At 45.0% G+C, this 71,477-nt stretch overlaps 5 protein-coding genes across 8 annotated transcripts in view; 1 reads left to right on the top strand and 4 right to left on the bottom strand.

Moving 5' to 3' along the window:
• gipc3 (GIPC PDZ domain containing family, member 3) overlaps window positions 1–6,927 on the bottom strand; it is a gene marked incomplete at both ends in the record, with an annotated part of 8,914 nt that extends 1,987 nt beyond the window's left edge. The window contains 3 exons of the mRNA XM_084472662.1: window positions 336–445; window positions 6,156–6,336; window positions 6,778–6,927. Of these exons, the coding sequence (XP_084328788.1) occupies window positions 336–445; window positions 6,156–6,336; window positions 6,778–6,927 (441 nt within the window). The remainder of the gene's footprint in view (window positions 1–335; window positions 446–6,155; window positions 6,337–6,777) is intronic.
• A 9,532-nt stretch (window positions 6,928–16,459) lies between these two features.
• Window positions 16,460–30,404, top strand: LOC311353425 (GRAM domain-containing protein 2B; the record flags this gene model as incomplete). 4 transcript variants are annotated; one of them, XM_084473333.1, is made up of 13 exons in its annotated part: window positions 16,460–16,634; window positions 24,714–24,902; window positions 25,258–25,321; window positions 25,520–25,592; window positions 25,737–25,840; window positions 26,033–26,131; window positions 26,391–26,462; window positions 26,735–26,800; window positions 27,698–27,797; window positions 28,145–28,252; window positions 29,047–29,146; window positions 29,615–29,722; window positions 30,019–30,404. In XM_084473333.1, the coding sequence occupies exons 1-13, from the start codon at window positions 16,543–16,545 to the stop codon at window positions 30,032–30,034; spliced, it is 1,191 nt and encodes a 396-aa protein (XP_084329459.1). In that variant the 5' UTR covers window positions 16,460–16,542. The 4 variants fall into 4 exon arrangements, with proteins under 4 accessions (XP_084329459.1, XP_084329461.1, XP_084329458.1 ...); XM_084473332.1 differs by lacking the exon at window positions 16,460–16,634 and adding an exon at window positions 22,107–22,331 and having other exon boundaries at window positions 30,019–30,171; XM_084473334.1 differs by lacking the exon at window positions 16,460–16,634 and adding an exon at window positions 23,409–23,616 and having other exon boundaries at window positions 30,019–30,171.
• Window positions 30,405–33,662: 3,258 nt separating this feature from the next.
• lim2.2 (lens intrinsic membrane protein 2.2) lies at window positions 33,663–35,847 on the bottom strand (the record flags this gene model as incomplete). The annotated part of the gene is made up of 4 exons (XM_084472912.1): window positions 35,445–35,847; window positions 34,842–34,982; window positions 34,162–34,296; window positions 33,663–33,733 (listed from the first exon to the last, which is right to left on the bottom strand). Exons 1-4 carry the CDS (start codon window positions 35,620–35,622, stop codon window positions 33,663–33,665), a joined length of 525 nt encoding a protein of 174 aa, XP_084329038.1. The 5' UTR covers window positions 35,623–35,847.
• A 3,662-nt stretch (window positions 35,848–39,509) lies between these two features.
• On the bottom strand, window positions 39,510–50,541 carry LOC311353075 (WD repeat-containing protein 47-like; the record flags this gene model as incomplete). The annotated part of the gene is made up of 15 exons (XM_084472911.1): window positions 39,510–39,658; window positions 40,441–40,659; window positions 41,098–41,229; window positions 41,644–41,814; window positions 42,162–42,334; window positions 44,876–45,039; window positions 45,348–45,417; window positions 45,662–45,880; window positions 46,452–46,636; window positions 46,858–46,954; window positions 47,269–47,765; window positions 48,193–48,501; window positions 49,415–49,499; window positions 49,762–49,845; window positions 50,384–50,541. The coding sequence occupies 15 exons, from the start codon at window positions 50,539–50,541 to the stop codon at window positions 39,510–39,512; spliced, it is 2,712 nt and encodes a 903-aa protein (XP_084329037.1).
• Window positions 50,542–56,355: 5,814 nt separating this feature from the next.
• camsap2a (calmodulin regulated spectrin-associated protein family, member 2a) overlaps window positions 56,356–71,477 on the bottom strand; it is a gene marked incomplete at both ends in the record, with an annotated part of 39,752 nt that continues 24,630 nt past the window's right edge. The window contains 12 exons of the mRNA XM_084472815.1: window positions 56,356–56,664; window positions 57,003–57,121; window positions 57,825–57,940; window positions 59,621–59,696; window positions 60,311–60,531; window positions 60,877–61,013; window positions 62,416–64,510; window positions 64,660–64,729; window positions 64,899–64,930; window positions 65,050–65,149; window positions 65,289–65,385; window positions 70,602–70,741. Coding sequence (XP_084328941.1) covers window positions 56,356–56,664; window positions 57,003–57,121; window positions 57,825–57,940; window positions 59,621–59,696; window positions 60,311–60,531; window positions 60,877–61,013; window positions 62,416–64,510; window positions 64,660–64,729; window positions 64,899–64,930; window positions 65,050–65,149; window positions 65,289–65,385; window positions 70,602–70,741 — 3,512 coding nt within the window. The remainder of the gene's footprint in view (window positions 56,665–57,002; window positions 57,122–57,824; window positions 57,941–59,620; window positions 59,697–60,310; window positions 60,532–60,876; window positions 61,014–62,415; window positions 64,511–64,659; window positions 64,730–64,898; window positions 64,931–65,049; window positions 65,150–65,288; window positions 65,386–70,601; window positions 70,742–71,477) is intronic.

The raw sequence follows: 71,477 nt of genomic DNA, 5'->3' as shown, positions 1-71,477 counted from the left end.
TTAGTGTGTTATTGTGAAGATATGCTTGTTTATTGTATTATAAACAGATTACTCTTGGCAAAATATGAAATCTACAAACAGTGCATAGCGATGTGTCTGTGTCTGAACTCTCTTTGGTCTGGTCTGTGCTTGTGTGTACTTGTTTGTCATAAGTGCCCTTGTGTGTGTTTGAAAGTGTGTTAGATTGAGTGTCTTGGACTGGCCTTAGGGCAAGGGTGGGTGTGTGTCTGTGTGTGTCTGTGTGTGTGTGTGTGTGTGTGTGTGTGTGTGTGTGTGTATGTGTGTGTGTGTGTGTGTGTGTGTGTGTGTGTGTGTGTGTGTGTGTGTGTGTTCACCGTTTCCTGGACAGTAGCGGAGCCTTTGGAGCGTAGACGCAGTGTCTCTTTTCCATTCACCATCTTCCCCTCGCTTGACTTTGGTGCCCTGGTCCTCATTCCGATCATATCTGGACCACACACACATACACATACACATACACATACACAAACACATGTTTTGATTTGCAGAGCATTTACAGAGAATCTAGATGGACATTAAGATGGACATTGTTTTCACAGACTTTGAAGGGGAAATCAAAGGCCATAATTATCATTCTTTATCACAATTCGCCTTTCATGTTTGATTTTGTGAAGAGCGAATGAATAAATAAAATAATAATAATAATGTGTTTTTTAATATTAAATTAACTTATAAAGCTCATACACGTGTGCCTATAGCTATGTGGTATTGAACTATTCCAGAGTAGCAATGCTCTTCTCGCGCCGCTCTGCGCCCTGAAGCCCAGAGGCCAGCCAGAGCCGGTGGACATCTTGTCCCAGGTCTGCTGCTACGGGGGCCAGTAGGTCGACATGGGCGGAGCCGGCCAGGCATTCAAACCCTCTGATTGACAGCTTTGATTCCTATCTCCTCCCAGGGCTATCCTTCTCTCCCATGTGTCAAAGTCACATTTTAGAGAGTCGCTTGTCCGAAGAACTTCAAACCTTTGATTTGTTTTTATAAGAAGCGGGATAAATCGCGCAGTGCATCTGTGAGTCTACAAACAGTCAGGGGTTTTAACATTATTGATTCCTGGAGGTAAAGAGAGAAGAAATTAGGAGGTTGAAGAACAGACGTTGCAGCTTGATGTGCCCTTGGGCAAGGTATTTCACTCAGACTGTGTGGTGTGTGTGGGTGTTTGCGTGCATGCATGTGTGTGGGTGTGGTTGTTTGCGTGTGTGTGTGTGTGTGTGTGTGTGTGTGTGTGTGTGTGTGTGTGTGTGTGTGTGTGTGTGTGTGTGTGTGTGTGTGTATGTATGTGTGTCAAGGCCGGCAGGCAGGTAACTCTACCCCCTCACCATAAAATATTTCTGCACTAGGCACTCATTGGGTTACCTAATTCAAATAAAAAGAGTGTGTCTGGTCCAAGGAGTTAATAAACACATGTGATGTTGGATTTGTTATCCTTCCTTTCCACTAAGTGTGTCCTTGCCTTAATCCAGGTTCTGTTGGCCCAGCCAATGTGTCTCCTGGTGTTTAGTATTTACATGCTTGCGGTTCTGAACCTCTGCTTGTCTCTGGTACACTGCTGTTGTAATTAGCGTCATAAATCATATTGCGTGTGAAACCTAATCCATCATATTCAAACATCCAATTAGCGGGGGCTATGCAGTCACTGTTGCTAGGGGGAGAGGCGGTGGTTGTTTTAATTATTAACTGGTCCTAATTTGCTTTCACAGACCAATAAGCGATTTGATTGACAGGTGTGTTCAGTGAAATAGGTTGTGCGTGTCAGCTAGGGTCACTGACGCGTCAGTGTATTGTCTAGTTATATAGATACATAGTGCGAAATACGGGGGGGTTTGGGGGGGTCGGACCCCCCCGATTAACCCCTTGAGACCCCCTGAAAGACTCAAAAGCAAAATCTGGGGGGGGTCTCAATCTTGTAAAAAAAAAAATTAAAAAAAATGATATAATAATTTTATTGTCACTAATGATGTGTTTAAGAGATCACCATGTCAAGTATTTATAATTCAAAAATGTTAATAATAATAATTTGTTTAACATTAAGCTGAACCAGTCCTGCGCCTGCGCGTATGCAAATTAGCCATGTGCGAGAGCCCAGAGCAATGACGTAGGCCGTCAATAACAATGGCTAACAAGCGAAAGCAAAATCTCACTGGCACACTTCGGATTCACATCGAAAAAGGTGGCACTCGGAGATGAGGAGATAGACGATGTAAAGGGGAAAATCAGCTTTGCGCCGTGTGCAAACTAGCAACGACACATGCGTCGGTGTAGAAAGTCAATTGCGCCGGGCGCAAGATAGGGCCCTTCTTCTGTTTGGCGCACATGGCTAATTTGCATACGCGCACAGGACTGTCGGAATGGGAACATGTCGGACTGGCAGCATTACGGGGGCACGATTACGGGCTGGCGGAGTTACATTTAAAAAACGCGTTCAAGTAAAAATAAATAAGAAAAGCGGAATCAATTTGTGGCGCTCGTTGTTCAATCTGTGGGGCAGCGCCACACATTGGCCTATGTGTGGGAAACACTGCACGGCCATCACACATGTGCTCATTCGGAGCATTGTAAATAATTTATTGTTTCATTGTTGTAGCCAGTTCATTTATGTAGGCTAATAAATGAACCGTCAACAATGCGATCGGGATTTTTGGGGGGGGGGGGGGGGAGCGATCAGGATTGTTATTGTTGTTGGATGTGTGGCGTGTGTGTAAGCAGGCAAAAGCGTGTGTCACACGGTGAACCCAGCTCTGCTTCAACTTAAAAAAAAAAAAAAAAAAATCGTTCATACTCCGCGTTCGTACCGCTAGAGAACGCTCGCGTTTGAGAACCACTGCTATAGGCCTACTGCATAAGAATAATTTAGATCGATATTGCGCAACAATCAGGAGATGGGGACCCCCCCGAATATTGAAGGGTATTTCGCACACTGTATAGATATCATGTCCAGTGGCAAATTCACTTTCACAAGGAAACTTAATCTTACACAACCTTCCTATTAGCTTTGTATTGTGCTGAAATTTAAGGGCCAACACTAATACAATGTATTTGACTATTCTGCACTATAGGGGGGTCTTGGGACGTTTGTTTAACCTCTTCTCAGATGATTGATACTTTAGAAATCGAAATGGGGTGATGGTTTAGGGGCTCACTTTACAGTGAGCATTGAGGAAATTACCTTTTTAGATTTCTGCTGTTTATTTTAGTTGTTATCTTGACTTGCATGCGTGCAGTTTCAACGATTTGTAAATTAGTAAATGTTCTAAGCGATATTATATAGAACATAAATCTACATCCATGGGAATGATCTAGGGCCCCAAGCCAACACCTCTCTATTTTTTCCTCAGGAACCAGAACAGACCTGACACACCTTTCCCCGTACAGAATAAGCTCTGAGTGGTACTGATTGGCCACAGGAAGTGACCTCATGCAGGGTGTGGACTGCGTTTCCTGGGGCTGGGATTAATGAACATGAGGAGGTACATGCACTTAACTTAACAACTAAACGCTGTTAGTATTTTAAAATGTATTTCCGGCACATAAAAAAACTAAAAGATTGAAAGATTCGTTCTGTGGTGCCTTTTAGCAAAGCACTTTGAATGTCGGATGGGAGTGGAACTCCAAAGACATGCAGCTTAACGTCATTCCCTCACAACTCTTAGTTCTGACCAAGTTATTTGATTCGACAAGAAGCATTCAATAAGTCTGACACTATCAGATGAATTCGCAAATGCATATTAGTGTGGAAAATGGATTTTTAGGGGAGTAATCCGCGGGTGCAGACCGAAATGCCTCTGGATACTGGTTCGGACACTGGTTGGATAGAACCTCTACCCAATCAGAGCAGCGAAACATGTGACACATCAGCGGCAGCCATCTTGGTTGTATAATAGGGTGCTCCATTGTATCAAACACGCCCCTAATTAAATAAACGGTTGTGATTGGCCTGATCTGGTCCAGGTCTGCTGGAAATCTGTCTGAACGAGAGGAGGACCAGATGCATTTGCCAGAGCAAATAAAACATGAGCTTGCAGATTAATCTGGGGTCCAGGCTAGCATTCCATTAGTGCTGATAGAGAGCATAAAATCGACATGTTGGCAGACACTTATTTCACTGGCTGCACAACAATAAATATAGAATAAATAATAAACATTCAGATAACTGTACATGATACAAAGTAGCAGGCCAACTTTAATATGCAGCCCTGCACACTGTTGCAGTCCAGTGTGCAGCAAAATGTTTACATTGCTTGGCAACACTCGCGGAAACATTTGTGTTGGCTAACGAAAATGAATGATCAAATATTAAGAAATAAAAATAATAATAATCTGATAGTAATAATCTGTTGTCCCTTATTACTTTTAACTAATTCATGGCGCTTGTAGACCTGTTGTATGAAAGCAATATCACAAGGTCACGAGGTCGGGCTGTGATTGGCTGTGATCAGGACCTACTCATAGCGACTCAAGTACCTACGCCTGGACTGGATCCCAGCCCTGATGGTATTCAGTATAACAACACTCCCTCCTGGCTGATATTGAATAAGGGGCTATGCATGAGGGAATGCTCCCTCTCCAAGCAACAGAGGACAACATTAACTCTATTTTGCTCCCCCTGCGTATACAATGGCTGGACAGTTTCTAGCACGGAAGTGTGGAGCAAATGAAAGGTGTACGTGAGGAAGTACACACTTAATCACAGTGATTGTGTGTGTGTGTGTGTGTGTGTGTGTGTGTGTGTCAGGGGGTGGTTGGTTTGTGTGTGTGTGTGTGTGTGTGTGTGTGTGTGTGTGTGTGTGTTTGAGAGAGTGTGTATGTGTTTTAATAAAGTTTGGCTTCCCAGCGTTTGTTCTGCAGTATATCTGACACCCATTGTTTAAATCACACTATATTTCCTACAATTTCTCAGCAGTAGTGCTACATTACGTCTATAAAATGACCCAATTAGGTTAGGTCATTATATTCTATTTTGTATGTGTATGTTAATTTGAAAGAAAGAACTAAAAATAGAACTAAAAATAACTCAACATGAGTTGAATGTGTGTCATGTGGCTAACACTTTGGCCAGACACTTTGAAACGTATGTGTCTGCATCTATAGTATGTTTATAAGACAATTCTCTGAACATACACACACCCCTACAGCATTATGCCGGGGATTAATTACAAATGGGATAAATGTAAACATTCATGACTCGTTTTAAATTAAATACATACCGGAATCTCCTATGGTAACAAGCAGTGTTCCAGTAAAATTAAGATAATGGTTAGGGTTGTTTTTCTTTAGACCTACATGGTTCATTTTAAGTGAGAGAGCTGATACCACCTGTAAGTAGCCTACAAACCCTACAGAGGTTATTGGTACAATTATATTTACATTTACATTTAGATATAGGGCATTCAGCAGATGCTTTTATCCAAAGCAACTTACAATAAGTACATTTGTCAGTGGAAATTAAAACAACAATATATTGCTGTCGAGGAGGAGTTGGGATTCAATTGTTTGCGTTGACTCAACTGAACGAGATGTAGTGATCCTATTTGGTCGAAGGAGGGCGCTACATCCACAACTATGTTTCTACAAATACAATAAACTGTGACACGATATTTAATCAATTATCAGGTAAACCTGTAAAACGACATAGTTGGGGTTTCCCATGGGATTATGAGTTTATGATACATTTAATACGACATGGCCACAAGTATTGAAACCTGGGTCCACATCTGGTGAGCACTCCTACCAGATGTGGACCCAGTAGAGGCTCCATTGGCTGCTGCAGAAGTCGCATTATGCGTTTGCATGTGTGTGACGTCATCGTGCTCATTTGTATAATCCGGATGCTGTCGCTAGAGGACGCTAGAGAGTCAGGCCTTCAGCTTGTTCATGCCATGGACCTATAAGAGGTTCATGCAGACTGTAATTCCTTTAATAATGGCTACCAGATGACCTATATTTTCCAAAAATGTGGGGTTCATAACACTTCTAGTGAGCGTAAGAATGTCAACTGTAAAATCTGTAAACTGGTGAGTGTAAAAAAATAATAAGATGTAAAATGTAAACGTTGTGAGTACACTGATGATACAATGATGATTCGTATTGAAATAAACCCCTTTGCCGCCCCGGTTGGTCGGTTGTCTCCCATCACGACTCACCGAACGCCTTCTTGGGTTCCACCAGCCGCAGGGTGAACGGCACCCCCCGCGGTTGCTCCTTCAGCATCTTGGCCACCTCGTAGTGCCGGCAGCCCACGATGCTCTGGTCGTTGATGGCTTCGATGTGGTCCCCGACGCAGACCGTCTTCAACTGGTCTATGGTGCTGCCTTCCTTTATTCTCTGGAGAAAAGGTTAGTGCGAAACGGCGTCAACGAGTAGCCCTTAAACTAAGATAGGCGATGGCTCTGACACCCAAGGCCTATTGGGTGATCCAGAAAAGAGTTCTAAGCAGTAGGGTAAATCACGAAATGACTTATTGTGATGCCTTGTTTAAATGATTAGTTTTCCTAGTTGAATTCTTGGATTTATAATCATCGAGTAATACTCAGGTTGGCCAAGTATACAGGCCTGCCCTAGATCTGAAACTGCATTTGAATATTTGTTTTGTTGAACTATTAAATCACTCTGGAAAAATATAGACACAATTCATGAAAATATCACTATAATTTAGACAAATTCCTTGAAATGTCTGTCCTGTTATATATTCCTCACTGTACTAATGTCCTGCTGTAACCCTAACCGTTATGATAACACTATCGTCTTGCTTTCCTTATCCTCCACCTTGATGAAGGCGTAGCCGGCTCCATTATCCGTGATGGTGAGGCCCAGGGCGTCTTCCGTCTTGGTCACCTCCACCTCCTTGGTCTCCCCCCGGACGTGGGCGAAGATGAAGTCCTCCAGGCCAATCTGCCCCCCCAGGAGCTTCTGCATGTCCACCTTGTGTGAATTCAAGGTGCAGAACAAGATCTGAGGAGTAAGGAACAAAAGAAAGCTTTAGTCAGTTTGAGATGAGTGATCATGGTTGGTAGAGAAGAGAGAAGAGGCAACAGCAAAGTCATTTAGTTCAAACCAATATTTAAGATAAGAAATCCTAGCTACTTTTTTAAACCATTAAAAGTGGACCAAGTTACATAAGTTACTTCCAATAGGGAATAAACACTTAGGAAATCATGTAATGATGCCATATGGCCCTGTATCCACTACACCCTGAATCCATTGTTTATTCCCGGAGCAGAGCTTATATTTGTCCACTCCTTCCTGTGAAGTTGTCAGAATTCCCGTCTGTGTAGATGTGAGTCATGTGAGTGTTCTAAATGTTGTATTCACTCGTTTTATATATGCTGACCACTTGAACACTAGAGGGCGATGTAGTTTCGGAAACCTGCATAGGTAGAAATTTTCTTGATAGTATTTGCTTACTAGAAAACAAATTAAGTCAGACTCGAAAGCACAAATATGATTCAGTAATAACTAATAACAGCTTCCATTCTAGCTCAGATGTTGGACAGAGAGGAACTAGTGTCAATAGGGGCAGTGGAGTCATGGTTGGGATGTCTCAGTCAAAGATAAACGATAGCCTCTGCCTTATTATGTCAGATCCCCAAGGTAGGCCGGCGCCTACACAGACGTCCTTGAGGAAGACACCTCACCCCTGCTCCATTAAGGGAATGCATCTGAAATCACGGAAAGCTTTTCAGATAAAACCTTAGTAAAAAAGAAATAGTCACTACAGAGTAAAAGTAAATGTAAATGTTGTAACACTTACAACTGCATTTACGTTTAATGTTGGTGGTATTTTACATCCCAAAGGACCACACACACACACACAGGTGATTCTAAACGAGAGGTGATCAATGGTGTGATCTAATTGGGCTATCATTGCCGTCTGACTGCAGTTCAAGGCCATGCCCTGTGACAGACTGAATAAACGTTATCGGATGCCAGGAAAGTATGACCAAAAGAGCAACGTCGAACCTTCCCCAATCAAGCATGTTTGATCAGGCTTCTCATAAACTCTCTGAGCCTGACTACAGTCACTCACTGGATAGGCCTACTCTATGGTGATAGAGCCATGGGGGTGAATGTTTCTCTATATTATTAATGTCAACAGATTGACAATGCCTGCGTACATTAGTCGTCTGTGTGTGTATTTATAATCGGTGTGAATTTATTGCCAATCTGTTTGAAGAGATTGACAATCCGTGCTTGCATTTGTAATCCGTGTGAACGACAATCCGTGTGAGGCTTACATCTCATCTGTAGTCATACAGACATGAAAAAATACAGTTGGTCCACTGTAACTATTAATAAACATGTTGTTAACATGTATATGATGTAAAACTGTTTATCGCAATACAACCACGAAAACAGCGACGTATGATGCATTTTTAAGGGCAGGGTCGCCCCTAAAAACTATACAATTGTCCCTGACTGGTGTATTTTTCTATTTAACTGCAAAAAGGTTTCAGGACCTTGTTCTGTATTTTGCGACTTGTAAATGGCTGAAATGAAAGTAACAGCTGAGCATCATTTCCTGCAGAGCCCCAGTGCAGGAACGTACCGGGGGCATTTTAAAGTGTAGGTAATAACCACATACAAATGCTCCACAAAGAAGACCTATGGTCCCCAGCCTGGTTCATCATAAGTGCACTAAAACCTACATATTTAAATAATTTCATGCCTTGAGTACCCAACAAGCTCTGTAAACTATAAGACCATATCAGCCACCAATTAATTTATTGGTTCATCAGTAATGGTTTATTTAATTAGTTTTAGCTGCATACTACATATATTATGTAAAAATGTGCTACTTATGTTAAGTAGGCCTTTTTGCTACTATAGGCTTACCTTTACAGCCATAGATTCAATGCCTGTGTAAATAACATAATATACTGTCATCTGTTACTTTGTTAAGCTCCTGACAAAATAACTTGTTTTGTTCGTGCAAGTGGCAATATATTGCACTGCAATTTTTTTAAATCAATCATTATACAGGGAAGTACTTGGCAGTGTCCTGTGTATAAATCTTTGATTTAACTGCCTTCCTACAAAAGGTTAGGTATAGTGGATCCAAAGGAAACCAGCTTTGAATGTGTAGCGTCAATCTCTGTTGTGTGCTGATAGGCCGGTCAAGGTCACTTCCTATGGAATGTATGAAGACACATATCTCAGCCATTCAATTCATCGGCCCCTCAATCGCGTGCGACTGATTGTTTTGCACCGGCCTGTTAGACTGGCCTTGGCAGCAGAGGCACCGATAAGCGTGTGAAAAGTCCAATGTCAGCCTCTTATCTTAATGTGTATTACCTGAGGATACGGCCATAGTGTACATTATCTCCTTCTGTATGTCTTATTTATTTTCCATCCACCCACCCTCCCTCTCTCTCTCCCTCCCCCTCTCCCTGTGAATATATTATATATCATAAACACCTTGCACACAAGCACCTGCATGCCATAAAATAGGTGATAGCTGATAAAAGACAGAGTCATGTAGCTTGTAACCACACTTGGGTACCAAATCATTCAAGAAATCCCCTCTCCATTAAACTGACTCTGTTGAATGACCTAGCCAGACTTGGAACATCCAGAACATCCGGTTCAGTTCCACTCAGCTATGGCAGTATTCAAATGAAGGCATACCCACAATGACAAATTGTGTTTTGAAATCAAAGGGACCATAACAACATGTTCTGTTCAGATACACTCTCAAGTGATTCTGTTAACTTGTTCATGCTAACTTGTTCCAAAATAGATATTAAAAGTCAAAATATATGTTTGTCCCTAATGTAACAAACACACACAGCATTATTAATTGGCCATTTTAATGCCTCAGCCATCCATCTTCAGGTAAACTCTTCAGTGACACGATACAATTAGTACAATATTTAACATTTTGTGCACATTTTCAGTGTATTGTTTATTTCATTTGAAGTTAGAATGGTTTATCTTTAACAGTCTTTGAATTATATTAACATGACGTGCGGTTCAGTTAGCTTTGCACAGAAACAGCCTGTAGAAATGTCAGAGGGCTACTTTTTACTTTCATACTAGTACATTTCAGAGTCTGTACTTAGTACTTTTCTGTCACACGTCGAACTAAAGATCATTTTTCATTTATTTATTTGCATTATTGATCCCGACCACGGATCGAATGAGTGCCGGCTCAGACAGCTGGTGGCGATGAGGTGAAACCCTCTTCACCGAGCGCATCATGGAAACGCTGTCGGCAGAGCCGAAATGTAACACCTTCCCCCCGCCTCGCACCAGACAACACCCGACACAGACCTCGACAGACCGCCGCGTTTATTGTACTGATTACTACCATATCATTATCATCATCAATCATACATTTTGCAAAAACATTGCCACCTACAAAACAAACAGCAAGCCATTATTCTGGTTATTCGTTATCGTTTCTCAGCAGGGTTCAACAAGGCGTTTGTTTTCCCACCTGCCAGAGCAGAAAAGCCTACCTGCCAATCACCCATTTTAATATGTAACCTTGAAATGTTTTACCGGCCAGACGATCTGATCTATCCACCTTTGGCTGGTGTCCACTTCATTTTCAACCTGGCCAGGAAGTGTGTTCAACCGTGAACAAAACAATAGCTCTCTCCTCATCCCTGTTAGCTTGTGTAACACAAATTAAAATGGACGCATGGTAGTCTGAGCGTCTGCCCTTACCTCCGAGGCGGAGATGTTGAACACCTCTGCGATTTTGGCGTACAGCTCCTTGACGTTGGTGAAGCCGCTTATTCGGCCCGTGGGGCTCCCATGGGCCAGCTGGGTGTGGAAAACAAGCCTGGGCCTGGGGTACTCCGCTGGGCCCGGCAGAGGTGGCGACGGAGGGGGCAGCGGGGGGGCCGTGGGTTCCGAGCCCTCCAGGTTAGGGCCGGTCGTCTGGCTTTGGCCCTTTGGTTCGTCATCTGGGGCCCCTGTCTCTGGAGCCGCCGCTGCAATCGCCACAGTCTCTTCCTCGGTCTGGGGGCTCTTGGCCTCTCCGTTCTCCATGGGCTGCGTTCTCGACCGTGGTCGTCCTCGTCCTGAAGCCTGGGTCGTGTGCTTCTCTGGCCGGGGCGCAGAGAAACTGTCCCTGCTGTTGATCGGGAGCACCTGGTAGAACACCTAGGGCAGCTCGCTGGTGCTGCTGAATTAATGATGAGGGTAGCTAGGTAACAGCAGCAGGCCGAAAAGAGGCCTGCTTGTCCCCCACCATGGAGGAACCTGATCCACAGTAGGCTGAGGATCATGTGAATGACACCCGAGCTGTGGCTAATTCACGCTAGGAGCTTCTTTATAACACAAGACATCGCTGCATCAAGGTTAACGGACTCAATCAGAGCGTTAGACGTGCTGCACATGAATGATGAGTGTAGGCCTGATTAGTTAAGAGTTGGGTATTAGGGAAGTTGTTTTACTATATTGGTGAATAAGAGAAAGGGGGAAATGCCACATGGGAGATGGTTGCAGACAATGTGTCAGTGTTGGAGGTAAGGTGATACCTTATAATAGGGGAGAGTCCCCTCCCCCCAAACCTTACCCCACACCCCCCAAGACCTCAACCTTATCGGAGGAAGGGTCTGTATGGCCAAGCAGTGACCTTTTTCACCTCTGCACACTGACAGGCACAACGGTGGATAGCCTGATGCACAGGTGTTTCATGTCTGACGCATCTCAAAGGGTTTTACAGGGAAACGTTTAGTACTTTATTATGGAGCGAACACAACATTGAGGCAGAGGGCTCAGAGAATTAAGTTTCAAATCAAAAAAAAAAAGAAGCAATTTAATGTTATCTATCTGCATTATATCTATTATTATATTAAGATCCTGTCTCTTGTTTTTCAAGGTCTACATCTAAAATATCAAAATTTTCATGTGTTGAACTGTTGCACTGGAAACTATTGATCACATGTCATGATGTGGCATATGATGACGTATGATATTTGTCATCTTCCTTTTGCATCCCATGTGATCCACGGCTGGTCGGATGTTCAGGGAAGGTTGAAACAAAAAACAACAGCATTCTGTCTGCCCTTGCAGACAACAATTTCCCATGTGGAAATTCCTGGTATGTCATGTTTTTCCATGAAGGCCATGGAATGTTTTTACCCCCCTAATCTCCTCAGACTTAAGTTGAGATTTCCACTAAGGACTTTCCAGATGATTTATTTATTTATTTTAATTAAATGACTTCTTCAATTTGTAGTTCATCATGTAGCATCATATTTATCACATTTTGTCTTTGCATTTGGCTCAGGGTCATGAGTTATCAAAGGCTCCAAGAACCACTAAGTGAGACTAACATGAAAGAAACAACATGAAAGCAAACTATTCTAGTTTGGCCTTATAACTTGCCTTACTATATATATATATATATATATATATATATATCACAAAATACCCTGCACACATTACCCTACACTGCAAACTCGGTGTCTGAAAAAGACGAAAAAGACACTTTTTTACCAAGTCAAGAATATATACTTTCCATTAAACTTACTCAGTTTAATGATCTAGCTGGAAGATAACATCCTGTTCTGTTCCTTTGAGGTATGAGCACAGTATTCAAATGAGTACATACACACAAAGACAAACTGTGTTTTGAAATCAAAGGGACAATAATTATACAAAAAATGATATCCTCTATTCTATCTTTCCCTCTATCTTTATTCATATCTTGACAAATTTAACCAAAACAATTAATAATCTAGTTAAAATACCCTGAATCTGAACAAGTTACCTTCAAAAAATGGGCTTCAAATACAGACACTCTCTTGCTGTTGTGAGCCATCTGTGTTTAAAACTATTTTATACAATCCATTTTAAAACCATGGAGGTATTTGGAGGTCCCACTTACCATGGAGGTAAGTGGGCCGGTCTATGTCCTTGTGGAACCTGCATGGTCAGCACTCCTTCACACCTGTGTTCTTGATGAGATGCTGCACCTCCTGCGTCATGACAGCCTTATTCTTAGGCCAAGGTGCCACAGTTATCCCAAGGTCACAAGGCTGAAAGTGAGGGGAGGAGGAGGATTCTGTACAAACATCCACAGCACTTGCCAACCGATTAACAGACGCTCAATAAAAGGTTATCTCACTTTCACCTTCTCGTAGGACATAGGATATGGGACCTTCACATTGTTTGGCCTGATGCTACGTATGAAATGCCCTCCAAAAGGAATGATCGGTTTTTATGTTATGGTGATATTAAAATAGTGGAGAGAGTGATATTTAAGTGTTATGAGCACAGTATAAAACAAATTTAAGTTTATTTTTTGACCATTTGAACAAAAAGTTTAAAGTCTCAAACAGCAATGCCACATGCCAACATCAGACATCAAACATGTTCCAGTTATATTTAATATTTTTTCCTTGTACAATTATAAAGTGTTTGTTTTTTTGGGGACAAACATTTCTGACAAAAATCCACATTTGTCAATATTTACCTATTGACCTAATTCGGCGGTGAGAAACAGGCTGCAAAAGATCAGCTCGGTGAAAAGTTCACAAGAAATGATTCAGTGTGTCAATATTGACCGCTGTGCGATATGAGTGAACTAAACATACATGAGGCTTCATGCAAAACACAAAGACGGTTATAAACCAATGGAAATTATTTGGGTGTTTCCAATTATGATGCGGTTATTTCCCATTTTACTATTCCGGCTAAAAAGCATGAAGCGATATGTGTCATCACCATCTGCTCTGTCACATTGTAACAGAAGATGATTGCCATCCCAGAATAGCCCTACCAAAAATGGTTCTAAAATCAAGGATTCTGGGTTATGCGGTTGTCATTGATCTCATGATCTCCACACTCCCTGGTATTTCTCTGCTGATAATGAGGTCTCCCACTCAGCCCGGGCGCAGCCTGACTTCCTCCATAATGTCGGCTCTGTTTGCCCAAATGGACGATAGGACTGGGAGGCAGCGGGCCAATTGTTGTGTGTGTGTGTGTGTGTGTATGTGTGTGTGTGTGTGTGTGTGTGTGTGTAGCGGTGTGTGTGTGTGTGTGTGTGTGTGCAGGCGTGTGTGTGTTTGTGCATTTGTGTATGGGCAGATGAGTGTCAGCATGCGTGTGCGTGTGTGTGGGGGGGTTCTGCATGTGTTTCTGCATCTGTCTTTATTCATGTCTGTGTGAGGGTGTGTGTGGCTGCATGTGTGTGTATGCAGGCGTCTGTATGGGTGTTTGTGCATTTGTGTATGGGCATGTGTGTGTGCATCTGTGCGTGTGTGTGTGTGTGTGTGTGTGCGTGCGCATGTGTGTGTGTGTGTGTGTGTGTGTGTGTGTGTGTGTGTGCATCTCTGCGTGTGCACTCACACGCGTGCTGGGTCATGAGGCTGCACACTGTAACCACTGTTCTGTTGTGGAGCAGGAGCTGACATGCAGTCCAGGAAAAACACCAAAATGTGCAAAATGTTTTTCCCAAAATAAGGAACATTTTCCATGTTTTGTGTCGTTGTTACAGAGGAAAATGTGCTATCTGAGTGAAAATGTATATATTCAATCGGCACCACGTCACCAATGATTGTGAGCCACAACAACAAAACATGGCGCAATTCTTTGCGCTCTGTTGTGTAACACTTTTTCTGTTGAATGCGATGTGATTCGGGTCATTCGGGGCATAATCACGCTATAGTGCAGCGTGACAACAGTGTGGTGCGTCTGAGACTGCTAGGTGGCATGACTTGAAGAATGTGAATCACAATCCACTGGCTAGTTGTTGTTGCAGTGTCTCTTTAGAATATGTTGGGATGGGCTAATAAACATGCTCATTAATGACATGTAGCTATATATAATTTTGAGTCGCTTTGGATAAATGAGTCTGCTTCATGATTACAATAGGCAAGGAATATTTATTTGTATAGCGCATTTCATACACGTGGCAATTCAATTTGTGGTGATTCACACAAAAACAATGAAGAAATAAAAATATGGAACCATACACAATTTTAGCAATAATAAAAGTAAAATATAAAATATATATATACATTGAACACCAACAGCAGAGAGGCAGTTTAAAAGAAAATGAGAGAATAAAAAAATACATAAAAACATAAAAACAATGTGCATTAACTGCAGAAAGCATCTAAAAAGAGTTTGGTATGTGAATAGTATGTGGTCAAGACATTCGTTCATATTGTTGGCTTCAAATCCCTACCCTCCCCATGCAAGAAATCACCCTTGTTCCAGTGGATATTGTGCTTCATACTGAAATGTTCTTAAGAATCTAAAACTGAAGGGAAATGAGGGGGACATGTTGAGCATTTTGCGTTTTGCCTCCAGCCACTTCTCAAAGCAAATATTATACTTACACCTGTTTTGTTCTTGTCTTTTATGAAAAAAAAAAAAATGACCTCATACAGTTCATATTTGCTAAAAGCAAATAAACTCAGCATCCAACTATCGGTGTACGCATTAAGGAAATAATGTATATGTCGCTATGATGATGACGTATAGTAATTTGTGCTTTTCATACTTGTGTTAATTATATATAAAGGAAGTATGTAATTGATACCAGAGTAATGTTTAGTGGAGAACTTTTAAAAGACATGGTCTCACTCTGGAGGAGATAAGAGAATTGTTTTCACTCACTATGCCTATCTGAATGTCCTGATAAGTCAGCAACCATAGCCTGTTTTCATGTTGAGGTTTGGTTTACATTATCATTCAGACCAGTAAAGACCAGTACATCTTTTCTCTTTTAGCCTGTGTTCTCTCAGTTTGTACTAGGCATTGGTTTTACCCTTGGCTCAGCATAACTTCACTAGCAGGCTTTCAAGATCAATCATTTATTAAATCTAATAGGAATTCTTCAAAAAACATTTAAAATATTGTTCATTTAAAAAATGTTTAACTATGAACTAAACTAAAACACAACCGCACAATGCGGACTGTTCGATCACTTCATTCTTATTTGTAGAACCATATATTTACCAATGCCCAGCGTTTTAACTATGAAAATTATACATGTTAGACTACTGGATGTTTGGGGGAAAAAAAACATTAAAAAATATTATTTTTATAATTATTATTCTTATACTCCTGCAGTACTTGCACGACCAGAACATCAATCATTGTGGCTATCTTGTTGAGCTTGAATTAGTAATGTACATTACTATGTGTAATGTGCAGCGTTTTTCTCGTGCAAGCTATTATTTTGAGGCTTGGATTATAACGCTCGGATTATACATGTTGATGTACATGTTTTTCTTGTTTTAGCACGAATTTATGTCGCCTGAAATTCATTCACAGGCCTCCCTTGTACATAAACATGACCCCACCTATGCATATAACAAGGCCCCCATATAAGGTAATGGGCGGACGGCGGCCCGTTTCTCATTGGCTGAACAGACTGACATGACTTTTTTTTTCTGGAAATCCGCTCGATCCCATTGGTCGGCGGCGTTCGGCTGATTTAGGCGTATTATCCTTATGAGCCATAGACGGGGCGAGAGAGAGAAAAAAAGCCCCAAGCCAAGCCAAACAAATCCGCTGGAAGAGTCGGCGTGGACAAGACGAGATAACCGCCGGGGCCAGGGAAGAATGCTTGAAAACAAAAGAGAACGATTGAAAACCTTCCTCAGGAAGATAGACGAGAAGGCTATCGTCAGGATCAAGCACTTCATGAAAGAAAGGTATTTAAACACACACCCGTCCAGCGATCATCGGGGACCTCCGCGCTGGTCCCCAGAAGGGGTGGATGCTAGTACCGTTAGCATTGTGTTGCCTTAAATGGCTTATTGAAGGCTTATTGATGTCTTTTTCGGAAGCATATTTTATTCGTTTCGAGGTTTTGTTTAACAAGACTGCAACGAGTGGTCCAACATAATGTTTTCGTTTCGTTGTAGTCCTCATATATAGACCATGAAATAGACTTGTTCAGAGTTAACGGGTTTGAATGGATGGAAGACGTGAGGTCCGCTGCCAGCACCTTCTCAGTGTGATATCTGTATGGTTTTGGTTTTAATAGCAGTCCCAGATCGTTAATAGGTTGATGTTGTTATATGTGCTACAGATAATGGGCCCATGTCAGGTTTTTGTTCGTTTTTTAGGCTTGTAAATAACCTTCAGCCATTTTGTGACGTCAGCAGCCACACACTCATTGAGTGACTTGCCTCTGGTGTGGATGGTACATGTGACATAACGTTATCCCTTCAAACATCCACCTCTTCACGACTATCAATATACCTTTAATATGGGTCGTGTGTCCGTCAAACCTCTTCATCAGAAGAGGTTTGGAGGAAAAGAGTCAGAGGAAGATATTGTAGTGGTGACATCCACATTCAGGTGCCTATCCCATCAAGTGCACTCATTTTTATGAATGCATTAAAGAGGAAGACGGAACTGATACCCGGAACACCAAAATGTCCAATTATATAGTTACACATTGAATTACCGTAAATATGAACAGCCCTATAAACTCGACCCATAAACTGTTCAAACTCAAGAGCTATTTCCCTGTACTCTATATTTACATGATATGATCACACAGCCTTGGTTGGATGGTGCTGGAGCTGCGTTGCCAGCATTTTGGGGCTGTATGTGGGTCATATTGACATCAATGTGGTAATAATGGCGTCACGGTGGTGGATCAGCCAGCTCAACTAAGATCCAGGGTGGATCAGCCTGGCAGTAGACTGGAGATTTACTCCTGGGCACACTCACACACGAGACGTGTCCCATGCTACCACGCAGTGTTTCTGTTTTTGGTCATTGCTAATCAACTGATACGACATACTCAATGTATTTCGGGTGTATGTAGTCTATATTTAGCTCTGATGAGCCAACCACAGGTGGTCTGTGCCCTTGGTGCATTTTGGCTGCTTTGCTCTCGTAAGAAAGCTTTTCATTGTACATTTGCCAACCCTCCCTTTACCCCTGATTCTCCCTCTAACAAGAGTCATCTGTGGGTTTGATGGGCTGAAATAAAGTAATAACTGTCGGTGGGTTGGGCTAATGATGGGCAAATGGTCCAAAAGGGTTCAAATTGACACACGCATGCAAACTAAAGAAATGTATGGGCGTGGCAGGGTCTTGTAGCATGATGACCAAATGGCTCTGGGGTTCACGGTTACTGCAACATGACCAATGACGTGGGGTGGTGATGTGTTTTGGTCACTTCCTTCTTCCACATAAGCAGCACATGATGCCCGTAAGCATTCATGTTGTAAGAAAAAAAACAATGGTGCGTCAGGGTATGGGAAATGTGTGGTAGCAATGACTTCCTTCATTGGCTTACTCAAATAAGCGGTTTGACACACATCTCTGGCACTGACTCCACACAGGGTTGCTGTGGTGCATTACCATTAATGTGCAGCTGGCTTATCATTTTCTACTTAACAGTTTAGGTTGAAATGATTGTCTACTTCAACGAAGACGAACCTGTGCTCCTAAATCGAGAACCAGCAACAACCTTTTGAAGCATTAGAAAAAGAGGACAGTAAAATGAACCTTCTATCATGTAAACAAATGCAATACAGTAAGAATAAAGAGAGACAGTCTATATAAAGAGAAATAACGAGGGCCAAAATAATTCTACTTCTTTCTTTATTGTAACATTTAAATCATTTAGCTTATTTGATGTATTAAGCAAACTGCTTGTAGACAAAAGCGTCATCTTAATAAACATAATGTGATGTTAATATTTTATTTAATTGTTAATTTGTATACAGGTTATATAATTGTATAAATATGCTATCCCAAAATCAATCAATAAAGTTAAGGGCCAGATGCATAACCATGCACTCTGGTGTAGATGACGCCTATGCAGGCGAGGAGGTTGACACAGGACACACAATCAGCAATTTAACTTCCACCTAATATATATAAGGGTAATAAAATGTATTGATTAAATGCCACTTATTATTAATTTTATAATAATTGCTTTATCTGAGGTTGCACGCACACATTGTGCGACTTATTGAGCATTGTTGGTCGGACTGCACGTTGGTTCGTTTTGAATGAGATTGTCATTTCACAGCTGATTATTCAGATCCTTTTGTTGTGTGAAATTCCCCCCTTCACCTTATTTTAGAAAGACGACAAAATATGAAAGCATTATCACAAGTTCAATATAATATCACAGATGGCAGAATCCATGCCTAAATAAAGCACTCCACGTCTTGGAGGAAGCCCTCCTTTGAGCTGTGACTTGGTCCATGTGGATCTTAGGCTAGCCAGTCTGTAAATGGCTGGGTGGGGCTGCTTGTGTGGCGTGACAGTTGGCGACTGGAAGTCGCTCCTTTTCAGCTGTGGCTTGGTGTTCCTGCTCGGAGACTAAACTGCAAGTTAAATTACAGATCCATGCGAGCGAGTCCAACATGGAGGTCAAAAACTAGCTTCCATGGTGGTATCACGCTCTGGCGGTTTCTCAGCCAACCCGTTGGTGGTGTGTGAAATGAGTTTCTCTGCGCCTAGTGCTAACGGTCGAGGGCGATCACAGAAAGTCTATTTTCAGGTTAGCACTTTGACCTTTGACCTCTTGCACGGGCCCGTTAAATTCAACCCAACTCATTTCACATGGCTCCGCGCTTCATTCGTGGGTCTGGTTCCTGTTCTCTCCATGCAAGCCCACCCTCAGAACCTGAGGACTATCCTTATATAGATGTGGGGCTCCTACCTTGCTGGATCGAATGGTAACTGTACTCTCAGGGCGCACTCACTCTAGGCCATCTGTACTGTGCCCGAGTACGTTTGCCCCCTAAATTCTAGATCGTTTGGCTAGTGTGAGCACGCCATCTGTACTCAAGTACAGTTAAATTCTGTGGCCTCAGTACACTTCGGTGATGTGTGCCCAGGCCACGGTACAGATGCTAATGAGCCGACACGCGCACACGCACGGATACTCAACCTATATGGACAAGAGGCAACCGTACTCGGGCCCAGTTGAGATTGCCTAGTGTGAGCACAGGCCAGCGGCACAGTGGGGAGGTGGGCAATTGTACTTGAGTACAAGGTACTAGTAATAGTACAGGGCAACTTTGCCTAGTGTGAGTGCGCCCTCAGTTATTCACTTGGTCTTTAAGCCAGCACATTGACGCTGGCTCATATAGAGGCAGTATCTATAGTCCTGGACATTTTGCAGTGAACTAGACTATACAAAATGTATATTCTGCCTACGTATTTTTTTTATTTTGTGCTCCTTTACAAAATGAATGTAAACGATGTTGGATTTATTTATGTATAGCACAACTCTGACTCTTCTGCCATATGTTGACATTTGAACTGAAATGCTTATTAGATGAGCCTGATAATGGTTGACTTGTGGTCAAGGCAAAGTCTAACAGATTACTCCAGGTGAAGGCCAAACCTCCCGCTGTTGTAATCTTCTACTTATATTATAGCTTCTGCATGGTTATTTGTGTGCGTCACTTTTCTTTACACTTCATATTTTTACAAGATTCTCATGGATGGCACCATGTGTACAGTAGTTGTTAACCGAGTGGCCTGGCTTTTTATTTGGGTGGCTTCTCTCCATATTGCTATCAAGTAGTTCCTTCCTGCTCACAACCTGCCTCCTGCAGGACTAGCTGGAAACTGTGACGAAAAGAAAGGCCTTCTCTGTGTCTGGCCCCGGTCAGCTGCCAGGAGGTGGAGAGGGAGGCTCTGCATGCATGGATCGCATGACTTCTCTCTGTGACACACACACTGGCACTCTGTTCCCGGTGGCAAGTCGCCACAAGTTGCATGTTGCTGTTGGCTGTGCTGACTGGCCGGCTGCCCTGTCCTCTCTGCTGCAGCACAGTGCAGACATGCACACACCCAGGACAATGTGTTTCTTATTGGGAGAATTGGCCTCTATTTTATTCCCAAAAATGTGTCCCGTTGTCTTGGAAGTGGGGGCACCAGGATGCGGGCCTGGATGAATTTAACAAGGATGTGTTTGGATTAGATGCTGTGCTTTACAGTTGACCATTTTTAGATTGGTCTTAAATGTCCTGCATCTTGATGCTTCCATTCTTTCCATGGCATGACCTCAAAGCACCGACATCGGATATGTGTTAATCCTCCTCATTTGGCTGGATGGTCGACACCACTAGAGGGTACTCTTGCACAATGTTTCCACCATTATCACCCAGCTACATGCATCACGGACACCATGTGGGGCTTTGTGATGTCTTTGCCCTCGGCATTTGTGTCTTTCACCCTTTGAAGTAGTCAGGCCACTTTGATTAGAGTCTTTTGATGCAGGGAGAGAGGCCTCAGATTCATGACTGAACGACGGTTCATGGAGGTCTCAAGAGGAGGGGAATGGGGGCGGAGGGGTGGGGAATGGAGGTGAAGGACACTTTTGCCCGAGACCTTACCTCTATGCCCTGGGCAGCTCTACTCTAGAGTTTCACCACAGACACTTCCCAGCAGAGTTTCAACAGACACTTCCCAGCAGGGGCGATGGTTAAGGGTACCGTAAGCCCAGTTTTATCTGTAAACCATCCCATCTGTCTCACTGCTCTATTTTTAGTTTTTCAACCTCCCCTTATTATATACTAGTCAAGTGAAATGGAATTCAGACTTTGAAACCACTTCCGGCTGGTTCCTCTCACAAACAACCTGGCGTGCGTCGAATGTATCTATACATTGATTGCTTTGATGGTCTATCTTGAGGTTATCAGCTCTTAATAACTTCCAGCAAAGTATAGAGCAAAGGTTTTCAGGTGTCAGTTATTTCAGGGAAAAGGAAGGAAAAACACTGCCTGTAAGATAAGGGAGGCCCAAGTATTTGGCCTTAGCAAACATTGCATAAGCCTTATCTGTAGGTTAACATGGAGAGTTAACAAACGAGGCAGGCTTGCGCAGATCGGAGGATTGTGTTTGTTGGCTTTTAGGATCTTTTTATGTATGCTGTTCTAACAAGCATCAACTGGTTTTCCCCATTTGGCCATGTTTATAGCTGTGTGGCCCGGCATGCATCTAATCACAGCCAGGGTGGGAAACAGTTCTCCTCCCACCTCTTATACTGCCTACCAATTCTATAGGGGATTTCTATAGGGGTCCCAGCTGCCATTGTAATAAGAAATGGGGCATTAATACATTTTACTCTGTTGTAACAAGTAACTGTTGTTCAACAAGTAAGTGCTTCTTACATAGTACAGCCAAACGATTTGTCTCTTGTTGGAACCATCATAAAACTCATGCCCATGACGCTGCATGCATGGGCTGTGTTTTCTGTACTTCCAACGTTGCAATCAAATCGACCTTTGCTCCACTTGAATGATCAACGGTTCACTTCTCGCTTCGGGGAGCACGGACTGGTTGGTGGCTATGAAGCCAGGGGTAAGGACTCTCAATCGGCAGGGCAGGATGTGCCTCTCCAACCCTGGAAGTCTAGACAGGTACTGCAATTTTAAGTCCTTTTTTGTGGGCATTTTGGTTCTGGGTTTAACGGTTGTTTGAGTACTTCAATGGTCCACGGAGACTTTATAAACGGGATATTGTAAGGCAAGATAAGCGGTGTACAATGACGAGACTGGTCACTATTGATGGGATCGATTGGATCACCTGCATAACATTAAATAAGTGCACTGACTATGACAATCAAAACCTCAAATTGTACCAAAGCCATTGCAACGGTAAGCAAAATTAACATGGCGATGTCTGCAGCTAAAGTGACCAGGGAAAGGATGAAATTGGCTGAATAAAAAGCCCTTAGCGTTGGGAGAACTTTTCACATTACTTTGAAATGTTTGTGGTTCCAGGCTCACTCAACACTACGTAATGGTTTTCCTTCCCTTTCTCCTGCGTGGCAGTAAATTCCTTCTGCAACCTTTTCACTTTTGAGGTTTATCTTTGACCTGTAAAAGACGCCTACTATTTGAACAGGAATGTAAAAGATGCAAAGTGAGAACAAAGTACTTAAGGACAATTGAGTTATTCCCTTTAAAAAGACGGCTTTTCAACAAATCTTTCACAAAGACAGTCGTGTGGATCTCTGTACTACTGTTTGGTAACATGTTGACTCACATGACCGTAATGATGATTGAGTAATGTATATTTCCACTACACCTTTACCCTAATTTTGACTCTTCTCTGACACAAAAATGTCTGTAGGCAAAAAGTGTTAAATGTATTTAACCAAAAGCTTTGATGCCTAAAGTCTCTCAGAAAACTGTGGTGTGTGTGTGTGTGTGTGTGTGTGTGTGTGTGTGTGTGTGTGTGTGTGTGTGTGTGTGTGTGTGTGTGTGTGTGTGTGTGTGTGTGTGTGTGTGTGTGTGTGTGTGTGTGTGTGTGTGTGTGTGTGTGAATCTCCCTGCAAGTCTGTTTGGGGGAGTGTCTTGGTCATGACGTCAGCTACGACGGAGTGTCACACCACCGTGAACACAAAGCCACTTCCTCCCAGATCTAGCTCAAACTCGTCCAGCTGCTTATCTCTGCCAGAATGAGGCTAGTTGGAGCCCTGGCCTGAACAACGCTGTAATCAAGCCTGGACTTTTATCTTCTTTTCATATTGGATTACCTTTTTGGTTCCTGTGATTGGACTATCATGGTGTGATACAAGGGATCAAAGCCTCGGCAAACGTCTTTGTTGCACGATTCATATTTTAGTATTAAGGAAGGGGAAATGGATTCAGTTAGTAGGTATATGAGTTTTCGCTCCTCTAAGAGATTTCTGCCCCAAAGGTAAGGAACCAGGGATTGTTTGGAAGCTTTTAGCCTGTAATGCTTTGGGGTTGGTGAATTCCTGTGGTCAAACTGCTGCCTTTTGCAAAAAAAATGCACGGCTCATTTTCTGGCAAATGTCCAAGTATTTGCTACCTTTTATTTTCAAACTCTTGTGTTACTAATTTTAACATTTGGAGTTTATTCCTTGTAATTGGTTGTTTAATTGGTACTTAGTTCAATATCATTGCAAGTATTTCTGTGACTTAACTACAGTTTGGAGTGTTTTTCAAAGGCAGCTGCCACAATGTGGTGTGATGTTGGAACTTTTTATTGTAATAACCTGCACAAAATTATAAACTAGCAGCCTGACCGTGATGTTGGTATTGAGTCAATATACATATGGATTACTTCATTTATGGTAAAAGGGTGGTCTTATAAGGGACATTATGAACATTAGGCCAAGGCCGTATCTTTAGATATCATCTTTGTAATTTTCCATTTCAAGTCACTCGCAGAAGGCTATTGTGAGGTGGTTATATTTTCCACAAGCCAATACTCGTGAGTTCCTCAATAAGCCTTAATACCTGTGATGCCATCCTTTTGTGTACACTGGGAGTCAATACTGTAGACAGTCCACTGTGATTCAAACGCATAGCCAAATATTTAGTTCACCTGATTGTGGACCATATAAATCCCTACTGTTCATCTGTCAGCTAGCTTCCTCAAACATCATAATAGGATTGCTAGCCATTTTTAGCTTCCTATCTGTTTCCACGTCAGCACATACCGTTTAAATGCAATGAATGTAGTTTTGCAGTTGATTTAGCTTTCTTTGCCAAGGAATTTGAAGTACAAACAGAAAGTAAGAGTCCTCCTCCTGAGCAATGCAGCGGCTACTTGCGGTCTTTAAATTCCGCCCCGTCAACCTCGATTTGTTCTCCTACTGACTACGTGCATCTGCACTGGTGGTGTCGCTTTCAGAAAAATGCAAATCAGGCCCCTTGTTGCTACGCGAGATCCCTGTGTGTTTCCACCGGTGTGATGTGCAGGAGTCGTCTTAAAGGTCTGTCAGTCATGTTGACAGTGCTCCCCGCTCCTCCCCCTGTCTTCTCCAGCAACTACCCGGAGTGCGGCGTTGGTGGCGGCGGCGGCGGGCTGTCGACCAAGGTGAAGAGGAGCAAGAGCAGCATCAGCCATGGCAGCTTCAGGAGGAAGGCGGAGTCCATGAAGGCCCTTAGCCTGGACGATGCCCCTCTGGACCTCCAAAAGGAGCATAGGACCCTCACCCGACAGCAGCCCGTCAGGTACACCATGCACCCCCTTCACCCACTTCACCCCCTTCACAACCACCTTTCTATGCGATGGTGTAGGCGTTGAACCTCCGTGACTCACTCGTTCACAGTTGAGCAAGTCGATGCATGTTTGAGTTTTGTTCAGGGCTGAAAAGGGCATTTTTTGATTCCTTATTTGCATTGAGTGATGCAACGACGACTAGAAGTTTCCATTATGTGTTCATATATTGAATTTTATAGTCTTGTAAAAAATGTTTCCTTGTAGTCATTCCTGGTTCAGTTTTCCAGTATAAAGTTACTGTTAAAGCGGATCCTCTACAGCGGAAATCCACTGGTATTCAGGCTCACCATGTTGGTTCTGTTGCAGGTCGCAGACGTTTGATCTGGATTGCAGAGCCTTTGAGAGAACCAACGGCACAGGTCCTCAAAGTGTAAGTCTATGTTCCTCACCTGTTGGCCTGTCTTCATATGTCGGGACTTGCCCGGCATCATTTCAATTCTCATTAAAAATGGTAAAAAGCCAACGGGTACGAAGTCATTTGTGTGGTGATGCATGACTCCTAAAGCCTCCGTTGAACCGTGGCGTTGCCATAGCACACGCTATAACATGCACTGTCTCCCGTGTTCAGAGCTTCGTCAAGCACAACAAGACATTCCACAAGCTGTTCCCTGACATTCCCGAGGGGGAAGACTTGATCCATGGTAGGTTCAACAGAGAAAAGACGGAATTGTTTTTGAATCATGTTAAAAAAAAATTTGTCCCCGCCACAGTTAATTTGTAATTTGTTCATTTGTCAAACGTAAGCGTAGTGTTCACATCCTAATCTGTGCGTTCTACTCCTCCAGCGTACATCTGCGCGTGGCAGAAAGAAGTTCCCTACCATGGGCGACTGTACGTAACGGAGACCCACGCCTGCTTCTACTCCTCGGTCCTGCTCAAAGACACCAAGGTGAGCTTCAGCCCAGCCCCTCCATGCTGGTTTGTGGCGTTGAAACCTGATGTTGGCTCAATTCTTCCTGACGTTTGGCTAAATCATACCAAAATGGATTCTTGTCGCTTCAATTTAATATTTCATCCGGATACATGAATGTTATTGTTTGACTGGAGACAGCCGGTAACATCCCCCCTCTGTGTGCGACAGGCGGTCATTCCCGTGTCCTGCATCCAGAAGGTGAAGAAGCAGAACATGGCGCTGCTGGTCCCTAACGCGCTCTCCATCCGCACCAATGAGGGAGAAAAGGTCAGTTCCCAGCATGCCTTTCAAAGCCCAAAACAACACGGATAAGACCCAGTACTGGCACTTTCCAACCTGACACAAAGGCTTGTGCAACAGGGCGGATGTTATCTGATTTACGTGGGAAGGTGGTTTCTCAGCCACTGTTAATCTGTGTCTCTGACCTGGTTTAATTTATGACTTGTTTGTTGTTTAGGCTCATGTGTCTTCCCTCTCTCTCCCTCTCTCTCCCTCCCTCGGTCGATGTCTCTCGCTCGCCTCGTAGTACCTGTTTGTGTCTCTGAGGAACCGTGACGCGTGCTACCAGCTGCTCTGCTCCGTGTCTCCTCTGTTAGAGGTGAGTCCCTGGGATTGGTCATTGGAGCTGCAAGAAATGCCCCAAAGTAATGATCGAAATCGCAGTCCAAATGATCAACTTTGCTCCAAAACAGGGTTCAATTAATTAATCAATTATGATTTGCTTGCCAAATATTTGTAGTGGTATTGTCAAGATTTGTGTGCTGCTATATGAATGAGTATCTCTTTGCTAGTTTGGAGGTATGGTGATTGCTCTTCAGGCTCCATGTTTTATACTTATTCCCATGTATAATTTGTCTTGTTTGTTTACAGGCGGGCAGCACCAATAGCAGTTTGATCTTCTCTTCTGCGGAGAACAGTGAGAAGAGCAAGCTAGTGGTAAGAATCCTCTTCACAATTCATAAATATGATGATGATTTTTTGTGCACTGCCTCTTTGACCTCTGACTATACTATTAAATCTGGTTGTGATAATTTATAAATTAGACATTTACTGGTAACCAATTGGCTTATAACAATGCTATGTGGAAAAATGTGTGATGCCTTCACAAAATTAGAATTGCATGGTTGTAACACTTACCAGCCTACATAGTAACCATCCACACAGGCGCCACAGTACCATGAATAGTGAACGCACCACACAAACTTTAATGGGAGCCGCTGTCCCCAATACCCCAACCGCACCACAGACTTCTACTTCCCTTCCCAGCCTGTATAAGCAACCTGTATAAGCAATGCTTCAGAACACACTTGCCAATAAAACCCACCGATTGTAAGCACGTCACTGTCCCCACAGACTCACCACCACAAACACCCGTCAATGCTGGCTCCTCTCGGAGGCCTTACCCTGAGCAGGATGTTGGTACTACCTCAGTACCAACATGATGAAACCCTGTGTGCCAAACCACCTTCACGTGTCATCTTTACATATTAAGGCTGCCCTGCCCGCCTATATGCAAAATGCTTAAGCGACATGGAACAGGTTTTCCTTATTCGTTTATACATCCGTAGCCCACAGCGTTAAAGCAAATGCTGGGCTGTAATTAAGGGCATATGACAAGATGAAACACTAGGAACTTGATCCTCGGTGTACAAATCACATAACGGTTATTATGTGTGCATCTGGCAGCTTGACAATGGCTACTGCGGTTCATGTTGTCTGGGAGCAGAGCAGACGCCTCCGTATGTCTCCTAATAAAGCCATTGTATCGGACTAACCTGAGGCAAACCCTTGAAGGTGTTCTCATGTGCTGCCCTTCTCCCGTCCTCTCGACAGAACTCAAGCCAGTCGAGTCTGGACGACAGCTTTGACCACCCCGACTCCGCCGCCCTCCCCGGGCCCCTGCTGGAGCCCCCTCAGACAGAACTCCTGAAAGGTGAGCTTCAACCAGAGTCTCCGGCCGAATCTGACCAACGTGATGATGGCCTGAACCACGAGAACGTTATCATGCCGTGACCGGAAGGGGATATATTCGTATCGCTGCTCAAATCTTCTAACCCGTTCATGGCCATATTGGCTGGGTGGCCGTTCTGTTAATAAGCACCTCATCATCTCATCTCGACTGGATGATAATCAAAGTTCAAGCTAGTTTTCCGGGTGTGCACCTTAGCGGAACGACGAGCAGCAGCCATTAATTGCGACTTAACGGCTGGCGTTTCATGCTTCCTCAACGGGTGAATCAATGACTAACAATGGCTCAACCTGGTTGTCTTCCAAAACCAGTGCCTAATGGGAGCCTTCCCTCCCCGAAGAACCGCCACACGCCGCACAGAGAGATCTCCTCCTCCTTCTCCTCCTCCTCCTCCTCGTCCGAGCTGCCCATGGAAGAAGGTAACCCTCCCTCCCTCCCTCCCTCCCTCCCTCTCTCTCCTCGCACGCTAACACAAAAACAAACTAGCACAGTCTGTTTCTGATCCCTGGGGCTGATCGTTGCTAAATGATACGCTATGGACATTTGATATGATGCATTTCTTATTTAAACAGCCGGCCTAATGATCCTTAGCCAAGAACAAACAGCACTGATCTGTCTGGTGCGTAAGCATATTGTGTGTGTGTGTGTGTGTGTGTGTGTGTGTGTGTGTGTGTGTGTGTGTGTGTGTGTGTGTGTGTGTGTGTGTGTGTGTGTGTGTGTGTGTGTGTGTGTGTGTGTGTGTGTGTGTGTGTGTGTGTGTGTGTGTGTGTGTGCGCAGATGCACCAAAATGTAACCATTGTGGTCGCATAAATTCTCAAACCTAAATAATGAGGTCACCCAGCTGTAAAGTCTGGGGACCTCTGAACCAGTGTGAAAGGAAGTTGTCCACTTAGCCAAGGAGCTGTGGGGGTCATGAGAGCCAAGTCACCAAATATGTTTACTGTCTTTAACATGCAACACAATGCAGGGAAATTGAATGCAGCTGTTATTTTTTTTAAACTGCATACGTACACTGCCATTACCGTTTAGCAGATGCCTCTTTCCAATGTGACCCGCAGTGAATTTGAGACGCCTATGGAAAAGCAGATCAGGGGTTCAGTGTCTCGCTCAAGGACGCATAAGAGTCAGGCTGCAGACATCGGGGGTTGGATCACAGAACCTAACATGTCTCCTCCGGACATGTGTCTAACCTGTTCCCCTCTCTCTCTCCAGGTGGGTCGTGGTTGTGCAGTGTGACGCGGAGAGCCAGGTCTCTGCTCAGCCAGAGAGAAGCAAGCACCCTGAACACTCTCCTGGTCATCTACCTGATCCTGTGAGTTCACCACCGCCACTTCCCTGTGTTTCTCTCTGCCTCTCCTTGTCCCTTCTTCCACTCTGTTGTGTACACTCCACACTCCGCTATCTGCAAGGTCCCTGGGGGGCGAAGACTAGGCACTGGCTTCTTCTGAGCCTCGTTTTAACTAGGCAAATTCAGTGAGGGATCCAAAGCAAACCAACCACGCGTGGAGTAGTGTTGCATGACAGCAGGCCTGCTCTAATTCACTCACCCGAGCCTCACCTGATTGCAGGCCCCACCCCTTTCGACCTGGCAGCGATATGAACATATTTGGAGATTTGATATGAGGTTGTCCTTTTCAACTTGGATCCTATCGCATGCAAGCAGTCTGTCCACTTTCCCGTCTGGAATGTTGTGTTTAGCTAACGCCCTTGGCAGTGAAGGGTTTTGAGAATTGGCTGTTGATTATAACTATGAATCGTGTGTGTGTGTGTGTGTCACCAGGGTAATGCTACTGCTGCTGTCGTCAGGCTACATCGGCCTGCGCATTGTAGCATTGGAGGAGCAGCTGACTCTACTGGGGGCGCTCCCAGAGTTCTCTCTGAACAGCGGGTAAGACTCCCTCTCCTCTCTCTGGTGCATCTTTGTGCTGTCGAGGTCCGGGGGAACCTCTGTGGTCACACGTCAACACACACGGTCGGATGGCTACCATTCCTCCTTTTCAAAATGAACCCTAATTCCTACTCATGGTGATGAAGCGGTTATTCTGTAAGCTTCACGTCTTTGCCTCGTGTATTGGGCGCAGTCTCTCTGTCATGGAATGTAAATCTGCTATTGGCAACATTGTGGCAGCCATTATTATTTCAATGCTAAACTGGTTCTCTCCCTCTCTCTCTGTTTCTCTTAAGGTATCAAGACACATAGCCCTCATTGGCTGAACCGGAAAATTACTTGAGCTGTGATTGGAGGACCACTACCGTGCAGTAACCAATGGGAGGGAAGGTCTCGGATGCATTCTGACTGTTCCCCCCCACCCCACCCCTGACATTGCCCCTCTGGTCGCTGGTACGGCCTGCAGGAACAGCGGGCTAACCTGTGCAATCTCCCACTGACACCCTGCTGTGGAAACACTGGGGTGACCCCCACACCCCAACCCCTCCTCCACCGAAGGGCTAAACCTCAACACCTTGTCCTCCACCCGAGCTAGAGCACACCGGGCTTGGGGACACGAACCCCCACACCCCTCGCACCGGTCTGGAGCCAAGCCGACATGCGTCTCATGCACACACACACAAGCACAAACACACACACACACACAGACCTCCTGCCTGGTTGCAGCGAGCGTCGGTGTGGTTTCATACCAAAGCCAAACGACTCCTGGGAACACGTGCCATGGTGTTGACTGATCGCAGATGTTTTGTAACGGCGACTCCTCGTCTCCTCTATTCTTCCTTCGTCGGGAGTCGGTTATCCCTCCTCTTCTACCGCTCGTACCCCTTTGATCCAGTGCTGCACACAACCAAAGATGCACCAGGTGTGTGCGTGTTTTGCATGGGGTGCCGGGCGACGACCTTTCAATGGCTTTTTCCTGTGTCCTCTTTGCATTTCCCGACCACATCCTCCCAGTGGGTAGCTACACAAATTTGCCTTGTGTGCAGTCAGGCGCCAATCGTTGGGTACTCGAGTGATGATACCTTCAACTGCTGAGGTCCGATCAGCACAGAGGCGGGCTCCGTTCTCTCCGGAAGGCCTGTACCACCTCTCGTCTCTTCCCTGTTGTTAGTCTTTAATCAGCCTAGAGTACAGTGTTAATCCCCCCCAACCCAGCATTGGGAATGATTTAATTATCTTTAATGATCGATGCTCGTGGGTTTAATTCCCCACCACTCTTGACCGAGGCTTCTGACGCACAAGCTCAGTGAGACTGAAGCACGCTAGCTGGAGCTCAGCCGGTTCTATGTTAGACAACCTGTCTTGATGACCATTTGGCCCGGGACAGCAGTTGTCGTTCTAACACTATCATCAAGCTCGTCGCTGATACTTTATCCATGCAACGATAGTGTTCAGTTTTAGGAAACGGGGAGGGGAGGCAACGTACAGGCCTCCATGGTTCTGATCAAGGCCCTGGGGCATTTTAACCGGGATGTTCATAATATGACACCGATAGTGTGTGTGTGTGTGTGTGTGTGTGTGTGTGTGTGTGTGTGTGTGTGTGTGTGTGTGTGTGTGTGTGTGTGTGTGTGTGTGTGTGTGTGTGTGTGTGTGTGTGTGTGTGTGTGTGTGGCGCTTGTGATATCATTTTTAGCCACCTGAAATGGGACCAGATCCTTTTTAGATTTCTAAACTATGAAAACCACACTGTTACTGTGAGGTCGGAGGTTTCAACAAAAGAAAAAAATGTGGTGGTCCAAAAAACAATTTCAATATGCAACAAGTGATTATGCATGTATAGATCTAACAAAAAAAAGAAAGTCTTTTCTATCGTGTCGTTGTTTTTAAATTGAAGTTGGCAAGTCTTGACAAGGAATGGTGAGGCTGAAGAAGCTGTGCACTTTAATGAGGCGTGTGATTCGCCCGTCCTGATCCCAAAAACGTCACATCTGGGCAGGAGGGGGCGGCGGTGTGTCCTGTGTTTATTTTTCTTTTCTTTCTTTTATTTCTTTTGTTTCTTGAATTTGCTAAGACATTGTTTTTTTTTCCTTTTCTTTTTTTTTTTTCCTTCGCTTTTTAAATTATTTGTCACTCAGGGGAGGTGGGTGCTGACGTCGATGAGGGATTTGGGGGTTCACTCCTAGCACCTCACCTTTTGTCAACGACCTGACGGTCTGATTCTACCCTCCGGGCTAAATGCACTCTACATTCACCCTTGACCCCCTCGCCCGGGTACGAAGCTCTAAATGAGAGCCTTGTCCTCGCCGATCACTGTGGGGGGGTGGGGGGGCTCTCAGCACTTTGTCTGCTTTATCTGTTCATCTTTTATGTAACTTCATTTTTACACGTCTCGGATCCTGCACCACCGCATGACTTTTAAATCCGTTGTGTCCCCCCCCCCCCCCCCCCCGGTGCAATACGAAAGTACTGAAATCGAATCCTGACTAAAAGAAACGGGTGTACATTCACCCAGTGATGTTGCTCAGAGGCCACATCATACTCTGGGTAAGCGATGTCATATGGTGCAGTACTGTCGGTTCTTAAAACATCAACCCCGCCCTCCCACTAGGTGGCATGGGGTCAGCGCACACAAATCACTGCCCTCAAAGAACGCAATGCAAGGAACTCCACAACGGGGGCAGTATGGGATTTTTTGCACTATTCAAAGTGTTGTTAACAAATTATTTGTACCAATTTTGTTGTCTTTAATTCTATGGTCCTATTTAGATATATATTTATTTGCATTATGTCATGCAAAGTGGTCTCTGTGAGATGGCTTTGTTGTTTAAAATAAATCAAGTGTTGCAAGAATTACATTATGCTTTGTGTGTGTGTGTGTGTGAGAAAGTAGTGGATCTTACTCTTTACTAATCTTTACAAAGCGATTGGCCATGCAGTACAAATAGGCCGATTGGTTATGACACTGGGAACTATGCACTCATCTTTACACAAACTCCAGTGGATTTCTGGACCCAGACTGTAATGCGTGAGAGAATTTGTTAAACATGAGCGAGCTGGATCGGTCTGGTTCCCAGGTTAGACAATTTGAATACTTTACACAAAATGTATATCAACTGGAAAATGTGACACAACAAGGCGATACACGTTTCTTACTCGTAAAAGAAGGAAATGTTTTTTTTTATTCGTTCAAACTTCTGGAATTCATATTCTGAAAAGAATTTGCATTATTTAAGCCTTTGAATCTACTGAGAAATTGGTGACCAGTTTATTGGTGGCAGTTGACATTTATTTTTTTTCTAAATGTAGTTCCAGAGAGTCAGAGCTGTAATTAGAGATGTCATGACCTATAACGAAATGCTAATGTATTCCTGAAAAGTTAGTTCACCATATGACTTGCGATTAGCAGTTAGCTGAGGACATGCAGACTCGAAAAACTGGTCCTTTCAGCACTCTTGACGGCAGCAATGCAATGTTTTTGTTCCGCGTTCCTGGTTCTGTAGGTGAACTGATGATGGACCAGGCTTTCACTTTCCGTATGATTATGAATTATATTTTGTTATTGTATGTCATGTTAGTGTGCATTCTATCAATTTTATTTTTTTTTTTCTGAAATCTGGAAGCACACCTTTTCCATGATGTCAGACGATTTTTAATGACGCGCATTTGGATGGGACACGTGTGTGCTTCGTTCTAGGCCTTCATAGGGGGAGATGTGTTCCTGTGGCGTGTTCTGGTGTACACGTGATTGGGTCATCATTGCTAAACAAACTGAAAGAACTTTCACTTTTGGTTCAATTCGATTACCCAGGAAATCACTCCAGACAAGAATATCCTTTCATCTTTATTCTATTCTAGACAACCTTCAAAGCAGTGACCTTTGATATTTTATTTGCGATGTAGGAGCTAGTTCGTTCAACAGTTGTGCCGCTCCGAGCAGGATTCAGGTGTCCTGGATGTTGGGGGGAGCCGGTTCCCCCACGGTTTTCTGGTACGCACAGAGCTGGAACGCGCCTGTCCACACGGAGCAGGAAAGACGGTAAGAGACATCATATCCACACGATCTATCAGTCTGAAGGACCAGGAGGCCTTACAGTCTGAAGTTACATTTCTTGTGTCAATGAAAACAAGAGAAGGTGAATCCACCCACAAAGAAACTATAATGCCATGAAACCCAGACAAACTCTCAAAGTATAAAGACGAGTATTGTAATATATATTTTTCTTTGCAACCTTTTCCATCATCCCATAGCTAACTTTTCCCCCAGTTCAGTTTTAGATGATGGATGTTATTTATAAGTGTTCCATGGCTCTTCTCAATGCTGTGGAATGCTCCGTTCACTTGCATGGGCCTTCACGACTTTTCCTGAGTTTTGCCAGGAATGTTAATGAACATACATGTGACTCTCATAATAATCTGAAATACATATTTATCTGTTTCACCTGCAGCGAATGACAGAATGATGGCCACCCAGCCTGTGATGTAGGACCAGGAGAAGCGCCAGTCCATGAACCTCTTGCCAAAGAACGTGACCGTCACACCAGTGTAAATAGCCAAGGCCAGCAGGGCCAGGAACCCTGGGGATCAGGAAACAAACAGCCCAACACTTCAATAAATAGCCCACGCCATGCATGAAAGTGTGCCATAGGTTAACTACACAGTGGCCTCACGCCATTCCTTTGTTTTGTGTTGAATGTTGCTGTGGGACAATGCCAAACGTAACACTCCTTCAATATGGAATGAAATCTGTCAAGATAATATAGGCTGCATTGTCACCTTTAATGCATTCAAATGTTTGCATGTGAACTTGAACCCATTATAATTTTACATTGGAACAGTGTAGAGATAATCAGAAAAGTGTGATGCAAGTTTGACCATTTCACCCAGATCAGAAACAATAGAGCTCTATTTTGTTCCACCTTTACACGTAACAAAGGGAGACACTGTGTGTGTCTTTGTGTGTGTGTCTGTGTGAGAGAGAGTGTGTGTGCGCGTATGCACATGCATGCGTTGGTGTGCGTGTATGCCTGCGTATGAGCGTTTGTGCACGTGCATGCGTGCATGTGTCTGCGTGTGCGTGCGTCTGCGTGTGCGTGCGTCTGCGTGTGCGTGCGTGTGTCACCTGAGAGGATCAGGGCGATGCCCCCAGTGCGGACCCTCCTGCTCTTGGTGCCGTTGGCGAAGGCGCTGAGGCCCAGCACCACGCCCGCGAAGCAGCTCAGCACGGCCAGCAGCATGAAGGCCCGGGTGGCGTCCCAGAAGGCTGAGGCACACACATGGAACCCAAAGGTCGTACTTCAACCATTGGTCAAACACAGGTGAACCCTATGAACACTCTTCACTGTCTGTCTCGTGTGTGTCTGTGTGTTGTACACCCGTCACTATCCTTCCCGTGTGTGTGTGTGTGTGTTGTACACTTCACAATCAGCTTCCTTCCTGTGTGTGTGTGTGTGTGTGTTGTACACTTCACAATCAGCTTCCTTCCTGTGTGTGTGTGTGTGTGTGTCCGTGTGTTGTATAAACATCACTATCCTTCGCGTGTGTGTGTGTGTTGTGCACCCATAACTATCCTTCCTGTGTGTGTGTGTGTGTGTGTTGTATGTGGCCTTCCCTCAAACACAAGCTGGCCGCCACAACACCACATCCGGTGAATATGGTTGACGGAGATTGATCGACCAATACGTCGATCCACCAATAGAATCGCCGGCGACTCGCGCTGACTCACCGACTGTCATGGTGTGGGCGTGGCACTTGTGATTGATGCAGAATCTCCAGAGCCCCTGATTGGCCGAGCTGCCCGAGTAGCGGTACTGCATCCAGAAGTCGGTCACCGTGGAGACGATGAGGAGCACCAGGGACACCACCCCGCAGAGCGTGCCCCCTCCGGCTAGCGTGTAGAGCATCGAGGAGAAGCTTCGGCAGGCGCTGACCTCCTGGAAAACAACTGGGGAGCAGGTCAAAGGTCATACGGGATTTCTATAAAGGGTATGCAAAATTCTCTACAGAACCCCCTTTTCCATAATCCTTCAGTTGTTAACGTCGCCCCAATTAACACTTTTAGGCAATGGATGAAAAATCTCGACCCTTATTACCTATTATTATAATTCTTACTTATTTGTACCAAAATGTTATAGGGCTAACGTTACAAGAGTTTGGCTAACGATTCGGTGAAAAGGGAGGAAGTCTGCATTTTTTATGTGCTACTTTACATCTTTATTATTGAATCCATTCGGCTCCTGGAGGGTTTCTCTACGTTTCTCGTATGGTTTCTATGTGGGCATAGTCACACGGCGGCCATCTTGGTTCTGAATGCTAGCTGTGGTCTCGGGAACCAAGATGGCGGCTAGGTGAATAAGGCCCATTCTCTTTATATCTAGGCATACTTAAACCAATTCCATGCACGAGATGGCTGGACTCATTCACAGGGCGGTTATTAACTTTGGAGTTGATGGTTCACTATATTATGGTTTTGCATTATATCATATTATATGTTGATGTCGAAATCACGTCAATATGAAAATGACAGAGCCTTCAGGTCTAGTGGTAGTAGAATATTTGTAGTCGGCGAATTTAAATATACATCCGGTCAACGTGAAAAAATAATAAAGTAGCAAAACAAAGGCAACAAAACAGTTTAGCCAACATGGCCTCCTGTCAAAGAGAGTGCTGATAGCACAGATCCATTGTTCTTGACTAAGTCTCTTCAGTGACCCCCTCACTCCTGTCCCGAGGCCCAGCAGCAGAAAAAGTGGTCAGCATTGTTGCTCTGTCACGCACATGCATGCACATGCATGCACATGAGCTGTTGCACTTTTAAAAAAATCAGCAGTTATTTAAAACTACAACACATTGTTGCAGTATTAGTCTTAGCTTTAGGATGGATTCATAACAACTCAAAAGAGAATCTCCCTTCAGTGGTCATAACGTACTCTTAACTTCATGAAGTTATTTTGTAACAGATTTTTTGACGATGTGAAGAACGTATAATGGAATGAAACCCAGACTTAAGTCTCAAAGTATAAAGATGATTATTCTAATATACACCAATGTCTACACACCCTTTTCCATCATCCAATACCTGTTAATATTTCCGAAGGTCACAATTCTAGACGATAGGTATTATTTTTAAGGAATCTCGACCCGTGAGATCTGACCTTTTTCCAAGGAAAATCGTATGACATTACACAAGTTTTGCCAGAAATTGAGTTAAAACAAGAAGAATGGTTTTGGGGTACCTTAGTGTTGCTAGGTGAGCTGCTGTCTCTCCTGTCTCTCCGGGGGTAGTGGCTGGACGTTGGGGGCCTATCCGTTTTATCCCTGTCCCTCCTGCTTCCCATTGTCCAGCCAACAAAAGCGGGAATGATCGAGGGCAGCGTAAAAAATAAAGGTAAATCCCCATCCCCCTCTCTCTCTCTCTCTGTTTCTCTCTGTTTCTCTATCCCGGCTTGTTTAATTACCCACTGTTGGGCTGAACATCTCTCCATCTCCCTCCATCCTCCTTTCCAACCCTCTTCATCATCATCCACATCATCATCATCAGCATCCAGGTCCTCATCTTCCTGCTTGTGTTCTTCCACTCAACCTTTTCCACATCTCTCTGCAGCGGCTCAGGCGATAGATCGGGTTGTCCGGCAACCCGCAAAGTTGCTGGTTTGATCCCAGGCACCGCAGAGCCAAGTGTCCAGGTGTCCCTGAGCATGATACCTCACCCCAACTGCTCCCGATGAGATGGCTATTGCTGTTGACAAGGTGTGTGAACGTGAAGACCAAATTGTAAAGCACTTTGAGTGGCTAGAGTTCAGGAAAGCGTATAAATGCAGTCTCTACTCATTTCTTCTCTGCATCTTTTCTTGAAAGCTGCTCATTGGTTCGGGCAATGCCTGATTGCATCGTGTTCAACCTAGAGGGCAGTTAGGTTAGGGTAGGTATTCCCTCCATCCCACAAACAATTCAGCCCTACACCCCTGGATGGACCCGTTCTGGTAGAAGGAACTGATACTTGGTTCCATTGGTGGCTTCAGAGGATGCGCTGTCATCTGAACTATCCTGGCGCTTCAGGGCTTTGTATGTATACACACAGGTATAACATCTTTCCTCTAAAACTGTTAAATGGGGGAGCATTTACAACTATAGACGGATGGAAAAGGGGGCTGTAGACTTGTATGTCGATGACCTAGAGCCACGGTCTGCTCAAATGGAAACTTTGTTTATTTTACCTGTAAAGTAATCCATCTATTGCATTTGCTTTGTTGTTACTAATTGCTTATTTTGTTAAGGCGTGACAGTGGAAAAATATCAAGTTAGATTAGACAGTTTAAATTATAGATGAAATGGGACAGTACGATTTTTACTACATTTCATTACGTTACACAAAAGCGTCCGCTTCGCCGCTTTTTTCCAATGTGCCTTACGTTATGTTCATTCAACATTGAAGATATACCCCAATTAGTGCTCAAGTGATTGAAGTGCATACAATTTCAAAAAATAAGCAAAGCAACTACTTGCAACTTGCAAGTGTTTCAATATAGAAAGAAGAGATAGAGAATCATTTAATTGAATTAAATACTATTTAGCCAGTACTTTTGGAATCATTTCACAATTCATATAAATATTAATTTATAAAACTACTATATTTAATTCATTCTTTAAATCATATAGTTTTTTCATCAATGCAGTCTTCACAGTTTGAGATATTTCTAAAACAATGGTAAATAACTGAATAAAAATGACCATCACGTTATCAATGTAACCTAGATTTATTTTGCAACCCCTTGTAATATTCATGAACTTTGTCCCCTTTGATTCAGGCCACATGAAGCAACCACACGCGACGTTTCCTCCACAAGAACAGCTATCATAGTACTCAATGGTATGTTTCTATGCATCCAAAGGATAATCAATGGTCTGTATTTGCATTCATTTGTTACATTGTAAGGCAAACAAGTAATGGGATTAAAGCTTTTAAAATAAAATGTCTACTCTTCACCTTTAAGTAAAACAAAGCTATAAGTATTTATAACATTACTTGACATTCTACAGTTGTTTTTTTTAAAACACACGCAATCCATCGCTTTGAGGACAAATATTGAATATTCCAATTAGAAAGCCATGTGTGTCTGAATAGAACTTACTTGGCGATACACAGTAAGGTATTACAAATAGCTAAAGTACAACCCTGTGATTGTGGGGATTCTACATGCAAGTATTATTTCATCCACATTAAACCCTTATTAGACTAGAGATCGGGTCTTGTAAACTGTCTATTAGACCCATTGTTATTTTCATACAGGAAAAGGAAATGCAGTAAAATGGCACAAAGGTTGAGTAAAGGTTCAAATTAGGCAGCAGCATGAGCAGGAACAACAATTGGGGAAAATCCCAAGTACCGCATTGAAAATAAGGTCCAGTTTGCATAATGTAAAACACACACGTGCATACACCCTCACACACGTGCGTACACACACTAAGACAAGCAGTGACATTCAGTGTGTATGTACAGCAGTCCATACTGAAGAGAAAGCTATTACGGTAGGCACATGACTGCAAAAGCACACATACAAGTAGACGAACATAAACACACAAATTCAATGCCTATCACACTTTTTTTTTCTTTAGTGCCATGTTCAATAATTATTTTATTAAATAAAAAATATCCAACGATGAGGTTGTTGTCAGCTAATACAACACACACACAATCTGTAACACACCAAACAACTATCATTGTCTCACACACACACACACACACCTTGTGCTCTAACTATGCTAGGGGCTATGTGCTAGGGGCTATGTGCTAGGGGCCAGCAGTGCGTGCCCAGAGGGCGACCGTCCGGTCTGCGGAGGACGAGACGAAGGCCAGGTCCCGGGTGTGCCAGCGGGACTGGATCACCTTGCCGTCGTGTTCCCCGGCCACGATCTGGGGCAGCGGCTTGGTCAGGTCCCCTGGTGAGGTGGAGGAGGAGCACAGCAGCATGACGTTAGGAACTGTCCTGCAGACCTCAATGCACTCAATGGACAGGTTCTCGTCCAACTTTACTTTCATTGATTAAAAGGTGACATATTATACCACCAGGTGTGAGTGTGATTAAACTGACCTATCTGGCTCTCATCGAGGTGGACGCGCCTGTGATGTCAGAAGAGGCAGATTTTCAAAACGGCTTGTAATGGCTAATCACACTCACACCTGGTGGTATAATATGTCAAATTTAATGTATCCAAATAAGGATAAGGGGTTCATCCGATTATCTTGACTGCATCCCCAACCAACATCTATAACGATGACTTTCATTGCTTTCGCATGACCATGCCTCCTCGCTGACCTCCAGAGGTCACTCACGGAACTACGCCCCCTGATTTGCATGATCCATTACACGTGGTGAAAGCGGTAGGAGTTTAGAGAAGGTGCATGGACAAACTAAACGTTCCACTAACTGGTCCAACGCACGTGGTTACTTGATTTGTATTCTGGTTCCTGTAGACAAAAAGTACCAATAACCATATTGTGAGCACTGCGACATTGGTAAATGGACTGCACTTATATAGCACTTTTGTCCAAAGCACTTTACAATATTGCCTGACATTCACCCATTCGTGCACCGACGGCGGAGTCAACCATGCAAGGCGACACTCAAGGAGGAGCCGGGGATCGAACTAGCAACCTTGCGGTTACCGGCCGACCCGCTCTACTGCCGCCCCATTGGGTCTCTCTGCGCCGCGCGTTGTACCTTGCAGGTCGGTGACGACCACCTTGTTGTCGTAGGAGCCGGTGAGGAGGTAGTGGGCCCCCAGCGAGAAGCGCACCGAGCGCACGTCGCAGCTGTGGGGCCGGTAGGTCTGCACCATGCGGCCCCCGCGCACGTCGTACAGCATGCAGCTGCTGTCCTCCTGGCCCGTTGCTAGGAGACGCCCGCTGGGGTCCACGGCCACCGACGCCACCGCACTTCCTGTTAGGGGGAAGGGAGAGATGGGCTGTGATTGGTTGTAGCTTAGAGAGTTGAGGCAGGCTTTTGTTTAAATAAATATTGTTTGAACATTTTAAAAGACTTGATTCAATTATTGGAGTAAACCAGGATTCACCGAGTAAATGTTTGGTTATGTTCACCTTAACTCTCCATGTACATAATGAGTGTCCACTGAAACCACAGAAAAGGCTTTTCAAGTGGACTTGCTCTTGATCATACATTACATGACTATAAATCTTGTCTTTAATTTGTGCCGCCCCAATTAAGGTTTTGGTAACTCTTTTGAAAAGGTAAAATATGAAAGGAGTGTGTCCCTTACTGTGATTAATAATTTTTTGTGAACAGCAGCTGAGACAAGACAATTTTCTTTGTAAATCAAGCAAGAGTTCGACCAGGAACGACGAGCTGAGAGGGCCTCACCAGAGCCGTGCAGCGTGGTGCCCACCACCCGCACGCAGCTGGGCACCCGCAGGTCCCAGAAGCGCACCGTCTTGTCCTGGGAGCCCGACGCGATCATCCAGCCGCCCCACGTGTACAGCGACAGGATGTGACCTGGTACGGCGCCACAAAACAAAATGGTGGTCGGGGTAAACATCATATACTTTGCACTGCAGAAAATGCACCACACCCCCCCACACACACACCCACCCACACACACTTTTGTATTTGAAGCAGAGGTTTGGCAACTTGCTTTAGGATGCCTACAAGAAGTTTTCATCTTTTATGTGCCAGGATCATGAATCTTTGTCGTTTTGCTGAGCAGGTCGTGAGTGAGGTGAAGCTATGTTTTGAAATGGTAATCTAAAAGATATCCGTTTCCTTCTCTTTAGCCACGGATTGGCTGAAGTGTTTTTGTACTTTTATTAGTCCCAAGAGATACAGATATAGTATCGGCAAAGACACAGAGTTGATAACACTGCAGTCAATAATACTGCAAATGCAAGGGCCGAGCGTCTGAGCGTGTACCGGTGTGGCCGCTGAGCGCGTGCAGGCCCTGGCCCCGCTGACAGTCCGTGATGTAGATGTTGCAGTCCCCCGCGCCCGCGCTGATCAGCGACGCGCTGCGTGAGCCCCCGCCCTCCATGAAGGCCAGGTCCCGGATGGTCCCGTCGTGCATGCTGAACTCCAGGTCCGGCCCTGCAGCACACACACACACACACACACACAAAACACACATACACACAAAAAACAACAGACACACTTAAAGCGCAGGTAAGGGATGGGATCTTTGGTTGCATACAGGTACGTGGCAGAGATTGGGGATTGAACTCTAAACCTTTCGGCAGGGAAATTAACACCTAAGCCACCACACCACAGTCGCCATCCACGACTGCCAATGTCTCTTTCCTTAATGGGGAAATACTGGTGCCTATTTAGTTTACTGTAACTGATGCATCTAATGGAGGTTTCCTTTATGGAAAGCGAGTCGATACACAGACCCACAGCCAAGAAGACACACACACACAACGGGGCGGCGTCCGTACCTGTGGCATTGCAGGTGTCTGCGTTGAACGGCAGGACTTTGACAAACTTGTCGTTGGAGCCGGTGGCCAGCAGCTGCCCACACTGGCTCCAGGCCACGCAGTAGATGGAGCCCTTGTGGTGCTTGTTCCTCCTAAAGCGAACGACTGGCTGCTTGATCGCCCGGCTCGGGTCGCTGGGAACACACACACACACACACACACACACACACACACACACACACACACACACACACACACACACACACACACACACACACACACACACACACACACACACACACACACACACACACACACACACACACACACACACACACACACACACACACAGCAGAACAGCGATAATTATAGGTCTATGTATGTAGTTTACCGCTATAGATGCAACAAGAGGTCTGTGATGGGAAACGTAAACAGGCGGTCATCTCCGCCAGTTAAACTGATTTAATAATTATTATTAATTATTATTAATTTATTCAAATTAATGTTTTTTTGCAAAACTGAAAACAGACCAGTACATGCCACCATTGTCATTAAAAAAGAGAGGGGCAGTGGAGGGGGGGGATTCAGTTGACTGCAATCTGCAACCTCACCGCTAGTTACAACTAAATTCTACAGTGGCCTTTTGGTGGTAATCTCAAAAATTATGTTTTCTTTGGCGATCCACACACGCCCCGGTTCATAACATTCATAAAACTGCAAACGTGAGGCCTTTCATCAACTGGGCCATAAACTCAATCCCCATTGGGTGCGCTTATTCAGGGATAGATAGAGGATATACTGTATTTGGGACAGGGGTTGCAAATTAGTCTTGACTAGAAACCTGTATGCATGGCATCTATTTTATATTTTATATGAAACAGTGTACACTGTATTTGTCCCTGCTCAAAAAACTTACCTTGAATATGGTCTTTATTCAGGCTACAAATTAAACGTACATAAGACCCAAACCCTTTCTTATAACTTTTTCCCACAAGAAAATATACGTAAAATATATAATTTTAAATGGAAAACTAATGTTATGAAGTATCTTGGTATAAATATACCGAGAAACCTAACTTATATATATAATACAAATTATCACCCTATCATGAAAGAAATTAAAGATAGATTTGGATAGATGGGCTCCTCTAACACTTAGTATGCATAATCAAATAGAGACTATAAAGATGATAATTTTGCCGCGACTGTTGTTTCTTTTCCAATCCCTACCGGTACAGATACAGACTAAACAATTTACTGAATGGAATCGGATGACTTCTAGGTTCATATGGCAGAGTAAGAAACCGAGAGTACGTTTTAAAACACTACAGTTATCCAAAGAAAAGGGAGGCATGTCTCTACCTTGTCTAGAAGGCTATTATAAGGCAGCACAATTACAATATTTAGTTTACTAGTGTATCAATGATTATGAAGCAAAATGGAAAGAACTAGAAATAAACCAACTTGATATCCCCCTTCAATCCTTGCTTGGTGATACAAAGTCTAAGACCATTTATTTTGAAAAATTAAATACATTTACAATGGTTCCTCTCAATATCTGGTTTAAAGAATGTAAGAATCTAAAATTGGAGAGAAACACACGAGTGCTGAGATGGGTTGAACATGATGATGATTTTAAACCAGCACAGCTAGACTTGAGATTTAAACAACTGACCAGGAAGGGCATCACATCATACTGCGTAATTTCGACCAATACAGGCTTAGAAAGCTTCCTACATCTTCAAGAATTCCACAAATTGGACAGACAGGACTTCTACAGATATTTACAGATTAGGCATCATTTTGACAGAAACATTAAAAGATGATAATGCTGATTTGAATCTCATCAAAGTCTTTATTGATGCTTATGGAGGCAAAATCCGTAAGAAACTGGTGTCAAGATTATATTCCTGTTTACAACATTCCAAGAAACACTCTACACTTTATATTAAAACTAATTTGGAGAAGGAAGCAAACATAACCTTAACGGAGGAAGATTAGACATAATATCAGAAATAAAAACCTATTTTGGGCTTTGAGATCAATTTTAATTTTTGCACTGTATATTTAGGTAATATACCAACTGATCTTAACAACCAAGATAAATATCTTCTCAAAATATTACTTGTAGCCGGTAAAAAATCCATCACCAAAAAGTGGCTAAACAAGGAACCACCAACCAAAAGAGTGGTTAGTAATTGTAAAAGAAATATACAAGATGGAAAAGCTTACATTCACCCTTAGACTTTGTATTAATACATTTCAAGTACTGGTTGAAATGGTTATCACATGAGAATATTATTTAGATTAGATTTTCTAAATTACTTTTTACATTTGTGTCTGGTCTGATCGAATTTACACTGGACTTTGAGGCATGCTTCTTGGATAAAAAGAAAAAAAAAAAAAAAAAAAAAGGCCATAAAGAATCGGCCACTTTGGTTTCCTATGCTGGATTTACTTAATTTGGACCCTAATGACTTTATCTGAACTGTGATGACATGCTGGTGATACTTTGATTTTGTGCCCATCCCCTCTTAGGAATACAATGGAGGTAACCCGTAACATGTGTCTTGATTGTAGATGTTAGGCTTTATTATGCCCTGCCTTCGGTGACCTAAATGTTTTATTCTGTTTCCTTTTCCTTTTTTTGTTTGTTTGTTTTATTATTTTTTCTATTATATGTGCTTTATCATAAGAAAAAATAAATAGTTACAAAAAAAACAAAAAAAACTTACCTTGCAGTGAGGGATTCTGGGTAGGCACAGACCCGCAGTGTTTTAGAGTTGGAGCCGACGGCGTAGAGCGCCCCCGAGGGGTGGAAGGCCACGGCGCGGACCGCCTGCGTGTCCTCCAGCTGGTTCACCTTCACATACTGCGGCTTTGACCTGGGCCCCGGTTGCTAGGCGGAGACAGGGAAGTACTAGCCAATCAGCATTAATGGTTGAATGGTCTAGGAGGGCATTTGAACTGCTGATTGACAGTTTGTTCTGAGAATCGCCACAAACACTTGGCGTTGGCTGTTAATACTAATGATAATACTAATATATACTCAATATAATATACTCATCTCAAATGAGTAAAGAAATCATACATTTTCTCAAACCCCACATGAAGGGGTTTATCTCCAAAGAAGATTTCACGGTATTAATATACATATTAGTTTAGTTATATTTAGTTATATATTATTCATTTGTAAAATGACCTTACTTCTTCCGATGCGTTTCGTGTGGCTAAATCCTCCGGAGCAGCTGAAGAGGTGGACTTTGTCCTCTCTGCCCTGATGGTTCAGAACAACACAAATATAAACAAGAAAAATACACAATTACTCTTTTAGAATAGTCAGAAAGTTAGAGAGAACTCATATTACGATAGATCACAAAAGGCCAACACCTGTGGACTGTGTATTGTAATATAAACAGGGGTCCTTATTATTCATACATTATAACATGTCAAAGGAAGAATGCTAAAACCTAAACATAAACCTGGTGTTAATTCGCCGCACATTTCCCACAGACTCTTACGTTTGCGCTCCGAGGATGGGCGACTCGATGAAGGAGGGTCTGCCCACGTGACAGCTGGTGCTCAGGGGCGAGCTGCTGACGGGCTTCTCCTGGGCCGAGGCCCCTGCCTCTGGGGGGTCCGGTCCCCCGTTCCAGTGCGCGGGGGCCAGACGCCCGACCCCGGCCTCGTCGCCGCAGGGGTCGATGACCGCGTTCATCTCCTCCAGCTTCTGGATGGACCTGGAGAGGAACAGCAGGACGGTCTAGCGCCTTTATTGTTCTCAACCTTTATTGAGAAGGTGTTGCGTTGCTCATGAGGGCGTCTAGGAGTCTACCTGCAGAGAAGGGTGTCTAGAGCAGTGGTGTACTTTGGGGTACTTTGTAGTACTCAGAAAAATAAAAAAAGAATAAAATAAAAAGCAAGTTTCCAATTCTGAAAGCTAAACAATGGAAGGGTTTAGTTTGAGAACCACTGGTACTTCTTGGGCCCTTTCACACATGGCAATGCATTGCCGGAATAGATGGGCCAAGGGACAGTCCAGCAGATATGCGACACTTCCGGGACATTTCTGGGATTGACTGCATGTGTGAACCGGGGTTAGATGTCTACCTGTGGAAGGGAGGATTCTAGGGGTCTCTGTATTGGAGGAAGGAGTCTAGGGGTCTACCTATTGGAGGAAGAGACTCTAGTGACTCTAAGAGAGATTCTAGGGGGTCTACCTATTGAAGGCCGGCATCTACCTGTGGAAGGAAGGATTCTAGGGGTCTACCCGTGGGATGAAGGTATCTGTCTGCTGGAGATGTGGTCTACCTGCTCAGGAAGGTCTCGGTGAGGTTGCGCTGGTCCCCATGGGGGGTCTCGTGGGGCTTGACCCCGCCCTCCAGCAGCATCTGCTGGTACAGCTGCTTCTGCTGCTGCTTCTGCTCCAGGTGCTGCTGCACGCGCAAGCGCTGCCGGTGGTACTCCTCCTGGACCTGGTCCACACACTCCCCGCGCTGGGGTAACACACACATACACACGCACAGGTTAACACACGCACAGGTTAACAAACACACACACACACACACACACACACACAGGTTAACACAAGCACACACACGCATGCATGTGCATAAACATATACACACTCAAATGCATGCACAGCCCCCCCCCGCCCCCCCCCCCCCCAGAAAACAGTGACAACAACACCAGGTTTTTTTTTTTTGTTTCTTATTACCTCTTCCCGGTCGGCACTACAGGGTGTCCCACTGTCTTTCGCAGGGGCTAGAGGGGTGCGCACAGAGTTTGAACCCTCTAGGCCCTGTGGGTGCCTCCTGAAGGGAAGATAAATAAAGAAATACATTAAATCCAGCTTCATCTCAACAGTAGTATAACTCAAGTGTTCATAGTCAAAGTGGCAGGGTAACACTGATCTACTTTGACTATAGATAAACATTTGGAGACCTGACAATTACAAAGTTAGTAATTCGGTAATTGTCCAGTAGGTGGAGCCATACAGCTAACAAAGAAACATGATCAGGGGACGGTTTTTCCATTTACTATTATACTATGAAGGAATTTAAGAGAGGCTTTTATCCAGAGAAATTTACTGATTTTTTTGTCATAAAGGAGCAGGGAGGTGCCTCACCTCTCGGGCGAGTCGTCCAGCTGATGCACATGGCGCTCCACCATGCTGCGGCTCATCTCCTCCTCCTCCGCCCCGCCCCCGCCGCCCCCGCCGCCGCCTCCCCCTCTCCGCCGCCGCCCGCCGCCCCCCTGCACCGCCGCCAGCCCGTGGCTCAGCCCGTCCAGTGCCGGGTTGAGCGAGCGCGACATGTATCCGTCGGCCGACTGCGGCCGCTGGCGGTGGGGGTGGAGGCCGGGCGGGGAGGCCGGGCCCCAGGGCGAGAGCCGCTGGAGGAGGGGCGCCAGCAGGTCGGCGTGGCCCGCCCGCCGCGGCTTGGCCAGCCGCTCCACGGCGATGTTCAGCGTCTTCTGCTGAAAGGCGCGGGAGAAGGCGCCCGGCGGCAGGTTCTGCAGCCAGGAGAGCAGCGACAGGTCCAGCTCGTCGCAGCCGTTGCCGCACAGCACGTCCACGCCCAGGAGCACCTCGCCCTCCGAGATCTCCTCCCCCGTCGCCTTGCTCTGTCCGGGGGTGGGGGGGGGGGGGGGGGAGGGAACGGGAGGGAAGTCAGTCAGCGCCTGAAGGATAACCTCGCGTTCAGACTGTAGCAAACGTTGCACATCTAGGTGGACACGCCCACCTGTGATTGGGTCATAACAGACAGATTTTCGACAGATGCTTGTAACGGCTAATCACACTACACCTGGTGGCATGTCATGGGACCTTTAACTATTGAATTGTAAAATAGAAAAAAAAAAAAAAACGTTTGCATATCGTGTTCCATTACATCGCGATGTCGGTTTGAATGCAATTTCAGCCCCACACACACACACACACACACACACACACACACACACACACACACACACACACACACACACACACACACACACACACACACACACACACACACACACACACACACACACGGCTCTCCGGCGCCCTCACCTGGCAGAACTCCACGCAGCACTCGTACAGGATGCCCTTGATGAGCAGCTGGAAGAGGCGGTTGCCGCTGGCCCGGAAGCCCGCCTCGCTCAGCTTGCGGTCGGCGGGGATGAACTCGGCCACCATGGGGCAGCACTCCTCGAAGCAGTGGACGCGCGCCGTGCTGGCGTTCCAGTCCTTGAACTCGGCGTGGTGGGTGAGCCGTGGCAGGGTGAGCAGCAGACACAGCTTGCTGTAGTCCTCCCGGCTGGGGCAGTGGTCCTCCAGGGAGTGGAGGCAGCGCACCGCCTGCTGCATGCTCAGCTCCAGCTGACGGACGACAGGATGGAGACGGTCAACGTTAAAGGCCGAAGGTTCAATGATTAGAATGAAGTCAGGCTAGTTTGACTGACATATGCTTATTTTACTATTTGGGATTGGACTACTATGGTTATTAATAATAGATACCATATGAAACAATTATCGTCAATATTATCTTGGATAGTATTTGAATATTCCTGAATATGTTACGTAACACTGTCCTGTACTTGCTGCTGGGGCACCTCCATTTCCCATCTGGGATCAATAAAGTATTAACTTTATGTATCTCTTGTGTAATATGAACTCTAAATGGTCCATAGGTACTATGTACTTGTCACTAGTCATGTAGCAAATGCTTCAATCCAAAAGGGACTACCATTGATTTCCGATACACATTATTAAGAAGCATGGTAAAGATTAGGGAATTTTTCTCTACCACGCCTACAGGCTAGGCTGAAAACATTGGGAATTGAACACTGGGGTCGACTCCTTTTCGGCTGGGGGTCAAACCCCCTTTCCCCTGCACACTCTACCAAAGGTAACGATGAGTTAAACGGGTCGGGGCAGCCAGCACAGCTCTATGCAGCTCGACTGGAGCATCGAAGGACAACATGCCCTGCTCAAGGGCACTTCAATGAAGTCGCTGCTCTCCTTCCTCTGTTGCTGTTAGCCAGCAAAATTGTTAAGCGCACCAGTATGCTGACAGTGGAATGCTGACAATGGGCTTTTTACAAACACTAGCCTGCTGTAATCATCGTTCCTGGAAGGACTTGGTATGATGCAGCGTGCATCTGAATGAATGTGAGTGTTTTCTGTGTGCCTGCATGTGTTCCTGCATGTGTGGGAGTGTGAGTGTACATGCGCGTGCAGATTTGACTTTAAACGGTGTGTAATGGGGTAAATCTTGCAGGGTTTGCAGTACATTGTGAGGGTCCTCCGCTGCTGACATGGCGTTATTCACACACAGAGCCTCCAGGAACTTCTGCTTCAGGATGATGTACCGAAACCTGGCAGAAGAACACATACAGATACACATTTACAGATACTTGTAGCAAGGGTAATTTGTATGGATTCTTCTATTTCTATTGATTTTGCTTTCGTTTAATTCTGTTGAGAATGCATGAGAATTATTTATTAGTCATGTGAGATGAGGGATCTGTGTTGTTTACAAGTATCTGCTCAACCCTCAGGCAATGTTACAGTAACAATATGCAACTCAAACCACACAGCATCCCCTGTAATACTACAAACTTGTGATTACTTTGTTACCTTTTCTTGTCAAACTTCTCCATGCCTTCCAACGGTTGAATGAACTGCATCACCTCATCCCATTGGCCGTCTAGAATGAGTTGCCTGGTAAAATGAGCCAATCGTCATTCAGTATTCAAGTGGTTTTATAGGGAGAGGGGTAGAAAGTAGATGCCACACATGTAAAGTTATGTGTGGCGCTTTACAAGAAAAGTGTAAAAACAAAAACACAAAACCTTCTTGACAAACATATGGTTTGTTTTGGTATCAGAGAAACTCTGCACATAGGTAAGTGTACGTATTATGTAAAGACAACTCTAAAGGGAGGAAACACTACATAATGAAAGTGATCTTGTCCAACTGTCCAAAAGTACACACTGTAGTAGTAAAGAGGAATAAATAAGAAGATTGGGGAGGCAGGACAGTCGGGAGGAGGGTTAGACTCCTTGCCGAAGGTTCAAGGTCCCATTACCTGCTCCTTAATTACATGTTTCCAAATTCACTGAAAGCCACTTTTGCTAAAAGCTAAATAACTCAAGCGTACAGTGGTGAATCCTGTAGTGCTACCATACCATGTTCTGACGGTACCATCTAGCTCTTCCTGTAACAACAACATCAACCACCTCAGTGACCCCGCGCTGACCTCAGGAAGAGCATGTCGTCGGAGTACAGTCCGTTGATGACACCGCTCTCCTTCTCCAGTGCCAGCATGCCGATGTGCAGCTTCCTGCTGCTCAGAAAGTCCAGCATCAGCTTCACCACCTCCGCCTCCTTGATGCTGATGGTCTCCTCTGCCGTCATGGTTACGGGGTCACCAGGGGGGTCACGGTCACTGGCTAAGGGGAGGGTGTGACAGGAAGAGAGGTGATTGATTGTAGGGGTGAAGGTGTGTGAGGGAGTGAGCCAGTGAGATAGTGAGGGAGTGTGATTAATAAACTATAACAAATTTAAATTGACAGATAACACTGCTATTAATGTAACAATGCTATCTTAAATCTTTGTTCCGCTAAACATAATTAGTTATGGATCAGTGAATTCTGCACTTGTTCATGTTCTGTGTGTGTGTGTAATTGTTTACAAGTTGGAAAAAAAACGACAGAACATTTTGTGCCACCCAGATGAGGCTTGTGAAATTGTTAAAATATTATCATTAAACTGCTGTAAATTCATTATAACGCAATGTCATTTAAGAATATATGTCTAGGTCATCACCACCAGACATCTCTCGATGCAGGTCTAGGCAGTGTGAAGGGCTTTAGTGTATCGCAGCACCATTCTTCCAGATGGCCCGTCCTCACCTCATTAGAAAACACTATGTGCTCGTTTTTTAGGTAGGCCTGCCTGGGTACCTGGACAGACGGTGGGATATCTGCAACACGGGTGCATTTGCCGGTGTCCGCAACTCGTTGCATCCTCTCTGGCGTGATACAACACTAACATGACAACCAGCCAGAAGCTTGCAGCCAGAGCCTTGCAGCAAAATATGCCTTAATTGCACGTAATCGATGCCGCACAGACAGCAATAATCTACACATATGCCGGCCGATGCATTAGCAGGTAAGCCCACACGACGTGGCCACAGCCGCTCACCACGCCACCCCAAACGTGAAGCACCCACAATTTAAAACTCACTCACCTGTCAATCCTCAACGATAACGAACGCATGCATACGAATCAGCTTCCGCACCATATGTGCATTTCTTGCTCGGGAATCAATTCATTCGTAGGTATTTAACAGCGCATGTGTGTGTGTGCAGTCAAAACCTCGGATGTCCGAGAACATACCCCACTGTTCTACCGCATTTCTTGTACACAAGCCACACGGTTGCTAAGAGCGGACACCACCCGTTCACACTGGTGGCGGTGCCGGACGCGCCGCTCACCGCTATGGCGGCAGAGTGCGCTGGAGAGACTAACTTCATTTTGAGTGGTGCTTCTGCTGGCATGCTGCGCTGACATGCTGTAGTAGGACCTACAGGAGTAACAGCAATCATTATTTTGTCATTAATTCAGCTGTAGGTGAATTAAGAACATGGTTGTAGCTGTTGTCATGAAGAAATAGTGTAGGCCTACTTGTTGGCTTCTTGACCCAGACATCGTGTACAAGCCCATTACTTTTAGGATTGATGAGTATTTGATCGTGAGAAAACATAGTTTTACCGCGAGTGAGTTAATAGAATGAATGAATGCGGGTGATGCTTGGTGCGCGTGTGTGTGCGCGCCCATCTGTCTAAACACACGCAAATTAAACACGTAAGTGTATGAGAAGGAAATCGTGTCAGTCGACCTGCGATAAGCAGCTGATTCTGAACGGACTCGTCTTCGAGATGGACGTGTTCTAACGCATTTTTAATCAATGAAATGTTAACACAACAGTATATATCTGACCATTTAATTTTCGAAATTAATTTTCACACAATGTGGCATTTTAGCTGCTGTAGGTTGGCCCGACGAGGAAAGCAAGAAGTATATCGAACTGCCCGCGAAAGCTCGCCTGAGTGGGACCAACGTGCGTCATCAACACTCGACGGCCCATAGTGCATTGCGCACGCGACAGAAATAGTGACCACTCTTTTTTATTATTATTTTTTAACGTGAAAGCGTTTCACGTATATTTTTAACCACGCGTCTTACTAAGGAAGGTATTGACATCATATCTAGACCAATTTGTCCAACCAGACGGAGATCCTTTTAACATGACAAAACCCAGGGCACATCCCTGACTGAACGTGTTGTGCTTTACTGTAGGTTAACTCAAACGTAACAACAGAGGGTTGCTGCCACCTAGTGGACCAGCGGATTAACATGTTTTAATTACTCTGCCCAGTTATCACAGCTATTTTCTGATATTCTGTTTACAAAGGTGTCTGACTTATTATTTACGAAAATAGACATTTTGAAATGAAAGCTACATTTTTAATAGTTGATTTAGCTTATTATATAATAGGCTACAGTTTATGCTGAGACTGCTTTGCTTTTTGCTACCTGTCTGTGTGCGGGCTTTGCGCACCGTCAAGGAAAAGATACACTTATTAAGTTCACTCGTTACTTATAATGGTTTATTAGTTTCTCAGTATCATTTCCTTGGTTTAGAAGACGGTTTTGTTCATTTTTGAATTGTGAAATAAATACAATCATTTTTTGAAGTTGTGAGTTTTTGAAATTATTGGAAGCGAGTCGAGCTGACCTCGCCTGCTGTACAGTAGCCTATATATGTAGGCTACTGTACTGTATATAATATTGGTGCAACACGACACTGCCAATGTGGCAGTTCCATGTGCAACAGGGATTTCTAAAGGTTAATGTAGTGGCGGCAACTAGCATCAGGAGCAACATCACTACGGTAGAGCTAAGAAGGTTGTACGAGTGCTTCAGACCAACCTTACGAACGAACGACGTAGGCCACGAAAGAGATTCATAGCAAAGAACGTTTCGGGAAACACACGTGATGTTAAGGTAGAACTTAAAGTAGAGGTTACGAATGACGTAGCATTAAGAAGGCTTTAAGAAGGGTTCGGGAAACCGGGCCCTGGCTCGTTGTTGATAACATGCCTGTGAGTAAGGGGGAAGGGTCAGGTGTGGTTCATCATGGGGGTGGGGTGTCTGCCGAGACTGAGCGCTACATGGAAAAATATGCTCCAAACGCACTTTTTTAAGCACTTTGAAATGAAAAATTGAGGAACCCCCCGCCTCAGACAAAAAATTGCTGGGTGACCCACCCCTCAACGAAGAATATTAAGACATAACCCCACCTATTTTCCTCCAGGGGTTCATTCCATAAATTCCGAACGGTCCCTAAAGAACATCATCCACAAAAACAAAAAAACGCTTTCCTGTTCAAACAATAAACAATAAAGTAACCATAGCCATGCATGGATTCAATAATATAGGCTTTGTAGTCCTAGTTGCCCATCCCAACTATTTCGATTCAGGTGCATTAATATTCATGAGATTGACCCAGAAACAGATTCAGGACTCTAAAGTAGTTCAGTTAAATAAATCTTGGCTGTAATTCTTTCGGTCTGCGGGACAAAAGAACAAGACGCATAGTGACTGAGGTCATGCTTAGTTTAATGGAAAAAGAGAAAAAGCAAATGCGAAACATTTGTCCAGCAGTATATGTATTTAACATCAATACAGCGTCCAATGAACACGTGTATTCTAAATGCTTACGGAAAAACACCACAAAGTCATTCTTAATACAGTTTCATTCTGAACATGAACATACCATCATCCTCAGTATTGGATTTATTATGAAAAAGCTGTAATAGGACATACATAGAAATTTGAATCTTAAATTATTTAGACTTCAACTTTTTGTTTTTTTGTCAGTTAGCGTCATATAGATACATAAAAGCCAGTAGAAAATCTCAAACTGTATCCAATACCCAGCTCTATTCTGCCTTTCAATGATTGATCAAGCTGATTAAATTTGAAAAATATGCAAACTTTACAAATCATAATTTTTGTTATTTGGGTCAGTTTCTAATCGTGTTACCTTGAATAATAATTACTTTGGGTTATAATTTTTTATATTCTCCATTGTAGGATATTTTCGATACAACATTCACCACAAAATAAGCTTAAAGGAGAATGTTTGATAAACAAGACAAGATAAAATAGAATAATTTAAAAAAGATATCTTAAAAGTTTCCAAAAACTTTCAATATGTAAACAGTGGCTTTTGTTTCCGTGACGCTAACATGAAACCTTATGTTAATAGAGGATCTAGTTAAAATTATCTTTACAATGATCCTTAGAGTGATTAAAATAATTTATACCATGTCTTCTTGTGAAAACATCTAAAGCACCCCATATTAATGCATCTAGAGAATTGGGATTTTTCAAGTTGAATTAAACATAATTTAAAAAGTGCTTTCAGTTTTTAAACTGTTGTTGCTTAATACTGTAATGAATAATGCTACAGCAATGAATACAAATGGCTGATTCAATTTCTCTTGTTAATTTAATTCCAGATTTACTGAATAGGAATACTGTAGGTGATGCCAATCAGCCAGGACAGGGATGCAGGTGATCTTAAACATTCCCTAATCGTTCTAAGGTGTGCAGTTGGTATAGAATCTGAAAGAAGAAATTCACATCACCGCTTACTGTTTTAAGGATTTCTACAGCTCTGCAAAGCATCAGCTGCTTAAAACTCTTAAAATAGGAGCTCCCATAACCCCTGAGAAATCACTACCCAGAATTCCTTGTAACGGTAAACATGCAAATGCTTGTTCCCTTTTTTTATTCATGCAGCTGTATGTTGAGGCGGTAAAATATTAATTATTTGCCCATATTTTAAAAAGTCAGTTAATGTAACAAGATTACAAACACAACAGAGGAATATTGGAATATGAATAGATTCATTATAAAAACGTCTTTCTTTTTCTAAAACGAATCCCCATTCTACTTTGCCAGATCGAGAACCACGTTTTCTGAAATTAAAAACCACGGCCTGTCGAGTGACTTACGTAGGAGTTTAAAGAAAGCTTAAACCGCTCTGCTTTGTTGCGTGAGGACACACACATATTGTGTGGCCGACACTACTAGCTGTATGCTATCATCTTTTTTTGGCCCTTGTAGTCTTCAGTAACTTAACTATAGAAAGTGTTTTACCCACGTATAAAAGGGAAAAGAAGGACTTTTTTTTCTCATATGTACAAAACATCTTGTGTATGGTAGTGTATGGCTCTTAACGTTCAACTCAACTCATCTCAACTCATTGCACTGACATAATCCTTGAAAACTAAAACTAAATCAAACATGAGGCCACAAATAAACAGATTCACATGAACAAAAAGTTGTATGTACATGGATGTAAAAAAAACATTTAGTGCTTTATATTATCAAAGGAAACTGCTGATCATTCAAACGGTCTCTAGCTGTGAGTTTGTTAAATTTTGGCACATCTGAGGAAAGAATAAGCAAAAATCGAAAAATGACAAGGTACACAGTCAAAACGATTGACTCAAATCAAACCACTTCTATAAACACATATTAGTGCTAAACATTTACATAACATTTTTTTTAAATACTGCCATAATACATTCCAGTTATTCTGAGTCCTGTTCCTTCTACTCTGGAACTTTGTTTAAAAAAAACTGAAACAAAACGACAGGAATGTAACAGGATTGATTAAAGTCAAAAGCACAAAACATAACAGCGCTCAACAAACTGGCCTTTGCAGGTGTTGGAATCGTCATGGAGATGAAGCGTGAAGTGCAAATTGAAACGTAGATCAGGTTCCGTCTGAGGAGGGTGTGGTTGTGTAGTGTTTAGCTTCAAGGCTGATTTATACTTCTGTGTTGAATATCGCTGGAGGAACACGGTGAGTCTCTACCTCCCCTGCGTGGACCATAATGCACCTCTCCAAAAAATGGCATGGACAATGGATAGTTTATCCTTCTACATTTTTCTTTACATCATAAAGATCACCAGATGTCACTGAATTCGTGGTGGGAAGAAATCCTTTTTAGCGATCATTGACATCCAGAATCATGGCTAATTATAAACACAAGTACATACCGGTGTACCCCTACCCACGCCTACCTCCAGGGGGTCTCGATCCAGCGCAGAAGCATCACTCTTTAGCTTAGTCATTCAGAGTGACCATTAGGACTTAGCGGGAGGTACCACTTTCTTGGGCGTGGGGGGTTTCTTGGTCTGCCAGAGGTGGCCGTGGATGGTGAGGGCGTCCACGCTGGCGGACATGGTCTTGGCCGGGATCTGGCTGAACTGCTTCTTGTCCGAGTTGTACTTGAACAGGCCCTCGATCATCTTGCGGTTGATGCTCTTGGGCCCGATGCCGGTGAGCTTGGTGATGTCCTCCGACTCGGGGCAGTAGGTGTAGAGCGAGCGGAACTGGCAGCCTGCGTCCCGGAACAGCACCAGGAAGCTGTTGGCCTCACACTTCTCCATTTGCTGGGGAGGATTTTGTTTAAAGAAATGATGTCGGAATGAAACAGGATTAATAGGACATGATAAGTCAATGAGAACATGCTTCATTTGAACTCATAGTCAATGTCGTCATGCATTAATGTGTCCATGTTTGGTAAGAACTATAGTATCATGGAAACTGTGCATTAACCCGCTATGAACAAAACACAAGACAAATTTATGCATTACATTTTTGTTACTACAAATGTAACATCAATTGCATGAGTACTGCCCAGTGAAAGTGGCATTATTTAGCCAGTCAAAACCCATTAACATGACACATTTTTCTTTTCAAATTTCCCATGTTTTCTGGATGCGTGTACCTCCAGTATCTTGTTCTTCTGGCCCTCGTTGACCTTGCCGGCCAGGCAGCAGTGGGCCAGGGCGTTCTGGATGATGTGCTTGTTGGACTTGGAGCTGGGCTCCTTGTACAGCTTCGGCCCTGCATGACGTCATGGAGAAGTAGGGTTGTCATAACAACCTGCTCTAGTATTTCCATGGCGATGGAACGTGGACAGGTAATCCCAGAATGCCCCGCTAAATAATTGATGGAGATCCTCTTAAAGATTCCTGCTACTCTTAGATATGGTGGGCAGTTTGGAGGGAGAGATGGTGAGAAATATTTACACCTCTTACACCATCTCTCTCTCTCTCTCTCTCTCTCTCTCTCTCTCTCTCTCTCTCTCTCTCTCTCTCTCTCTCTCTCTCTCTCTCTCTCTCTCTCTCTCTCTCTCTCTCTCTCTCTCTCTCTCTCTCTCTCTCTCTCTCTCTCCCTCTCTCTCTGTGCAAACTAAAATCCTATTTCTGGGTTCATTGCATGGCTACAATTCATTTTTCAGACTCCCGCACCAGCAATATGTCGACAATACAGTTTTATATTTTTGCATGATTTGTTTCGTCAGCTTTTTGAGTCAGCATTTTGTTCCTGTGAAACTAGCTGACAATATCGTTTTAACCTAGCCCTATAAGTATACAACTCTTAGTATAAAAGGAGGAAAAAGATTTTAAGGATGTACATTTCCAAGAGTATGGTCAAATGAAAGCCAATGAGACCCAAACATACATTAATACCTCCAGACCTTTCTCAGGTCTAGACGGATCAGTTCCAGAGCAGAATGATTGACAGAGGGGCGGGGCTAACGAACCAGTGTACTCGGTGAAGGAGGTGACGGAGGAGGTGGTGGAGGCGTTCTCCCAGTCCTTCTCCCCGTTCCTGCTGTTCGATCGACTCGGAGAGAGGAAGCCATCGGCTGAGTCAGGCCTACAACGCCACACACAAAGGCAACACACACACGGACACACACTGAGTTAGGTCCCCTTTCTCCATGCCTACTCGTTTTTTTTACGCTTCACGCTTTTTTTTACGGGCTTCCGAGCGAGGCCAGTTTATATTTCATGGCTGTAGTCCATTTTGCCAATTCCATGTATGTATTTAAACCATAATGAAATGTAGGCTATTTTAATAATCCCAGACTTGAAATTTGGGATTATCTTTTAACCAAAGCATTTTTTTTCCTCATTTGGCAAAATTAGCTTGTTTGGCAGTTGGCCGAGTTAGCTGAGTTAGCAGCATTAGCAAAGCCTTGTAATCAGAACCGTAACGGTTTTCGACAAGGGCAGAGGGGATGCATGGATGACATCCAGGGAATGTCATCCAGAATGAGGAGGCTTAAGCATTAAGGTTAGTGTGGGCAGTCATGTGAAGCAGGCTTGTGCATTAGGGACATCTGTGGGTCAGTCTACCTAGCGTGTTTGTGGCTCTGTGTTGGGTCAGGCTACATACCTCAGTGCCATATTCATTATAAATATGAGAGAAATATGAGATCACTGACGATATAAATAGACAAACAAACAAATCTTAACATTAATTAATATAGCAAAGGTGATTATGATTCACTTAAAATCAATTAATAGCAAAGCTTTTGAAACATGATTTATGGTTAATCATTTAACGTTGTATTTCATCCTAATTTCAATCGTTATCATCCAGTTACATGATAATGATTATTAAAATATTTTGTTTAGGTTAATATTACATATTAATATCATTAATATTAATTCTGAATGATTATTCAAAGACGATTTAAACAATCGTTTTGCAGTGCATATGCCGGTTAAGCATGTGAGACGGCAGGAGGAAGTAAGCAGAAGAGAAGCAGGTGGTCCAACTATCAGGGGGTGGGGGTGCTGGGCAGCCATGAGAGAGGGAGAGGAGGGTATTAGTGAGGAGGAGGAGGGCATCACACAGGGCGGTCACCAAAAGGCGCGGTGAATCAAAGTGTTGCTAATATTAGCATGGTGAGCTAGACAAAAATGGTCCCCAAAGCAAAGTAGCGGTGCTCAGATGTTAGCCATTGGGGATGTGTAAGGGTATGAAACCCCAATGAAGAAAAGGGGTTTCAGGGAGTGGATGGCAGCAGCAGGAGTCTGTAACTGCTGTTCCTGTGACAGTAAAACTAACCTTCTCCTCCGCCGCTTAGGAGAGCTCAGAAAGTGCAAGAGGCTGCCAGAGGCTAAGCTAACGCTTCTGACAGCAGAAGAGAAGGGTGTCAAGGGAGAGATGTAGAGGGTAGAGTCAAGAGGATTTGTTAGAAGACAGGACTGTAAAGATCTCCTAAATAGGTTCAAGCTTATTCACTATTGCACACATGTCAACCAGATTTCTCTTGAAGGAAGCACCTCAACCCAACAATGTTGGTTCTAGTTGATAGAATTAGAAAATGTTAGAAAAATACTCTTCTTAATTGTGATGACAATAATAGTAATAATCATAATGAAACAAATAAAATCATAAAATCTTAGTGACCTAACGTACACAATACCCATTCCCTCAAGAACATAACTTGTACGTCTTTCTCTCGAAATACCAGTTACAACTTTAGAGTCTGAAGACAACCGATGAATCAAATCCACAAAATCAGCCAGAGAATCAGTCCCTCACCTGGGGCCTCTCTTGTCCGGCTGGCTGCTGCTGTCTGCGTCTCCCAGGGAGAGGGACGCCAGGGACAGACTGGACACTGAAAAGAGACGTTGTGGTGAACCTGGATTGTGAAACAATGAGTCATGGAGGGAGGGGAGGGGGGGGCAACACAACGGTTACCAGGGTTACACGCCACAGGAAGACCAGTGGGGTCCCTCTAGAGACACAGCAGGAGCGATGCGGCGACAGGAAGACCATGGAAGAACACACACATGGTACCGATGGTACATGGACAAGGTGAAGGAGAAGACACTCGCACAGACTAGGCATTCTACCATGTTTAATTTCAAGTTCTGCACGTTGAGTCGATAGCATACTGTTAAATAAATATAAATATAATACAAATTTAATAGGTTAAGATGGTACATTCGCCCCAAATCTTCTTTTGAGTAGGCACCGGAATAGTTCGAGTTTTTCGCAGAAGCAAAAAAGACAAATGCGATCAACATAACTAGTATAAATAATTGTACCCTCCAAATTAGACAAATTAAGTTAGCATTCAGCAAACCATTGTCACTGAATACCTATGACATGCGTAGATAGATGGCAACACCAAGTCACCTCTGACCCAAAAGACTTGAATGCCCAGTCTGGACCCTCAAGTAGTGAGGGTTATGTGGTCTAGGGGTGGGGGAGTGTCTCCATGGTTACCTGCGGCCCTGACGGGGGTTCTGGGCGAGTCGTGGCTCTCTCGGTGGATGGACTTGGGCCGGCTGCGGCGCTGGCGGCCCAAGCTGGAGGGGCGTGGCTTGATGACCTGGTCCATGTCCTCCATGAGCTTGAGCTGCTTCCTCCTCAGGTGCTCCTGCTTGATGAACTCCTTGCGGGCCTTGTCCTCCTCCTTCCGCAGCCGCTCCTCCTCCGCCTTCAGCCTGGGGGTGGAGCATCGGTCACTTTCACTTTCACTTTGAACTTGTTTACTTGAGCTTCTTTGAGGGGTATTTGCCATTTGGTGGTTGCTTTAATCAAAAGTGTCTTACAATACTATTAGTGTATAAGTACTTAGAGCCTTGAAGAACGAGTATATATAAATGGCAGATTAAACTTGAATAAAATAATTCATCCTGAAATTGATATGATAACAAAAGGATTAATCAAAACACGGCCACATAAACTGTACTCTAATTATAATGTTTTTATATGCATACGTTCAGTCCGGAGAAAACCAAACCAGTGAAATGCATGATGACTTTATTCAGTCTTTGCTGTTCACCCACCGAGCCTCCTCCTTCTTCTGCTCCAGATCAGCCTCCTGCTGCACCTTCTTCATCTGGCTCTCCTTCTCCCTCCTCATTCTCTTCTCCAGCAGCGCTGCTCTCTTCTGGGCCATGTTGTCCTCACCTTTGCTCTCCTCCTGGGAGGGGGAAACAAACTTGGTTTCCTTGGCGACGGCCTACCTTGCCGCCCTGCCTGCAGCCATCTCCCGACACCAGGGAGCCGGGCTTATTTTGGTTCCATCTACCGTGTCCTTTGTGGAAACAGTGCCAGTATTGTTGATGTCTAAATGTACATTCAGCTTACTGCGCTAAAATTGTTGCTGCCAGCACTATAATTGAGCTACTGGATACGTTTATACTCGAGACCACTGCACATTGTGATAAAAAGTAATAACTTAAACTCTTCCACCAAAGGAAGGGAAAGGCGATTATATATTATAAATCTGTTTAATCTTGTCTCCTGTCATGTCTTATTTCTATAGACAAGGATTAGCTTGTTTGCAGTTTCCATTCACACTACTACACTCTATTTTTACACCTGCAGTTCCATATGGAAACATAAACGAAAGCTTAAGGAGAACACCATCCAGGGCTAGTCACAGTGGGCTGGCTAAGGTGACCCACTTTGCTCTTATATTCTGAGGTGCCCCATCTGGACTTGATAAATAAGTAAAAATTTCAGAGGCAATTTAGTTGCTGAACTTGGTCAACCACAAGATGGCCTGTAGTGCATGGGTACCATAAGCCCCATGACCGGTGTACTCTGTTAGTACCACGTCTGCTTCGGCAGGGGGAGTAATGTATGACGCATAAACGTTCTGTCCTGCGACCAAAAATACTCGCAGCTATCTTTCACATCAAGGGGTGCAGCAGCCACATTTTTGCACTTAATCCTTTTCCCTCTTTTCTAGCCAATTAAGATTTCATGTGATCCCCCCTTTGCACTCCCAAGTCAACATGTCCCTCATCCGCTCCTCCACAGCTGGGACTGAATTATTCACAGCAGCCCTACTTTGTTGACCTAGATCAGAGCTAGCCTACAAAACAAATGGATTGATGACTCTGTCCTGAGATGGCCCATTCCCGAACAGACCTCATGACAACAGACATGGCCACCGCAAATGAAACAAAGGATGCTGTAGCAGTCTATTTAGCTATTAGGCAGATACTTATATGCAAAGTGACTCAAAGTGAATTCAGATGAAGTCATTAAGGAGGAGAAATCAGCAGTGCTTCGCAGCAGTTGCTTCCACAGAATACTTATTTTTTGGATGATATGAATGTGTTTGCATGTGCATGCCAAGAACGACTGTTAAAGATAGATTTGGCTTTCATGTAAAGAAATGACGAGAGAATTGTGCAGCTACATCATTCGCTCAGAAGAATGTCGGCTGTTCATGACACTGAGCTATGCGACAAACAAACATGTCAATCTCTGTTTGCTTCCAGCAGCAAGACTCCCCCTGGTTCCATCTATCAGACCCTATGCAGGACGGTCATTAAAACAATAAAAACCAGGCCAATGCATGACGACAATACCTTGAAGAAGAAGCCCCGGCAGGCGGTCTGATCGTCGTCCAGGCCGGCCCCGCCATCCTCCCCCTCCTCCAGGGCCTCGCCCTCTGGGTCCGTCAGCAGGGGCACCTCCATGAGGCTGCTCTTGGCCTGACCGAGCTGCTGCGGGCTCTCTGTGGGCGTCACCGTGAAAGACTCCAGCACCGGATGGGACAGGACCTCAGAGACGGACGTGTCCACCGTGGGCTTCAGATCCGCGTCCGTCTCATGGTCCCATGCCGGCATCCCGGAGACCTCCATGTTTGCGTCGACCTCCCATTGCTTTACGTTGCTGAGTTTACGGGCGACTTTGGCGGAGGAGGTGGTGTGCGGCCCCTCCCCTTCAAGGGAGAGCGAGGGGTCCTCCTCGTTCACGTCCCCATCCTGAGGGCCCTCCTCTGGGTTGGCCCTCGCTGGGTTCTCCCCCATGTACACAAAGGAGTGGGCCAGGGGCTGGCAGGGAGAGAACCTCCGTAGCCGGGGGATACTGTCCACAGACTGGGGGGCGGTGAGGACCCGGTTGTAGGGGGCTAGCTTCAGCTCGCTCGGGCGGGGGGTACGGGGGTTGCGGGAATGGAAGGAGGCGGATTTGCGTCTGATGCTGGTCGGGGATCGGTGGGCGACGCGAGGGGAGTCGACCGGAGAGGAGGGTCCGGAGGATCTGGTCACGGCGCCGCCTCGACTCTGAGTTTGTTGGGTAGGGTTTGTGTGCACTGCGGGGATCAGCCACGACTGCTGGTGCTTCTGCTCCCTCATGGCCATGATCACTTCCTGCTGCTGGGCCAACCGCTGCATCTCCGTCTGCAGGAAGGCCAGCGAGTGGTTGAGCTTGTCGATGGAGCGCGTGTACTCCGTCAGGTCCACCTCCGTCGGCTGGACTGCGATCGGCCCGCCCTCTTCCCCTCCCCCGGGGGACTTCAGCCAATGGGAGCTCATGCTGCCTTGCTCGGCGCCGTCCGGCGTGTCCGCCACGCTCCGCCCCGTGCGGAGGAGGGCGGGGCTCGGGCTCTCCGCCTTGCCCTCGTCCTCCGCCTTCCTGCCCTCCTCGGCGGCGCCGTCGCCCCTCCTCTTGACCACGTTGAGGAACGCCGAGCGGCCCATCCGCTGGCGGTGCCTGGTGAACGCCGCCTCCACCTTCTTCTTCTGCGCCTCGATCGCCTTCCGCTTCTCCTCCAGCCGCATGCGGAGCTCCACCATCTCGGTGGCCATGGCCTGCGCCGGGTCCACGGGCGCCACCTGCAGCGGGACCAGAGGTTGTTTGACGGCCAGGGGCGGGGGGCTGTGCTTGCGGACCGGGCTGTGCTTGGGGCTGGGGGCCCAGGTGACGGACAGCGGCAGCCCCAGCTCGGAGCCCTCGGGTGTGGTCTTGAGCGAGCTGCTGCTGCCCCGCCCCGAGTCGGGCGCCGCGGGGTGGAGCTTCTTCTGCTTCTGCTCGGCGAAGCTGGTCATCCTCACGGAGGCGGAGGGGGAGCGGCCGTAGCCGCCGCCGCCGCTACCGCTCGGGCTGGGCGTGTCCAGCTCCAGCTCCATGTTCACCGAGCAGTCCCTCAGCGACGAGTCCTCGTCCAGCATGTCCTCCGTGCGCACCTGGATGCCCGTGTCCATCTCCGTGTCGTCCGACGGGCTCGGGGGCCCCTTGAAGTCCGACTCGGACACGGGGTCCAGCGGGGCCCCCAGGCCGGCGGGGCCGTGCAGGAAGAAGCCGCTGTTGGTGCCCTCGGTGGCGGGCCGGCTGGTGCTGATGATCTGCAGGGCGTCCTCCATGGAAGGGGTGCCGCCGGAGGGGAGGACGGCCACGTTACCGTGCCCGTTGGGGTAGGCCCGCCCCGTGGGACGGACCTCGGCCTCCGGGGCGGCCAGGCTCTCGGGGCAGCCCTCCTCCTCGATGCCCAGGTTCTGGCCGTGGACGGGCTGGAAGGACAGGTTGCGCTTCATGCCGCGGGACATGTGGTGCACCTTGAAGCCCACGCCGTCGTCGGTGCTGGCCGAGCGCACCATGCCGCGGGGGGACAACTCTGAGGCCGGCGCAGAGTCGCTTTTGTCGAAGGGGATGTCGAAGGACACTCCGTAAGGCCCGGATCTGGGGAACCCAAGGAGGAAATTATATGTTTTGTTTCTGACTTGATTTCAGCATTGAAGTGTGTGACTGGATACAATGATTTGATTGTCTTAACACTTTGCTCATTCATTTTCATAGGTAACAAACTTAAAGAAAAAAGGAACTCCAACCTCTTCTCTTTGGGCCAGGTTCCAACGTTGCAGTCCACGAAGGACATGGAGGTGGACCTCCTGATTTCACCTGGACAACATTAAAACAGGGCAGTCTATAATGTAGTCCTGATTATACCTGGACAACATTAAAACAGGGCAGTCTATAATGTAGCAGGCTTATGGTAAAGTATATATATATATATATATATATAATAATGTTTAGATAAGCACCCTGGACTTTTATCAAGAAGTTGTACCTGTGTTGCGAGGTTGTGGTCGGAGGGGTAGGCTAAAGATAAGAGAGACAGAAACAAATAGAAATGTCATCATCACACTCAGAAACGTTAAAATGTTTAGCATGGCATCACATTTCCAACACTAGGATGTAACGGATAATAAATGAAACACCTTGGTCTCTCAGGACTTGGAGATCTGTCCATGAAGCTTCTCTTGGTTGCCTTGGAGATAGGGACCGCTGGAATGTTCTTCAGTAAGGAGGATGGGGTCACTGGGGTCAAACAACAGTTCATAGGTTACATAACAGAATTACATTACAGAACATAGGGTTCCTTACGTCTGGACAATGTGGGAAAACTGTACAAATTTGATACATTTACATGAAATATGAGTTTCCTAGAATGACTTACCGGTGCCTTCACTGTCCAGAATTCTTGGCTTAACGAAAGACGGCTTGTCCACTTCAAACGACGTGAACAACTCTGCCATGAAAACCAGGTAGTTGCTCTAGGGAGAGGAACAAAATGGCAGAGGAACAAATCGAGTTATATTAGTAACAACACAAACAAAAGTGAGTTATACACACTTATTTTATGTACGAAAAACATAATAGGACACCGTCCTCCATCACTACAGTCTCTGGTGTTCAGAGCTGCCGTGTCTCAAAAGAAAAACAAATGCCTGCAGTTCTCCCACTCGACCACAAGGGTTCGCTGCTTCACCTAACGTTAGAAAAAACGTCCAGAAAAAAAAATACATCTATCCCCGTGTTACTGACATGAAAACATCTAAGTGTCCTTTTAAAAGAGCCAGTAGGACCATCCTTATTGCACTGAAGTGATAAAAACTTGGGGCGTCCAAACGGAGAAGACACCTACGTATGTATTCAGAGCCTGCCTCAGGACTGCCTGACCTGGATTCATCAAGCGAGGAATGCGACAATCCAAGTCCCCCTCCGTAACGGGGTCAACCTACAGCAGGAGGTCAAAGCGCCTTCAGGACTCCATCCTCTATTGACTCTGGCATTATTCACTGTCACCTTGTAGCCTTTCAATGAATTGGATTGATTCTTTTCCCGTTTAAAATGTAAAGTGATTTTTCTTTGATAAAAGAGAAAAGTAAAAATAAATCCTGTATTTATCCTGTGCTCTCGATATGCACCCAACTGGAACAAAGCAAATCCAAAAATCCACAGCATGGTTGGTTTTTCTATTGTTACTTGCTCACCAGGGTTGTATTGGCACACTCACCAAAAGCTTGTGATCTCTCTCTCTCTCTCTCAAAGACAGACAGACAGACAGACACAGACATACACACACACACACACATACACACATACACACACACACACACACACACATCTGTGTAATGTAATGCACCAGGAGTGACCTTGAGAGATGTGTCTAGGGTCCACAGACAAAGAATGTCTCTATATATGACTTCTAGCTCATCACAAAAATGGAGTCAATGATTTACCTTCTCAGCAATTGCTCTCTCTCTCTCTCTCTCTCTCTCTCTCTCTCTCTCTCTCCTCTCTCTCTCTCTCTCTCTCTCTCTCTCTCTCTCTCTCTCTCTCTCTCCCCCAACTGCACCTACCCCAGGCGGAGCCTCAACAACCCATCACCCCCGCCCCTGCCCCTGCTGCAGTATTTCCTAACTGTCGACACAGGAGGTATATTGTTATTTATTTATAAAAGCAGGTTTGAGACATTGCAGCATTGCAATTCACTCCACCTAACAGCAGACCCAGCATGGCCTCAGTTGGGCGAGGAAGAAGCACGCGGCGGCCATGATGATTAAAGTGTCATAACCAAACCTTTGATTCACAGTGACACATTAAGACACATTACCACATATTGACCCCTCAGCTTCAATCACCATCACTCATTATCACTCATTCTGTGATAGCAAGCGTGTAATCACAGATTCACCGTGAACTCAACAGTCAACCACAATGATTCGGTGTGAAGAGGAATTCATATCGGATCAATGGATAGCGCTTTCATAGAGCTGAGACAAGTACGACAGAGCAAGTCGCTGGAATACATGGATGAAGGGGTTGCTATGAGTAGTAAGCTCTCAGCTGTCTAGTTTCAAGTGTTGATGGAAAGAGTGATAGCAAGGAAGAAAAAAATAAATTATAAGGAGAGAAACAAAGAGAGAGGGTGAGGGAGAGAGAGAGAGAGAGAGAGAGAGAGAGAGAGAGAGAGAGAGAGAGAGAGAGAGAGAGAGAGAGAGCTCTCTTGTAGTGTGGCCAGACCAGATGGCTTAAAAGAGCATGAGACCAGCCCCCCCCCCCCCCCCCTCCCCCCCAGCCTCTCCTCCCCCCATCTGCCCCTTCCACTACTTTACTGGCCCCCACCAGGTGTGACGGTTACCTTTGAATGCTGCCAGTCAGCACCCACACACACATACACACACACACACACACACGCACAGACACACACACCCACACACATGCACACGTACATGCACACACACACACACACACACACACACACACACCAACACACATGCACACGTACATGCACACACATGCACACACACACACACACACAAACACACACACACACACACACACACACAAGCACATGCACACACACACACACACACACACACACGTACAAACGCACGCACACACACACACACACACACATGCACACACACATGCAAAGACACACAGACACACACATACACACACACACACACACACACACAAATACGCACTCAGGCTGTGATAATTGATGATGCATGGGTTGCATCTCATCAGGGACACACGGAACAAGCCTGCAGACAAGCACGTACATGCAGCGGTACAAAGTCACCCACAGAAACATCCCATACAACAACGGAAACACAGTCAGAGTAGTCAAGGAAAGTAGCAAAGGATGAACCAACTCACTATGACAAGACACACATTTCCACACACACACACACACACACACACACACGCGCACGCACGCGCTACCTACCCCTTTGCCACCCGTGCGGTGGTGTGTTGCCTGACATGCCAGCCCCCTCGGGTTGCCAGGTCTGCGGCTGTGCTGGCCGAGCTTGTTGTCGGACGGGGGAGTGTCACACAGTGGCGTTCTTAGGGCGAAAGCTGCGAGGGGATTGGTGGTAATTCTAACAAGCTGGGAGGGCGGGGGTGGAGCTAGAGGGTGGGTGGGGTGGACTGTGGTATAATCCACTCAGACAGCGCTCCCCCCCTCCCCTCCCCTCAATATGTGTACACAGGCACATGGTGTGCAAACACATACACACACACACACACACACACACATGCACGAGTGCGTATGTGCGCATGCTTAAGACCTATGATGTCATTAATCACTCAGGCCAGCGCGTTGATGGAAGGATCCGGAGCCCTTTGCTAGACACCACCTCCACCAATCACAGTGCTCGATGGGGCTGGCAGGTTAAACAGGGCTTAAGAGGGGAGGCCGTTAACCATTGAACCACACTGTCCTGACTCTGGCTTTTTTAACTGTAGCATGGGTGCTACATATGAAGAAATTACAGTGTGTGTGATTGTTGAAACAATGCTATTGCTAACAACACCACTGTACTACAGCTACTCTGCACTCGCTCCAGTCGTTGTTTTTTTACGTTTTTTGTTGCCGCGCTAATTTTCAAGATATGCTCTTGATTGGTCGCAGCCTGAACCTTGAAGTCACTTTGGTTAAAATAATTAGCTCAGAGACTAGAAGTAGTAAATGTACAATGCAGTTGCAGAGAAATACAGAGATAGGAGCAGGAACAGTACAGCAGCCGGTATCAACACACACATCACCATGGCACGCACTTTAAGCTAGCGGGTCTGTAGATGAGCACGCAGCAGACCGCGGTTGAGATGCCCCTCGCTGAGCCGACACACTGGAGCTAGCTCGTAAACAAACAGTGCTAATTGCACTCTGTGGAGAAACAACAGCACGCTCATTGAAATCCTTCTGGCTAAGGAATAAGTAAAAACCAGCGACACCCTGATGCTAGTAAGCTCCAGGTATCCCTCTCTGGTTTTTGCTAGATGAACAGATGTTAATTAAGATCTCGGCTGTTTAATTAAACGAAGAGCACGCAAATGTCGTTGATGTGATTTACTGCTTTCGCTTCCCATTAGGAATCAATTGCCACCGCAGGCGACGCTGTGGCTGGAGGAGGGTTAACATAAGAGTGCGTGGGCACGAGGTACAAGATGCTAATATGGTCTTCAAAGGTCTACATGTGATGGGTCTTGGGAGACGGTACTTGGAACGACACTCAGCATGCCATTAAATCATTTGTACTATGTGTGCGTGTGTATGAGGATGCACGCATTAACATGTCAACAGTCAACAGTGCTGACATCAAAACAGCTACTGATTTGATGATGGTTTGATGGGCCGAATCACTTCCATCATCTGATGGAATTGATTCTGAACCACTCCATTTTTTTTACCCTTTTCAATTCAGTTAGATATTCTGTCCTGCCTTAATGTAATTCATATTGTAAACCCACACAGCCCTTTACTTCCTGTCTGTTTTGTGTATCACTCTGCCTGTCTGTCTGGGAGGTCAGTAGACAGACAGAGCTGGAGGGAGGGAGAGAGAGAGAGAGAGAGAGAGAGAGAGAGAGAGAGAGAGAGAGAGAGAGAGAGAGAGAGAGAGAGAGAGAGAGAGAGAGAGAGAGAGAGAGTTTCTCTCTGCGTCGCTGCCTGGAATCTGGGTTAAGGTTGCAGTGCTCTGTGTTTCTGGCTCGGGATTCACTCTGCTCATATTACATCGTACTGATTGGATTCTTTATCCTGTATCCAATCGGCAGTCATTAAATGCTGTGCGGGCAGAACATACACAGAGTTTTAATGGCTTTCGATGGGAGATCTTAGAGAGATCTCACTGTGTGGATCTCTCTAAATTGCACACAATGGCAATGTCCTTTGTTGAAGAAAATATGTTGGCCAATGGGTAACAGAGATTTACAGACATGGAGAGAAAGAAAAAAGAAGGAAAGAAAGGAAGACAGAAAGAAAGAAAGAAAGACAGACATAAAGAGAGAAATAAGAAAGAAAAACAGTATGGATAGTATATAAGTATATAATACACAGAGCAACATTGAGGCAGCAGAGGACACAGATCGAGCCTGTCTGTGATTGGTCAAGCGTGTGAACTTTCAACAGTCAGGGAGAAGGCCTATTTCACCAACTGTATTCTCCAACATGACTCCGCGCTCACAGCATGGCTCACACACAGCTACACTGTTTCACAAAACATCTGTTCCTTCATTCATTCAGACTGACCTCCTCTCATGGGCTCTCTATCCCACTTCCATTGTGGTCCATTTACTTTTAACACCAAAACGAACCAATAAAAAAACAGATTCAACTTCAAATGTTTCTCACTCACTAGCAACAAGCTCCAAATAATAAAGGATTCGAACATTCAAAGCCAGATTTCAGTTATAAAACATATTTCACAGCCCACACTTGGACATGAATTATAGTTTGGATACAAAAAATACAAAACAATAAATGACAAAATTTGCTCCCCTTCTTTAACAATTCAGTTAAAACATCAAAACGATACTAAAACTTCAAAAAAAACTTAGATCCAATAAATACTTCATGTATTTCAACTCATTTAAAGGCAGCGACTCTCAGCATCTGACCTCCTTAAACACTCCCATACAGTCCAGTCCCCTGGCGGCAGCCGGCCCTCCCCGGTCCCCGGTCCCATCAAACATTTACCTTGATGGTGGCGGAGGCGTACAGCATGTCCTCCAGGCTGAAGTGGCAGCAGCCGTCCAGGTGGTCCCGGCAGAAGTCGCGGATGAGCTGCAGGTTGTACAGGCTGTCGGCCAGGGTCATGTTCTCCTTCAGGCTCACATCTGGGTGGGGGCAGGCGGCCATGGTGTCAGGGGCAGAGCGGTGCATGGGGGTGTAAGGGGGTCACGGGAACAGGTGAGGGAGTACAGTAAAAGCAGCCACTGGTGGGTCACCGCGCCACTTTATGCTACGACCTGTTAATGTAGGAAGCCGATCATTTCAATGATTGGCTGATGTTTGGCCAATCAGAGCAAAGGAGAAGAGGGGTAATCCCATCATTCAAAGGGAATGTCACCTGATGTGTGGTATCAGTCCTGGATGACTCGGTTCTGTTGACGGTGTGTTTGGTTAAACACAAGGCGTTGATTAATGTTGTTTTTTTTGCGTGTGTGTGTGTGTGTGTGAGGTTTGTCTTGCATTTGAAGCCCTCATCAACTCGACATGATTGAAGAGTCTTCAATCTGATAAGACAATCACACTGTGGTAAAAAACTGTGCGAGACGGTGCTCATATAGCAAGGCATTGAACCCAGAACCTTTCCACTTGTACTCGAACGCCCCAAGGCATTCGCAACCACACATACCTACAATCCCTCCAAAACCCCCAAACTGTACCCCAGCTCAACACACACACACACACACACACACACACAGAGGAAACCCAGCAGGCACACATATAGGACCAGACGTCCCCCACACCCTCCCTTCCCAGTCAGAGCTCCCTCTCCCAGGTCAGAGCCCCCCCCCCCCCCCCACCTCCCCCAGGGTCAGGGCACCCCCTCCCAGGCATCCCAGGCCT

The sequence above is a fragment of the Micromesistius poutassou genome (genome assembly GCF_964030765.1).
Source record: "Micromesistius poutassou genome assembly, chromosome: 9".
Taxonomy (NCBI): domain Eukaryota; kingdom Metazoa; phylum Chordata; class Actinopteri; order Gadiformes; family Gadidae; genus Micromesistius; species Micromesistius poutassou.
The sequence above is the reverse complement of the archived record's forward strand: the minus strand, read 5'-3'. Positions and strand labels throughout refer to the sequence as shown.